Here is a 72,089-nt window from a genome sequence, read left to right on the forward strand (position 1 = left end):
CACTTTAACTCAACAGAGAATTATTGATTACCTATTCTCTCAGGGACAACAAAAATAACTGTTTCCCCTGTTGATTCCTGCTCATCAGATGTGGTACAGGTAGATTTGGCGGAAGTTAGAATTTATGAGTTGTGATATATGAGAAGGGTAATTTTTTTCTGAGCTCTAACTTAGTAGACAGATGTCCTGCAGGGCATCCATGTTTTTTATTCTACAAACACTAATTGGACTCGGAGATGTATCACAACCTGAGTACATGTAATGGAATAAAATTATAGGGATTGAAAAGTGATCCATATGAATGAGTTTATTACCATAGAAACAGTAATTGCAAAACGCGGTCATAGGGGCTGTTGCAAAAATAATTGTAAGAGATTGAGAGGAGCATAGAGGAATAGAGAGTCTATTTTTTTTTCTTTGCTTAGATGGTTTATTATCTGGAAACTCACTGTATTAAGTGAGAATACAGGAAAAAAGTGTGTACACTTTCTTTATATTCACTAAAAATACTTTAGCTGAGCTAGGAGTCATGGAAGGACTTGAAACAATAAAAGAGACAGGGTCTCTTATTTGTTGAACTTTCAGACTCACAAGCAAAGTGACTGCGAAGCACATATATGCATAAACAGACGTGGTTGTGGAATGATGAATACAGTTAGAAGAGTGCTGCTGTTTGAACGTAGAGCATCCCACATAGACTCATGTGTTTGAAGACTTACTTGGTCCCCTGCTGATGGTGAGCCTTGTGGTTGGGTTTAGCTGGAGGAGATGGGTCATTGGGGATGGGCCTTGAAGTCCTTAGCCAGGCTCCACTCTCCCTGAGCTCTCTGCTTCCTGACTGCAGACACAACGTGGCCAGCCACATCTTCCTCCTGTTGCCATGCCCTCCCTGCTGTGAAGAGCTGCATCCCCCAAGAATGGTGAGCCACAATAAACCCTTTCTGAGGTTGTCAGGCATTAGGTCACAGCAGTGAGGAATGTATGGTAGAGAGAAAGCCAAGACACAATGGAAAACTCTGTATTAATACCCAGGACCTGGTTTTAGTTATTCCAACCAACCCTAAGAAGTGAGGATTTTAACCTACAGTTTTCTGAGGAGTTAACTGAGGTTCCCCCCTGTAAGTTCCCATTTCAGGTTATATGACAGGGAAAGTGGTAGGCCAGGGATTAGAACCCAGGCCTGTCAAAAGCCAATTGTATACTTTCAAGATCAAGGCATCTGTGTTGAATTTCATGGCCTACAGCTTTCCTCTAACCCCCATGCAGGGGAAGCTAAAATTACTTGAAACCTATATATTAAAATGTGTTGTTAAAACACAGCCAATATGTGCCACCCACTCTTGTGCTATCTCATGTTGATTAGTAAGTGTGGGTTAATCCTGTCTAAATGAGACCTTAGAGAGCTTGATCTGCATCGTCTAACCCACCCATTGCAGTTGAAGATGATGTTAAAATCAAACGTTTTTGATAAATTTAGCTGAAATCACAAGCTTTGATATTTTTAAAGTGTCGGTTACAAGCACCAAAGTAGTAGAGTAAGAGAAGCCAGCCGTTCAAAGTTTTGCCACTTAAATCATGAAGATCAGGTTTCATATTTATTTCTATTTTATTTACCTTGGTGTGTGTGTGTGTGTGTGTGTGTGTGTGTGTGTGTGTGTGTGTGTGTGTGCCTGCGTGTATGCACACACATGTGCACTCACATCCATGCACAGAGGCCAGAAGAGGATACAGGTTGATCTGCTTTATCAACTTTCCACCATATTCTCTTGAATCAAGTTCTCACTGAACCTGGAGTTCTGTTGGTGACCAGCAAGACCATCTCTGCCCCTCACCACACTGGGCTTACAGGTGCTTCTAGCCACTCCTGACTCTTTGTGTAGGTGCCTGGGGATTTGACCTCACGTCCTCATATGTGCACAGCAAACTCTCTTACCTGAAAAGCCATCTCTCCTGGTCCAAGCTCTGGATCCAAGTTCTGACTTATCAGCTGTATGTCCTGGACAGCAATGTTTACCTGCTGAGCGCCAGTCTCCATGTGTGAAATTGAGATGAGTGTGCCATCTCCTCTGAGGCTGGCTTAGGACACAATGTGCTGAAGAGCACTGCCATGATTCCCTCTGGATTTTCTCTTCTTTAACAAACGCCTTTTGACCAAAACAACCAAAGTCACCTGGTTAGGCTTCCTGAGACAGGGCCTTACTATGCCTATTCCAGATTAGCCTGGAACTTGCTGTGGAAATTAGGCTGACCTCAACCACTTGGCACTCTTTTTTTGCATCAGTTTCCCCAGTGCTAAGATTCTAGGAACTACCTTTTCTCCCACCCAGCCCCTTGTGTACTTTTTAGTTCATGTCTAAAACAGTATAAGGTGTTACAGACTTACCGTACTCTACTGTGTTCTAATTTTTTTTTTTTTATTTTTAATAGGAAAGCGTTATGATTTGTTCTACTCTGGGGATTCTTAACTGGCTATAATTTCATCTCCCTCACAAGAGGAATTCAGAGTTGACTGAAAATGTTTTAAACTGTAACAAGTAGGAATGAATAGAGGTGCCACTACCAATTAGAACATGGAAATCAGAATTGCTGTTGTCGACCCACAATAGACGGCACAGTCCCCCCCACTTTCCAGCTGAAAAGAAAATGTCCATAGTGGCAAGATTGCACAACCACAACTTGTACTCTCTCTCACCACATAGATCTGCACTTGCATGCACAACGTGCATGTGTGAATGCACACCCATATGAATGACCCATATATCCACAAGCACACAGGCACACTTTCAGTTCTCTGCTTCCAGAGAACAGTGTACAGAGATTAGACCCTGAGTGAGTGCCAGGATGATGTCATGCTGGGGAGACCCACGCCTGCTGTGGCGAGACATTCTCTGTCAAAGATCTCGACATTTCCGTGCAGACCCCTCACCTCAGCCCTGCCGCCGCCGCCTCCTCCTCATATCCTGCTCAGGTCCCTCCTGGGAACCCAGGGAAACCTCACAACAGATGGGGTTTCACTTAGTCACACTCCCTACAGCCAGATCAAATTACATGGCCAACAGCTCTGGTGCTGAGAGACCAACTTTGACTAGTGTGGTCTGGCTTGGCTCTTTACCTTCCAGGACGTGAACTCACCCAAAGATTGGCAACTGAGCCAGGCTTGTTTGTACCTTTCTATCCTAAAGAAGGAGGCCGAGAAATACACAAAGCCAAAAGGATGCTCATACCCTGTGTTGAGAGCAGAGCCTGGAGTTGCTGTTCATGTTTCTTTGTGCTTATCACTAGAGGCAGTAAATATCCAGCAACTTTAAAAAGAAATATGCATATGATAGAAATCTCTATGGAGTTGTATGGCTTGTGTGTCTTTAGTCAAAGCTGTTTGCTCCAAGATAATTCCAGCCTCTGTGAAAGCAAGTGAAGAAGTGACTGTGAGTTGATATCATGGAGATCCAGTGATGCAGGCTTAACTAAGGGGGAGTAGCTTCCAGTTGAAAAGCTAGCATTCCAGACTGAGTCTCACTCCCTTTCAGCTCTAGGTCTTACTCCATGAGATGCCTCTTAGGAAGTGGTTTCCTTCTGTTGTAGTGAGGAGAGAGCACATCTGTAGAAAGCATGAGTAAGCCAAGAGCTCCCAGCTGCGGAACGATGCCAGCATCCTTGAGTCTTTTATTCATCAAACTTTAGCAAATGCAAGTTAGTTTCAAAGGCACCTAAGCATCATCTGCACATGCCTGTCCCATACACAACTAAGGCTGTCACATCTTGTTTCAAGTTCTATGTGTTTTTAAAAAAAGATTTATTTATTATTTATACAGTATCCTGCCCACACGTGTGCCTGCCTACTGCAAGAAGGCACCAGATCTCATTACAGATGGTTGTAAGCTACCATGTGGTTGCTGGGAATTGAACTCAGGACCTTTGGAAGAGCAGATGGTGCTCTTAACCCTCTGAGCCATCTCTCCATCCCATTCCATATGCTTTCTAATGCTGGTTATAAAGTCAGGCACCAGGAACCTACACTTGTAGTACCTAGTTAAACATGCAAATGAGAACCAGCCTCTGACAGTCCAGAGGAAGAAGTCCTAGAATTTAGGGAGATAAGAGTGGAGGTAAGGCTCAACCTACCTGACAGTCAGATGTGCTGATCTATCTCTAAACAAGTTGCAAAAAATACTCAAATCAAAGCACTTTAGGAAGGCAGGCCTGTTGGGCATCATAGAGTGTGCCCATTCAGGCAGAGGTGGGAGAGAATGAGAAGGAATGTTCAGAGCTTACAGGACCCATGCACCTATGAGAGCTTCATAGAGAGTAGCTTTCATTTATTTGGCTTTTCTAACCTTCCTCAAATAACCATGTCATTTTGGAACATTTTCCAGATGACGTTGTTTTACATAAGTGCCCATATTTGGTGCTGATGAGAAATTGTTGCTCTTCTGTAGCGATTTTGGCATCATCGATAATCCGTGTTTGCTGGTAGGCAAAAGAATACCACCAGGCACATGTCTCTCAAAGCTGTACTCTACGTATAATCTCTGCTACCCATTGTAATCTTCCACAGCTGTGATGAATACCAAATGGGCGCTGAAAACTTCTCTGCTACTCTCTCATTTGCCAGGGACTCTCCGATAAAATTAGGACTTTTCTTCTTTCATCCCCACGGAGCCTGATGGCTGTGTCTAATAGTCAGAGAAGTTTGGATTGTGGCATTGCTAACAAAATTATCTTCCCTCCTCCCATCCCCAAGGAGACTGATGGCTGTCTTTAATATTCAGAGAAGTTTGGATTGTGGCATTGTCATTCCTCGAAGGCTTGTTGTCCTCTAGCCATCAGCTTTTGCGCACGAGAGCAAGGATGAGGATGCGAAAATGATGCAGCGTGTACGAGAAACACAGTTGTTCCTCTGTAATCTATTTTTGGGTAGGAAACAGAGCCACACATGGAAGAGATTTGATAATGTTAACAAATGACACAGTGAAAACTAGCAGAGCCAGGAAGCGCTTCTTTCCACACCCCAGTGATGCGCTTTAGTAGCTCACAATTCTGGGAAGAACGCCTTGTCACGCTGCCTTAGAATATAACCCACCTTCCGGTGCTCAACCTGAGTGTCACTTGCTCTTTATTTTTTATTTTTATTTTATTTTATTTTTTACTATTTTTTTATTAATTTATTCTTGTTACATCTCAATGTTTATTCCATCCCTTGTATCCTCCCATTCCTCCCCCCCCATTTTCCCATTATTCCCCTCCCCTATGACTGTTCATCATTCCTTAATATTCAACTCCAAATACTTTATTTGTTGTTCTATTTCGTGATTATCCCACTTTGTCTGTATCCTATATGATAGCTTCCATATCCATCATCTCACGTGATTAGAACAATGAGGAGAAAAGCATTTATTATGAGCTTTTATGTGTCAGGTATGGAGATAATTGTTTTATATGTTAGATTTCATGAAATCTTAAATAGACTATGAACAGATGGTAAAGGCCCCATATTAAAAATGAGTCGATGGCAGATTGTAGATTTTAAGCAGCTGGAGGGCTGAAAAATGTCTTTATCTTGTCTTATGTTCTCCCAGCTTCCCAGTTACAGTAGGAATAGGGTAACTGTCACTGAAATCGTTTGCTTCTTTCTTTTTCTAGATCAAGTAGAACAATGTCCACCCAAGTTTTGTTTTATATTAGAAAAATGTACTAGTCAAATTTAGCAATGGTGTATCCTAGGAATCAGATTTAAATATCTTGTATTCTTGCTCTCAGCATGTACCACAAGATAAGGGAAGTGCATTGTTCTGTGTTTCACTATGATAGAATGTTTGCTTTTGTCATAGAATATTCCAAGCAGCTGTGTGTCACTGTGTGGGCACATTTTGGGCAAGCTTCTTCTCTTTTGACCTTTAATAAGCACAATCAATGTTTTTCTTGATGACACAGCTTATGAAACATAGCACTTCCATATGTAGGTCTCACTCTACATACAATATGCCGCCCCCACCCATGTGTGTGTGTGTGTATTTGTGTACACACATGCACATACACATGCATGCTTTGGGGACCAGGGGGGAAAGTGAGAAGAGTTTCCATTCTGTAGTCTAGTGCTCACTCCTTTGGAAGAATCCCCCTCAAAGTAAACACTATCAAAGCTCTTCTTTTTTATAGTTTAGAATGGAGTCTTTTATTTGGAAAGGTAGGTATGAAAACTCCAACTTTCTCATCTTTGGCTAAGATACCAGAGATCTTTACCATTTAGATCTTTAAAATTGTCAGGGAGCATTTGTTAGGCTTATGAGTTAGAGGCATTGATTTTCCTTCTGAAAGGAATGTAATCCTACTAATGTCATAACCCCATCTTTATCATTTCCAGATGATAACGACTCGTGGCATTAATGAGTTAATGACAATGTTAAAGCTCATTGACCTTTTGTTTTTACCACTCTGCAGACAAATTTTGCATCTTTTAGGGGAGAAATACAATAGTCACTTAACAGTGATAATGAGATTTATTTTTTTACTTAATGCATATCCTCCTACTGTTTGTTATGTGTTGAACATTGTATCCAGAAGTGAGGGATTTAGATGAACCATGGTGCCAATGGCTCAGAAGAAGATAGACAGGCAACATGACAATTTAAATCCAAGGCCATAAGTGCTATGATAAAGCAAATAGAACATATAGGAGCCAGTGGTGGATGAAACATTGGAAAAATCTTTCTAGAGAAACATAAACAAGCATAATTTAGAGTCAAAGAGAAGAAATCACAGAAGCCCAGGACTCCACTCTAAATCAGGATCACAGAGAACATGCTGCGTTGGAATCATGGCCTTGGATTACAGGAGGAGTGTTGGAGCTCTCACTGGTGATACATACTACCCTGGTAGGTTCTCCTGCTGGACCCTGGGGGCATGGGATGTATCATGAACTCTTTGTTAGGAATATGACAAGAACTGTTCCAAGTTGTCACCATCATAAACATGGGTAGCTTCATGCTTCAGACACATCTTTCTGCCTGCAGTGGATCCAATGGGGGCAGAGTCAAAAGTCAATGGGGCAGCTTAGAGTCGGGGCCACTGATGAGGGCCACTGTAGTCACTCAAGTAGGAGAGAATGTTGGCTTGGGGCAGGGTGGGAGTTTTGAGAATGTTCTTAGTGGGCTTATCATAATGGTGATGCCATCCACTAAGATGAGTGGCAACTAGAAAGGAAAATGGAAGAGTGCTCCAGGAGGCTCAGCTCAGAAATAAGAATAGCAGTGGCCCAAAGGGTACTTTACAGAGAAAGACCATGCTTGTGTTCCATTAATCTCTAGATATGACCTGTGGGCTCCCATACATAGTCCACTTTAGCTTGAGAATGAGACAAGGGTAGTCAAAGTCCATGCCTAGAGGCTGTCTACCCACCATTTTGATGTGATTCTTGCAGGTGATGTGGGAAGATAGCAATCACCTTATCAAAAGAGAGACAACACTGTGGCTAAATATATGCAGTCTGAATGGCTCGAGTTAATCAATTATTGAATTATTTTCATCTATTTTCTCAATTTAGGTGAGCTACTCAAGCTATCTATGATTCAGTACCTAAATTAAAAAAAGAAATTGTAATTCTTCCTTGGTAAATTTCTTGTAAAAATCAAATTGTCCAGATTGATTGATTGATTGATTGAGTTGTATCTGAGTGTTCTACCTATAGAGGAGGGCATCAGATCACAATATAGATGGTTGTAAGCCACCATGTGGTTGCTGAGAATTGAACTCAGGACCTCTGGAAGAGTAGACTATGCTCTTAACTGCTGATCCATCTCTCCAGGCCAAATTGTCTACATTTTTATGTAAAGGAGCAGGCATCTGATAAATATTGGGTAAAAGTGAATATTTTATGCCTATTTTGATTAATTCCTTCCTCTTTAACGTATAATATTCTTCATGGATGTATTGTACTTTGCAGGTTTAGAAACCTATTCTCATGCGGAGGTTTATCCATTTGTAGCTAGAGCTGAACTATATGTTTTTAATCATGTCTTCTGTCTCAAAGTCACCTATAATTATCACCTTGAAGTTATTATCTCATTTTAATTCTTCATTTTTCTCAAAAGGTCAAAAATTCAAATTCTGAATTCCTGACCAAAGTTTTTGCTATAGACCAAATGTCTGTCTGTACCCCAGACTTTAAAAATAAGTGCCATTTGAAATCATTGGAAGTTGATTAGGGCATTGGAGTTGAGGCTTCACAGACAGAATTAGTGCAGTAATAAAAGAGGCCCAAGGGAGCTGGCTCTCCTCTGTGTCCCTTGGGGGGACAAAGCTAACAGATATAATTTAAGAACTAGAAAATGGACCTTCCCTAGACACTGATTAAACTGATGTCTTGGTCTTGGACTTGCTAGCTTCCGTAATGTTGAAAAACCAATTTCTGCTCTGCATGCCATGCAGCCTCTTAGTAATAACTTGAACAGATCACGATAGCTTACAAGATTCTTCACAATCTGTGATAACCTTGTTTCCTTAGGTGTAATTCCTGCTTCTACTTACTCAGTGTTGACTCTGTTGTCTTCTTGAGCCATGCGAACCTTTTATTCATTAAAATCTCAAATTGTATCTGTCTTTATGCTAGAATGTGCCTTTGGCTTTCTTACTTCCTAACAAAGACCCTGTTCAAGTGAACTGACCACCATTTTCTCTTATTGCTAGGACATTAATGGATAGTCTAATGTAGTGTTTACTTTGGGATGACTTAATCATTTGTTTATGAGGTTTTTTTTTTCCAGTTTTAATAACCATAAGCAGAACTCAAATGTAGAGCCTATGTTTTCTTGGTGTTGGTAGCTTCCAATTATAACCTAAAACTTAATATGCAACCAGCGGTCAGAAAAGAGTTGCTGAATGAGTAAATTGTAAGTAAATTCTGCTGAAAACTGGAGTAAGAGTGGCTAGATGATTTTTTTGTTTTGTTTTATTTTCTTATCCCCCCTTCTTTTTGGTGTTCTGTCATCTTTGTCTCCACTACTACTCAGCAATCTATCTTGGATGTTTCAGGAAACGATCAAAGAAGAAAAGGATCTCTGAAGAAACCGTGCAACTCTTTGTTGTATTCACCAGAAATACTAGCATAGATGACATCATGATACATTGTACGTGTGTGTGTGTGTGTGTGTGTGTGTGTGTGTGTGTGTGTGTGTGTGTGTGCATGCGTGCATGTGTGTATGGGTGTCTGAATGAGTGACATTGGGCATGTTTGTGCAAATGCATGCACATGTGTGTGATGGAACCAGAGGAGAGTCTCAGGTACCATTTGTCAAGAGCACTTTCCATCTTTTAAAACCATTTCCAGAACTAGGATCTCTCAGTGGATTCTTACTCACTAAGGTGGTGAAGTTGGCTCCAGGGATTCCCAGGGATCATTGTCTCCACCTCTCCAGGAATGGGTCACTATGCACACACCACCATGAGTCATTATTTCTTTCATGATTATTCTGGAGATCAATCTCAGGCCTTCCTGCTTATATGACTTATTTGAAAAAAAATATGAATGTGTATTTTTAACAATAAATAACATTTATCTTATTTTTCTCCTTAAACACGATTTAATTCCATTACACCCATAGAGGCTTGTCCTATAGTACAGTATATTTTCATATTTGATATTCTTTCACTGATTGGTTTATTGGATTCCTCTGAAACAAAACATGTTTGTAAGTCAATGTCAACCATCTGTAATTGTCTATAATTATTAATTCAAAAAGAAAATATTTTCATCTAGACAGAATCATCATAAAAATTGATAGTTGTACCCAATGGCTAAAATTTTGGTAAATATAACATGAAACAATTTTTTTGGTACTGCTTCTCTGAATAAAATGTTTTCATTATTTTTAAGTGTAGACAATATGTTAGAATTGGAATATAAAGACTGCTGTTGTGCCATGGTATTTGAATTCTATTCCTACTTTTTAGTTTTTGTTTGGAAGCACTGAAACACAAAAGCAATCTATAAAAATAAGCTAGCAGGAAAGACAAGTCTGTGGCAACAAGGTTATTGTTTGCTTGTCATGTGATGAAAACCAGAAGGGACAGATTATTATAAAAATATTTTCTGTTCACTTAAGATATTAAGTGGGATATTACATTTTGTTAATTAATTTAAAAGAAAAATGTTTTATATCAATTTCCACTTTGAAATGTTTTTATTGATGAGGTCCAGGACAATAACTTTGTACATGTGAATTTGAGAAATTAAATTGTGGTAACAGGCATTACCATCCATCTCAAATACTTATCATTTCTATGTGTTGAGAACCTTTAGCTACTTAGTGGGTACCAGAGTGCAGTTAGCAGGTTAGGTATACTCTACAACAATTGTTACATATTTCACAAAGAATCTTAGTGATTTCTCCACTCACCTTTTAATTAATTTTCAGATCACTGTTTTTTCCTTTTCTTTTTAAAATTAATATATTCATATTACATCTCAAATGTTATCCCATCCCTTGTATCCTCCTGTTTCTCCCTCCCTCCTGCTTTCACCGTATTCCCCTCCCCGATGTCTGTGACTGAGGGGGACCTCCTCCCCCTCTATATGCTCATAGAGTGTCAAGTCTCTTCTTGATAGCTTGTTATCCTTCCTCTGAGTGCCACTGGGCCTCCTCATCAAGGAGACGTGGTCAATATGGGACACCAGAGTTCGTGTGAAAGTCAGTCCCTGCTCTCCACTCAGCTGTGGAGAATGTTGTGTCCATTGGCTAGATCTGGGTAGGAGCTCGATGTTTACTGCACTATTGTCCTTGGTTGGTGCCATAGTTTGAGCAGGACTCCTGGGCCCAGATCCGCCCGTCATAATTTTCTTGTTAGGTTTCTAGGACTTTCTGGATCCTTCTATTTCCCAGTTCTCCCATACTTCTCTGTTTTCCTGTAGTAACAAAATGCTGGCAATCATCTGACCTGCAAAATAATCTATTACCAGATCACACATCATTCACTCCCTTTTTTGAAGTTTCAACAGAAGTTTAAATTCTATCTTTGATTTTTTTTCAGCCAAAGAATTCAAGATGACTGAAGGACTTTGCTTTGCTTTGTCAGGCGAAAAAAGCATTTATGAAAATTGGTTCTAGCCTAAGAGAGTGTAGATTCACCATGTGAAAAATTCTCTTAAAATTCGTCTAGCTGACTGGCTTCCTTAGAAAATCCTTGCACACTACAGAACTATAATTAGAACATTTCTGTGATTAAATTACTTCTTCCAGATAGACAATATACCCATTGGTGTGTGAGTAGCTGGAAGCCATGCTCAGTGTAGATCCGTCTCTCAAACTCAGAAGCAAGATGACGTACCTCGTATTTTAATCATTTAGATGGTCTTTATAAATAAAGTAGAATTCAATTGAATTCTTCTGAATACCAAGAAACTGAATACAAAGTCCAGAATGAACTTCAGATCTCACCTAATCTGGAGAATGAAGTTAGGGGTTGTTTTTTATGTCAACTTGAATTGTTAGTGACTGCTTAGAGTTCTATGTCAAAAAGCATTCAGAGGATTCATGTGAGATCTGTAGGAAAAGCTGTGATCAATTAGTTATGCTTATTATGGGAAGCTGAAAGGAATGGTCTCGGTGCTCTGTACTTGTTATCCCTAAGCTGTCTGAAGGACATGTAGTCCTTATCATCTGGATGGCAGGGGGAACATTCCCAGTGTGAGCAGAAAGCTTGACCACAATTCTACAGCTAACTAGTGACAGGAGGGGTAGAATTACTTTTCTTTTTGTTCTTCAACATTTGGTATTCATTGTGAACTTGCTGGTAACATTTGCAAATGGAAAATTTGGGGATGTTTTAGAGTTAGGAAAGAGTAAATGTATCTTGTGAAAATATGAACTGCTGTTTCTTTTGGGGACTATCAGCTTTCTTTGTATGTCTTCTACTTGATGAAAGGAGGAAATGGGTCATCCATTTAATTAAAAGTATGAAAAATGGATAACACTGAACATGGTCTTGGTTGCTCATTAAGTGATGCTCCGGAAACCCCACAAGACATATAAGCAACTTTGTACACATCTGTCTAGTGCTTCTACCTCATCCTAGTTCAGGAAAACAGGTGTGAAGAGAAAAGTAAACAGGGGCTTATGGACGACATCCTTTTATGTTTATTTGTGGTGTCCATTCAACCTTTGAATCTTTCATATCCACGGGGACCTATGTCATAATCTTGTCATTTCACTAGCAGCAAATCTTGGGATTAGTGTGGGAACATACAGGTGTAAGCAGAGGATAGTAGTACATATATACACATAAAGGACACGTTTTTCTGTATAAGTGGATTTTCCCATGCATAGGAAAAACACTGTTTTTCTCCTTTTCTTTTTGTCTTTTTTATATACATCTGCATGTCCTTCAAATGTTAATCTACAACAAGTATAATGTTCAGCTGTTCTAGTGCTATGCTATCAGATGCAATACTGTAATAAATATCTTCTCTACATTTTCATCTTTCTGTATTTCTGAGAATTTTTCTGGAGGATAAATTCCTAGAAGTGGGCTAGCTACAACAAAAGAACTATGCACATTCAGTTTCCATAGATTCTGCCAACTGGGTCTCTGAAGAGGTCATACCAAGTTATGCTTCCAGCTGCAATGTACGGGAATGCCTGCTTTCCCATATCTGACCAACACTGGGTACTTTCATATGTGAGTGAATTAAGAGTTTGGATAGTTATAGCTTTCAATTAGACTTAGTCTTGAAGTCTCCTTCTTAGCCATCTCACTATGGGGGTCCCCAAAGCATGATAGCTGGGGAGCAGCTTAGATCCCAGACTCCACTCAAGGGTGAATGCTCTTATTACAGTGAAAAGAGGGGTGTTTCTTCAGTCTGTGATCTACTTGGCATCTACTCCTGACAGACACAGTCACTGTAGGGAGCCAGCCTCTCTGACCAGAAGAAATGTAGATTGGAAGCAAATTAATCTTTTCACAGCTGGCCATTCTTCTCCCTTCCTGAACTTGGACCAAGTTCACAACAAGGTCACCAATGTACTTCTGTAACAAAGATTACATTATTGAGGACTGCCTTTCTTGGGGTGAGAAGTCTTATTTCCCAAGAAGTGCCTCTGTAGTTTCAACTGTGACAAACCTGGAGACAGCACAGCTATCCTTTTCCAAGAGTCTCCGCACAACACCTAGTTCCATTAATTTTGTTTGAGAAACATGTACTGTTGTCATACTATGCACAATTTTCCTTAAAATTTGTTAGATGATTCAATTTAGCAGGGTATAATTCCTTATTCTTCTCTACTTGGAGCCCATGTTGAGGGGTGGGCAAGCTGGAGGCTCCAAAACGGGGAAACTGTGTAAACCAGAAAAGAATCTTGAGCATCTGCCTACCATGACCATGCTCAATAAGTGGACATCCCATTACTCAACTCATTTTCTTTATATTACTTATTTCACCAGAGTTCTGGTTGCTTATTGATCAATTGGTTGCTTCTTGTAGTAGACAAAGGCTGTACAATGTAGTGATGTTATTTAGTTCATGATGTATCATTTGTTTTTAGAACATTTCCTGGTACCTTGGATGGGCTTAATGTAAATGTATATTGTTTAACGAATGAAGTTAATGATCCCATCCTGCATTGGGCAATTTCAAACATGTGATGCCATTTGATTCACGATATACAAGAAAGAAATATGATGCTCATTTATGCTAAGAACATTGAGTATCACAGAGTAAGCATTGGGTCCAGACCCAGTCAGCCATTTTGACTTGGTGGATCCCAAACCTATTTCCTAGATGACTGGGATTCTGGATTTTTCAAAATCTAAAATATTGGAGTGCTTTGCAAGCATGAGGACTGATCATTGACATGTATGACATGGCACAAGATGTATACATTCTTCCTGTCCCCAATCCAAATAAACCAGCCTCCAAATAACTAGCATGTAAAGCTTTTTGTTCATCCGGTTGAAGGCAGTGTAGCTAACATTTATACATTTGCACATACTTGGGGTCCTTTGAATTGAGTAAAAAGGAAAATATAAAATAATTTTAATTTGATATTAACGGAAAGTGGGACTGGAGACTAAAATTTAACAAGACTACAGATTATTTTACATGCATATTTTACTTAAATTTTATGACAACAGCTTTTCTTTTCTTCTTGTTTGTATATTTGAATTATTAACTTTGAAGCCTATCTTGGTTAGTCAATACGTGGTGGTTGGAACAGTCTTTGATTCTATGCCATTGTTACTGAAGAACCTCTCTTCTTCCTATCCTGCTGCATATGTTGGTCAGGATGTGGTCTCAGTGACCTCATCTCATCACAGACACAGAGTGTGCTGCACCAGGCTTGAGTGATAAGCCCCGACAGCCTAGACCTCAGGCAGTGACCTCAAAAGCAGCTTAGGTTTTGGGATCCTGCCTGGTATAAGTCTATCCTTTAGCTCTCTCTTTCTGTTTTAGGCCAACCACCCAGGAAGGCTGGTCTCTTCTTTGCAGCTCAATTGGAATGACAAGTTACCACAAGGGTTGTGGAAGCCCACACTCCATGCTGAGGGTTTTTTCCCTGAGAACTGGCTGCATGTTAATGTTCTGAGTCAGTCCTTCCAGCTCCCAGCTCAAAGCTCCTCAAACACTGCTTCCCCTGGGCATTGAGCTGCTGGTTGTGATGAAGTACCGACACAGAAGACCTTTCTTTGTCTATTTTGGGATTCTAATCAGGACAGTATGGTTACAGGATGATTTATGTACTTTGAGAACCTTAAAAATGTTTCATTGCTGTTCCTTCCCTACGTAGTTCTCTTATCACTTGGGCTCAGCTTGATGCTTCTCTGGAATCTGCCTTTTCCCCTCTACTTTGTGGAATACCAAACACATGTCCTGAATCTGAAATCAGAAAACTGAAACTCTTGGAGCAATTGAGTATAGAAAGATCCCAACAGATTGCCATTTGGGCACAATAAGCCCCAAGGAGGTGTCACTTGGAGTATTTGGGGATGAAATAAATACCTCTGTAATTGCAGCCACCCCTCCAGCTTTGACTTCAAATATTTGTAAAGTCAAGCAAGCAAGGGAAGGGGCTCCCCAGAGGAATGCCTGTTCATTGGCTGAATACTACGCATGCCCTCAGATGCTCGCTGAGTCTTTTTTCTGTGGTGGATGTGGTGCTGCATGTGAAGAAGGAACTGGCAGGTCATAGAAAACTCCATTCTCAAGGAGCTCATGGTTTATCCCATTGGTTGGCTGAGGCATGTGTTTTGCAGCGCTCTCTGTCGGTCTGTCTGCTGATTGTGCCTTCCTCTTGGATGCCATGCCTGGCTGTTCTTTGTCCTGTTGTTACCACTGCTCACCTCATTCCATTCCATGATCTCAACTACTCCTACTCGAGTTCTTCTCCCATGTTTAACTATGCTCTTCTCTATACTTTTATCCTATATACCTTTCACTCTTTCTCTATCGAATTTACTCATCTGTCCAGTCCAAGCAGGACATCAAATCCCCAGGAAGCCTGCTTTGACATCTCCATCCCATACAAGGTCTGTACCTTTATATGTACTTGGTTATCCTTCTTTCATGACTTTTATCCTATAGTGCTGTAACCAGTTTTACCTCAATCCATTTTCTCCTCTGACTTTTAGCTTCTGAAGGACAAGAATGAAATACTTATGTTAATATATATATATATATATATATATATATATATATATATATATATATATATATATATATATATATATGCCAAATGCATGGCTAATAGTGGCTGTTTAATAAGTATTCTTGACATACAAAAAATGGTCTGTCGAGCAATCAAGTAAAACAACTTTAACGATGTCATAGGAGCTCTTCATGATTTGTATCTTTGGGAAAATCTCTCTAGGCTGTCTTTGCACATGCTATGGAACTGAAGATGACACTGAACAAATAATTCTTTTGCTTCTACCTCTCCCCCGACCCCAGGCCCAGTGCTAGGTTTATAGGCCCATACTAATAACAGCTCAAAGTTTTACATGAATTATTATGCATAAACTGTTTAGAATAATGCTTGTATCTTAAAGTGTAGTAAATCATTATATAATTTATCTTAAGTTAAACCCCAATTACAAAAAACTAACAATGAAAAGGAGAGTGAGGCTGTAATTCAGCTTGAGTGACAGGATAAAGGGAGTACTCAGAAGAGATTTTTATTTAAGATTTACATTATTTATTCATTTATTTGTGTGTGTGTGTGTGTGTGTGTGTGTGTGTGTGTGTGTATGTGTGTGTTGGTGAGGGCATGTGACTGCAGGTGACCTTGGAAGATAGAAGTATTGGATCCCCTGGAGCTAGAGTTATGGATGCTTGTGAATCATCTGAAATGGATGCTGGAAGTCAAACTTGGCTCCTCTGCAAAAACATATTACCACCCCATTAACCACTGTGCCACCTCCCCAGACCTCCAAAAGATAATTGAAAAATGAGTAAAGTCTCAAGGCAAGGGTCAAGAGAATAAGTAAAAGTAGTCCAGTAGAGAGAGCATAGTAAGTTTGGGGGCTTTTACCTCCTTATGTGATTGAAGAGAGCATCTTGGGGCAGTTCTGTGGGTATTGTTGGTCATTTCACTTAACATGAGTCACCTTTTCTGTATAACGTGGATCACATAGTCTCTGATTCGGAAGCCTCCTACCTTGGACAGTCAGGAACTCTGGAAGGTGAGTCTCCAAGTGTCCTGAGCTCAAAGGACGGCTTGTACCTGGTGTTCAACAAACATTACTACCACTACTATCACGCTACAACACGACTACGTCTGTTCCCTACTACTCTATTTCTACTTGAATATTCCTCTAACTCTATTTGGATACTACATTGTTTGTATCTGTAGTAGCATGATACTTACATTAGCATTGACACTCTACTTCTGCTATCCTTGCCACAGTAACCACTACATTGTAGCTACTAATGCGCTTCTACTGCTTTTCCCACTATTACACCTGGATGACTAGAGTATTGGTATTGTTATACAACCATCACTACTGCAATACTAGTAACACTGTATCTCGACTATTACACTAGTAGTTCTGTTATTACTTCCACATATTTCTTTTATAATACAAAACAAGAGATAATATCTAACACCTACTGAGGTTTTGATTCCAGATAAAACTTTATATATATAGACTCTTAATTACTTCACCCATTGGGATATAGATTCTGTTACTATTGCTTTTTTATGCTTTAGGAAACTGGGCATTAGAGAGATTATGTGACCCGCTTAAAAGACAGAGGCTGAAATTCTGGTGATGTAGCTACAGAGCCTATATTTTTGAACCAGAGCCCCCTGTAGAGACCTATGGAATAAACAAATAGATTTGTTGAGTTAATGTTATCTTTGTAAGAATCACAGGGAGGTGAATACTGAAGATGGAAACAAGGATGATAACATAAGTAGGGTTGTCCAAGAGTCTAGTTCTAGCTATCTAGAAACCCTTCTTTCCCTAACCATTATGCACCCAGTTTTTTCTATAAAGGAGGAAAGATAAAGGGGCTTAGAAAATTTATTTACAGTTCAGCAATTTGAGATTACCACCATGAAGGTTAGCACTAACCCAAATGCTCACTGCAAAGTCCTTTGAGATCTGCCATGTTCCTGAGAATAGTGAGAGTGTTTTACATGGAGTTTACGTGCTTATACTCCAGTATGGACAGGTAGAAGGAGTTACCATGACTGTGGTAGAAGGTCCACGTACTCTACAGTATATCTATTTTGATTCTAGTAAGGCTTTCCGGTATTTTGGATGCATAATGAGAAGCAGCAGCATTCCGGCATTGCAAGATGACCGTAGAAGAATGGAGAAGGTCAGTGGGAATGCAGGGGACTTTGTATACTATCTGCCTACAAACCTTTTAGAATCGTTTCTAAGTTTTTAATTTCTCCACCTCGTGGTTGTTGAATCTACTAGCTTGAAATTTCCCCTTTGGCCTTCTGACTAGATTTGGAGTCTGTGCTTTATCCTGTGATCTTCTGGGTTTTGTCTTGGACTGCTGGAAGATTTTGCTCTAGCAGCTGTTGGAAGTGACCCGTTGATGCAGTTGGCAACAGATGCTCAGCATCTGATCAGGAAGACCAAATGGGGTGAAAGAAAATGGAAATCATGGTTAGTAAGGGACTGACCTCATTCTGTAGGAATTTTTTTTCTGGAAAGGCAGCAAGACAAAGCTGTGACAGGCAGTAAGTCATCCCTAAGAATGTTTACTGTGGAATTCTAGCAAAAGAAATGGCCTGGGAGACTTCCTGGATGACATGCTTACAGGCTGCTCAGAAACACCAAAGCAGAGTACTGGAAAGCTTCAGTCTGGGGAGAGAGGCTGTCTATTCCTGTGTTGAGGCACATGAAGAAGAAGCAGCCTTGGAGATACATCCAGGAAGGTGTTTGTAAGACAATTTGCTGGATCTTCAGTTGGTTTGGCTTATAAAAGATCAGCTGTGAAATACATGAGGGAGGGGTTCTAAGCATGTGACTAGGAATTATTATTACTATTTTATAGAGTCTATCACATAGATTGTGAACAATTTCCATGTTCTTCAAGTTTAAGTTCCAGACTCTCGGTGAAAATTCAACTGTGTGTGATGCCAGCTCATATGCAGTTGACTCTCTGTAGAACACGGATATCCTGTGTATACATTTTCTGTCTCCATTTACTCTATTTAGATTAGGTATGTAGAATCCTGGTACATGAAGCTTGGAGTAAACTTTAAGCATCCCATAGTGTGGTCAAAAACTTCTGGCTTTACTAGTAGGAATGGACCAAGAGAAGGAAAAGTGTTTTTCACACATAAAGGCTAGTTCCAGAATACAGGTGGGCTAAACCATTTATGTTCCTATGTAGGTCTGTCCTTATAAATGGATACCAGTCCATTTTGTTGGCTGATCAAAAGCAAGGCTATACCTCCACTTAAAGAGCACCAGACAAGGGGCCTGAGAGATGGCTCAGAGGTTAAGAGCAGCAAGTGCTCTTCTAGAAGTCCTGAGTTCATGGTGGCTCAGAACTATCTATAATATGATCTGATGTACACTGTATACATAGTAAATAATCAAATCTTAAAAAAAAGAACACCAGACAACCAACCATTGCTGAGAGGGGGGCATTGGCTTTATTTAGGAATGAGCTCCTTGATAGGTTATCCTGTCTTAAGTTGTCTGCTCTAAACACATATACATTAGACTAACACTAGAAGAATTCAATACTGTGTATGTGGTGTGGGTATAAATAACAATTAACAAAGAAAAAATAATGAATTTGAGAAGCAGAGATGACATAAGAAGAGTTGGGGGGAGAGGCAGAAGGAGGAAAATGCTACAAACAGTACTTACAGATGAACTTCCAATTGTTTTAAGAACTGTAATATATTATAACACTTTCTGTCTTGTTTTGAGGAGAACCATTTTTATCTCCTAGGAATCCATCTTTCAGAAGAAGAGAGAGAAGGAGATAGGGAGGGGTTCTTTCCATTTAGCCAATTCTGGCGTGGAACTCACAATCCTGCCTCAGCCTCCTACCTGCTTAGATTTCAGATATGCACTACGTTTGGCTGAGGACTTATCTACAAAAGGATGTCTAGGGAATCCTACTTTAGGGCCTGTCTTTTGATCAGAAAATTAAAGGAGGTGACAAGGAAGAAGTTTTGATCAGAAAATTAAAGGAGGTTACAAGGAAGAAGTTTTCTGATATTTAAAGTGACCATTCCCTCTGTAAGGGGAAGATTGAACCAATGTCTTAAATATGGAACCAGTGTGTGGAATCTAAGTGCATTGGAGTTGAAGACATGGCTCAACTGTTAGGAGCACTTGATGATCTTCTGAGGACCTAGGTTTGATTCTCAACCCCTACATGATGGCTCATAACCATCTGTATCTCTAGTTCTATGGAATTTAGTACCGTCTTCTGGGTTCTATGGGCACCTGCAATGCACATGGTGCACAGACATACATAAAGGCAAAACACTTACACAGACAATTAAATTAAAACATTATTAAAATGTGCCTGGGTAGAGTAGTCAAGGGCTTCTGACGTAACCAATGAAGAAATAAATATAAGAGGGACCAGTTCACAAACCCTATCTGAGTATTTGGGATAAAATGGAGAAGTTTTTCCATTTTCTTCTTGCTCGGCATTTCCAGCAATCCTGTGACACCAAAGCCCAGAGGAAAGTGAAGCTGAGTACAAATGTTCCTGATTCCACTATGAGCTATGGTGGCCATATTCCTCTCCCAAATCCTATTTCACCCAACCACCTCTGCAGAAATAACAATATTCTTTCCTGGCCTCAGCATTTCTATCCTATTTACCAAACACCCCACGTTAATCATCATCTTTTTAATCTTTCATCATTGTTGATAGCATCTCTTCAAGGCAAGAGTGCATCCAACTCCAAGCAAAGCTGCCTGCATAAATATTTAGATTGAATAGAGAATGTGCCAAAGATGCAAAGACTATGTCTAGAAGAAAAGGAGATCTTTCTGTGTGCTGTTCCTTCAGATTGGGACTTAATTTATGCATCCTGGAATAAGACATAACTATTAGTTCACCTAAAAGGCCCCCACAGAAACCTCAGCTTCCTTGTCTTCTGCTATTCCCTGAATGATATTTTTGTCTCCCACCCCCATGTGTATGTTTCTTCATTTTCCCTAATCCTTTTCTTTTTTCATTTTCATGTTTCTGATCACATATCTATCTTGTGGCTCTATTAAACTTCCCCTAAAGTCTATACTTAACCCTCTTCTCATCACCATCACTTGTAACTTCATTTTAAGCAGATTCCTTCCTACCCCACCCTCTTTTTTATGTTTGTGTTCACTGAGTTTATTCCAATGCCCCTGTTTCTGGTTCTTACTTTACCAGTTATCTTCACTGAAATGAGTTGTGTTTATTGGTCCTGGCTGAAACTCAAGTACCCTCTGCATCAGTTTGAAACCCTTCTCCTGCTTGGACCACTCTGCTTCTTTCTTCTCTACCCCTTACATTTGTGGTGGTTTGAGAGCTGCATCTTTGCACTCTCCTCTTGAGATATATCTTCTAGCATCACTGTACTCTCATCCATGCCTGGACTTGACTTTCATAGCTGCTGACGTTTGATGCCCCGTCTAGTTTCAATAGCTAGCTCCTGTCTGTGGACGTCAAATGTTAAGTCTTAATCACCTCCTACTCCTGGCTGACTAATGAGTTTTAGAGTGATCCTTGATATACCTTATATCCAATCCAGTTAGGTCTGTGCTTCCTCTTGACCTGAATTCTTCTTCCTTAAGAAGACAGAGAATCAGTGCTGTCTTACTAGCTGCATGATGGGAATTATTTCTCTTAAATGTTTGACGGTGGCACAGTTTGACTTAATTTAGCTTTTTCAACCTTGAGAGAAATCCTAAGCTGGAGGAGAGTTTAAATTCCTTCCAGCTGCCTGTACCACATAAAGATCTCATTGCTGGTCCTGGGGGTGAGAAGGACTCTTAAATTTTCCTTTAATCAAATCAGTTGAAGCTAAGAAGAAGGCCAAATTGACATTTCACTAACATTCCACTTCTATGGATCCACAATTTTCCTCCTCTCTTTTACCAGAGGAGTAATGCAGATGAACTGCTTGATTATAAGAGCTTTTAATCAACAGGCACCAAGAGAACTCAGGAGCCAGCCCGAAGAAATAAAAAGTGTGCAAGGCTGTTCTAAGAAAGGCAAAGAGGCACAGACCTTTAAGCTGTCTACAGATACTATCTTCTGTGAGTTTGAGGGGTGACATAAGAACTTCGGAGAGACAGTGCAGAACGCCTAAGGCTACTTTTAAAAACACACAGAGGGACTACAACTCTAATATGTAGCGTCTATTGTGCTCATTCTTATGAAGAAACAGTGTCCTAGGAGATATGAATCCCTTCCATCTTTCCTTCCTTCCTTCCTTCCTTCCTTCCTTCTTTTCTTTCTTTGTCTCTCCCTTCCTCCCACCCTCTTTCCTTCCTTTCTTTTTTTCCTTTTTCTTTCTTTTGAAACAGGGCCTCACATAACCCAGGTTATCCTCATTACTTACTATAGAGCTGAGATTAACCTTGAACATCTGGTCTTCTTGCCTCTAAGCCCTGAGTGCTAGCATTAAAGGTCTGATCCACCTCACTACGAGTGGTTTGCTTTATGAAATACTGTGAAGTCAACCAGAGCTTAGGAAAACACTCACTAACTGAGCCTCATCCCCAATCCCACTGGTGTTCTTTAATAAATGTTGTGACTTGTTTAACACAGGATCATGTGTGTAAGTCCCATGATAATATCTAATTCATCATTGCTCAAGTCTTAAAGCTAAGACCAATCCCCTCAGCTCTATAGTAAGTAATGAGGATATGCTGGGTTACATGAGGCCCTGTCTCAAAAGAATGAAATAGGGAAAAAAGAAAGAAAGGAAGAAAAAAGAGAGGAAAGAAGGGAGGGAGGAAGAGAGGGACAAAGGAACGAAGGAAGTAAGGAAGGAAGGAAGGAAGGAAGGAAGGAAGGAAGGAAGGAAGCAATTCTTACCTCCTAGAACATAGATTAGGCCCCTTCTATGTCCCACCAGGTGCTGGGATTTTTTGATCTTTGCCACTTCTTTCACCTGACCCCAACCCAGCCCCCAGAATGGAAGGGATGACTTAGTTAGGGGAACATTGCTGAGCTGCTTGATCAGCTGTGAAGACATCTTTCATGTTTCCAGGGCCATTCGAGTTACTATAATCAGGAAATGTGTTAGAAACACAGCCTTTCAGGCCCTACCCCGGCTTACTGAACAGGACACTGTGGGTGTGTCCAGCAATCTGAGCACTAACAGGGCCACTAGCCGGTTCCGATGGTACTCAAGCAGTGGCAGCACTGGATGGCCCATCCGTCCTCTCTGAATGAGCTTATAAAATGGGCTGTGTTCCCATCTGCTTCCTTCCTCGTGCTTGAAATAGGGCCTCCCTTGCCAGGCGAGGGTTCAGAAGGATACTCTGGCACTAGGTGTTCTTATGTGCCAATTTCAGCAACAGCACTATAAAGTCACAGTTTTACAAACCTAACCAATCATGTTTTCCAGCCAAGATTTTTTTCCCAATGGAACTGACATTTTATTTATTTTTGCTTCAATGTAGCGCTGATTTCAACTTTTGTAATTAGTTCTATCTTTGAGGGCAGAAAGAGGAAGGAACATCATTCACTGGATACCTTAAAGCTGTCACAGTAGGTACTACTTTGCCTTACGGCCATACTTTTAAGCCTGGAGGGAGCTTGAGAGCAGCCCAATTCATCCATGTTAGGTTTGTGGGTCAAGTAAAGTCCAGAGAAGGCAAAGCACTTATGAAAATGTACCTGGAAAGTTAGCTGGAGATGGCAGGCTCCTAGTCTTGGTCTCAGACTTAGGATCTGACCAAAACAGCCAAAGTGCCCCTCCCTCAGCTCCAAATTAAAGCAGAGGGAATGAGTGTTTGCATCTGTTTATCTCTGTCTTCACAGAGGGTTTCCTAATTTGTGTTTCAGCCTGGGACTCAAGAATGAATCTGTATCATCCTCATTTCCATGGCCCCCTAGTGAACATGGCATCCCTCAATGTCACATCCTGGAATTCCTGCCCCAGCTTCTTTCATCCAACTTCCTCGACAGGAATCAGAAATGAACTGCAGCTGTTCAGCTTGTCTGTGGCAGGGAGAAACCTCTTGATCCTCCTCTGAGCTCATCCCAGGGAGAAACGTGAAGTGTGACCAGGAAGCATTCTTGACTGCAATGCTGTGCTCGCCCCCATTTCCTTTGAGTCATTTTTGTTTCCAGTCTGTGATACAATTATTTCTCCGAACGGAGTGACTTGATCATTTGCCAAAGACATTTCCTATGAGTTAACAAATGTGACTTTCAGAGTTGAATTCTGACTAGTTTCCATCCACATTATACCTTTTATAATCCCATATAAATCCATAGAAATTATGGGTTTCCAAATCACATGTGGCTTTTACTTTGCAAATTTCCCAGTGAATATGAGCTTTGTTGGTAGGAATCAACCAACTCGCCTTTCTTGATTAGCTTTATAGTGTTGGCTCCTTTTTATTGTAAACACTGCAGCTAATGTGCTATGAATGCTGTGTGTGTTGTTCTGAGCTACCTTGACTGTCCTATGAAGTCGATACTCTTTCAGTTTCCCTTCTTCCATTTTGACACTTCTTTATTTGCTCAGTATCTGTGATGATTGCCCTTTAAGCCCAGAGCTGGATCTCTTATACAAAGAAATCTGTGTTGTCTTTCTGAATGTCCCAGCCAATGGGGAAGAGAGGGTTGACTTGGACAGGGACAGTTCAAATATATTGAAGGCAATCACAGAAGCCAACTAAGCAAGAACTAAGCAAGGCACATGTTTAGTTCAAGTTCAATGCCAAGGTGAAGAATGGAGAGTTATTCTTGGCAAAATTATTTTAGGAGGTTGCCAGTGTTACACAACTACAAGTTATTCTTATGGCTTCTCTTTGGCTTGGAGACATCCAACAACATGAACTATATGGTAGATCCTGAAGATCCGTGGCTGACCTGGAATTCTACATGACCAATTTTCACATTCATGTGGGCTAAAGTTTAAAATGCGTGCCAATACAGATCTAACTGAATAGCTGGGGTATACCTCCGAAAATCAAAGATCTGAACAGAGTATAGAATTCAAGAAGTGTAGGCACAGCATAATGAGCCACTTATAGAAAATGATTGTGGCTTGCTTTATTGAGGTGGGCGGAAAGGATGTAACTTTTTTCTCAAAGCGAGGCTTGAGGATGAATGGTAGACCTGTCTCTTAAAGGGCCAGGAGGAGTTAGATAATAAAGGAAGATGGTAAAAGTTGATGCTCTAAAAATAATCAACTGATTTTTCCTGGTTATCAGTGATAGAAAATCTGACTAATGGTGAAAAATACCAAGAGTACTGTTTTCGCTTACCAAATCTGACCTCAATGCCAAGGCTGCAATCTTTACTTTCTTCAGAACCATCTCCTGTTAGCAGCTGTGGTTCTGCACATCTTATTTGCATTCACTGTCTGGTAAGGAAGGAAGAGTTAGGCTAAACCATCAGCTATATTACCTCTTTTTATCGGAGACACAAGAGTTTCCCTATAAATTACTAAGTAGATATTCCCTGGGTCAAATCATGTGGGCCTTCTTGAGCTTCTATATAGAGAGTATAGGAGGGAGAATGGCATGAAGAACGTGTGTTAGTGTTATCCATGTAAGTGAACACCAACACTTGTCACATGAGTTCTGCTCTGCAAGAGTTGTGAAGTCACCATTGGTATTCACTTTATTTCTTTATTCATTCCATGTATATCTAGTCATGCTCAAAGATGGATAATATAAAACATTCACCGAAAGAGCCAACAAATCCAGTTTCATCTCAGCAGGCGTTTATCCTTTTTTTTTTTTCTTTCTTTTCTGGATCTGTTGTCTTTATTACCATATGCAACAGGCGTTTATCTTTAAACATGACCTGCGTGCTGGGAAATGTGAAGACACAGATCAAGCCTGAGGTCTGATAGACAGATACTCAGTATATATGTGCCTAGTAGACTGTGGTACATATGACAGTTTAGGTAGTCTTAAAAAAAAAAATCCAGAGAGAGGTGAAAACAGATAGGAACATACATTACACGGCATGGGGAGGGAGAGAAAGAGAGAGAATGAAAATACATAATTTCAGGGAGATTATTGGGACAGTTTAAGTTACACATGGGTAATAAGTGCCACTTAACAGTCATTGTATGACCACAGGTTTATTTCCTTCACTGTGCAATTCGGATCTGTGGTTAAATTATGACTGCCTCGAAAAGCCGGGCATGATGGCACATGCCTTTAATCCCAGCACTCGGGAGGCAGAGGCAGGCGTATTGCTGTGAGTTCGAAGCCAGCCTGGTCTACAAAGTGAGTTCCCGATGGTCAAGGCTACACAGAGAAACCTTGTCTTGAAAAACCAAAATATATATATATATATATATATTACTGCCTCAGCTTGAGACCCAAGGTGAGTGAAAAGCCGCAGTCTGGATCCAGAACAGGAGTTGAGAACAGACAACCACATTCTGAATGCTAGAAACAAGTTTGTCTTGGTGACACAGGTCACTTCCACTCCATCGCTGGTCAGAATGGGTTGGTTGTATAGTTGACTGTATAGATCTTCTAGAAGGAACCAATGGCACTTCCAGCGTGCACACTTTCATGTGAGAGTCTAGGGATGGACACACAATGCTGTCTCTTACAAAGAGATACAGAGGGTTTGGCCATCTGTGCTCTCTCTTTCCTGCCTCTACTCCATTCTCCCTTTTCTCCTTCTTCTAGTGACCAGCCTCCCCCGCCCCCCCTTAGTGTGGGAGAGCTGTGGTTGGAATGAATTGCAAGGGATGCACTGGGGGAGCCAGAGTCTGACCTCATCTCCACCTGGTCCAGGAGAGGAGACTGAGGGAAAGGGTTCGATTCAAAGCCAAGAACATATTGGCAGGATGTGGCTTTTCAGGAGGCAAGAAGATAGATTTCTACATCTGTATCTTTCCTAACACTTTTTGGAGAAGAGTTATACCTGATATGGAAGTGGGTGGCAAGACTTCTAAGAAATCCTTGCTGTCATTCAGCACTGGCTCTGCACACAAAAGCTGTGACGCTCCTGACAGATATAGGGCATCATTTATACAGAGTCCAGTGGCAGAATGGACTAAAGACAAGGACAATGACTAGAGTCGTCACTTGTCAGTGGTAATAAACAAGCACAGATGCGTAGTCAGCACACAAAGAACCAGTGCGATTTGGATAGTTGGAGCTTCTGGTAAAAGGCTATGACAGAAGTGATCTTTATTTCTCCTTCAAATACTTCAAGCTGATTGACTTTAATTTTTGCCTGGTCTATGTGTCTTTGCACTCATATCCAAATGTTCCTTTGGCATACTACTTTGAGACAAACGTTCTTAAAATACACTCAGATACACTTGGTTTCTGAACGTAGACACTAAGAATCACACCCTGGTTTCTGGTACAGTGCTGAGCAGAATGACTACTTGGCTGAGGGCATTTAACATTTAGCTTCATTTCCTTGTCCCCTCAGCCTCTCAGCTCCTCTGAACTTTAACCCCCGTGCCTCCCGACCCCTACCCCCACGCTATAAGTGCAATGCCTTCTCAAGGATTTTAAGGAATTTGGGGAAAAACAATAGGAGCCCATCATTTATGGTATCTAAGTCACTGAATGATTTTTCTATTATTGTATATATTATGTTTGAGAAAACTAAAGCCACCTCCAAAAAGGTACATCTTATGGAGATGTCACCATAATTTTTGATATCAATATTTATGTTTACAACTTTGAACTATTCTTAACTATTTCTGTTAATTGTTGGATCATGAATCTTCTGAAATTAGATTGCATTTTCCCCAATTGCTGATATTTTGAACCTGTGTCAAACATGGTGGCAATCAACAGTACAAAAGTGCTTTTTTTTGTCTGATTGCTATTAGGCACTGTTTCATTTTAAATTTAATATTAACTTGCAGTTCTTTGCAGACAAGGTTTGAATGCCACTATGTTCTCAAGTCGTCTTCACTTTTTTTCTCCCCCAAATAACACATGGGTTCTTATTTTGGGCTAGACACTTTATTCTTTTTCTTTTAAGCCTGAATTTTTTTATTAAATACATCTTTATAGTATTTTTTTAAGTTATAGAGGATAGAATTTCAACTGTGCCTTTAAAAAAATTAGCTGTTCCTATTGAATCACATACTTTTTTCGAGGTTATCTATCATTAATTTATTGTTTTTTCTTTTTAATTTGTTCACTTTATATCCTGATTGTGGCCCCCTCCCTCTTCACCTCCCAGTCCCACCCTCCCTTTTTCAGACCCTCTCCCTACCTCCCCTAGTCCTTAGAAAGGGGAGCGCTCCTCCCCTAATATCTGACCTCAGCCTATCAAGTCTCATCTAGAGTGTCTTTATCCTCTTCCTCTGTGGCCTGGTAAGGCCTCCCCACCAGGGGGAAGTGATCAGAGTGTGGGGACCAGAGTCCACATCAGAAGTAGTCCCTACTCCTCATATTATGGTACCCACAAGGAGACTGTGCTGCCTATCTACTACATCTGAGCAGAAGGTCTTGGTCCACACCATGCATGGTCCTTGGCAGCTGATATGGGTTTTAGCAACACTTTATTCTTAAGAAGCTTGTATCTTTGGGCCTCACATGGTACTGGACAAAAAGCAACAGAAACATGAGTCGGAAATGAATCAGCCAGTGAATCATAGGTTCAGTCCAAACAAGCCTAGGGCCCTTTATCATCTAAGTCCATTTGGAGGCCCATGGAGATGAACACCTTTCTATTATGATTTATTTTTGAAATTAAACTATAAAGTATAACCAAAAATATAATCCCCTTACTTTTTCTCCTCCATCTAGCCATTCATATGAACTACTCCTTGCTTTCTCTCAAATTCGTGGCTTCTATTTCTTTAACCACTGTTACATATACATTTGTACATATACCTAAAAATATAAATACAACCTAAATATATGAATAGATGTATAAATGCAATCAGTGTGTTTTGTGATGTTTGCAACCCCCCCCCCCCAGGAGGAGGATAGTCCAAGATGGGTGCCATGACAGGCTAGGAATTTCTTTTTCTTCTTACCTTTTGGGTCTGAATGGAAAAGCTAAGTCACTAGAAAAAGAAATAGTGCATCAGACATTGCGAATATTTTCATATGGTCTCATTATATGTCATTTCCAGTTAGAAAATGTAGTGGAGGATCTGAGGATCTTCTTGCTTAACTGTGGTGAGAAGGCTGTGTTTCAGGAATGAGTGTCTCAGCCTGCTGTGGTGGCTAGTGATCAGTAGGGTGATATTGCGTAAGTGCATGGTCTTGACATCTCTCACCATGGGGGAAGCTGGAGAGCACATGTGAGAATTGGGGCTATGCGAGAGCTTCGTCTCTGATGACTGGGGGAAGTAAGCTTAGAGTACAACATACTGAAGGCTGGTATGTGCCATGGGGTGCACTACCTGAGTTTTCTAAGACCCTGGGTTCTCCTCTATTAAATTGGAATCACTGTTGGTTCAAATGCAAAAAGCCAATGTAAGGATTAAAAAAGATGACGCACATAGAGTTTTTAGTGTATTGGCGAGTAAGGGATCCACCCATTTCCATTGCTATTAGGAGTAAACATGTGTTGACAACCTACTGTGTTCACTTTCATAGCAAACTGAGGAGATAGGATTCCAATGTTGAGTGTAAAAAACAAAGAGACATAGCAGGCTCAGATAGCCTTTTATTAGTCATATAATTGAACCAAAGAGTTGGATTTTAGACCAAGCATTTTTGATTTTGAGGTCTACTGACTATCTTGTCATCCAAAGATACTGAATATATGAGAATTTGCTTCCCCTGTCATTGACTAGCAAACTGGAACCAATCAGTTCTACTCTGTAACTACGTAGACAGTTGTACCTAAACCTGTATCTAGTGCCATAAAAATGAACTGCCAGCTCTTGCCTATAATTTTTTATTTTAGGATGTAAAGGAGTTGGGAGAATTTTGTACCACATGGATGCTATTAGCATCAGAAATTTCTGATTGAAATGGTATCCAAGAAAGGACTGATATGCTTGTTGGGGATTCTGGGAGATTCAAGAAAGTAGCTATGGACTGTGAATGGTCTATGAGTCTTTAGTTGTATAACCTCTAAGTCCCCTGGAAGGCAGCTTTTGTCAAGGAGGCCTTCTCTGTTTTCCAGGGAGTACTCCCTGCATCACAGTGGCTCTGCCACTGGGGCTTGGCCAATTCTGAGTTCTTTGATAATAGTGCTAGATTTTTCACTGCAGTAGTTTCTCCACAGGACACTGCCAGATTACAGATCTGTAAGGAGGAAAAAATATCTTTCTTGTGTCTTGTGGCCTTGGCTGCTTTGATACAGGCTGCTAGTATGTGAGAAGATGTTCCTATACCTTTCAGGAAATTTCTAACAAATCAAATCCAAGAAGGAAAATTTATTAAGCCTCCTCTCTAAGGACTAGCTTTCATACTACCAGAAGAAGGAGCCATGGAAACTTCTAAAAGAGGGAAGCAGTCAATAGCCTCACCCAGCTATGATGGCTATGAACCACTACAGTGGCCAGCATAGCATAAAAATCCTAAGAATGCAGTAGTGGCACACATACATTGGTGATAACCAACAGTTCTCTAATTAGACTTAAGACCTGTTTAGCAAAAGGGAAATCATAGCTGGCACTGGAAATCTAGTAAACCATCTAGGCATAGTGAAGCCATGGTTCTTGGCAGGGAACCTACAACTGCCACTTTACTAAACCTGTATAATTGCTAACTATATTCTAAGCATTAGTCCTTATACCCAATGGATAAGAGTAGTCTTTATCTATCATCAAGGAAATTTTCTTTTTGCAACAGATGGGGACATTACAGAAAATCACAACCTATCAAAATGCAGACCTGTGTAGCCCAGTTCCAACTAGTATAGCTACAAAACACTTCTGTTCCAAAGGCTCAGGGAATATTGTGGAAGAGGAGTAGGAAAATTTTGTAATAGCCAACAGAACAGGGAATTTTCTCTAAGATGGTGGCCTCCTTGTAAAGTTAGAAGTATATTCATAAAGTCTCATGAACATGACTGCCTAAACATGAACAAGGACAATAATAGATGTGTTAACTTGAATTGGGAAAACCCTCAATCCTACACAAAGAAATACAGTCTTCCCCAGAGAAGTACACAACAATTGGTTATTCAGTACCCAATGGTTAGCCTTTAACACACACACACACACACACACACACACACACACACACAGAGAGAGAGAGAGAGAGAGAGAGAGAGAGAGAGAGAGAGAGAGAGAGAGAGAGAGAGAGAGAGAGAGAGAGAGAGAGAGATTTAAATATATATAACAACAATTCATGGAGAAACAAGCAATGACTTTGCAAGAGAGCAGGGAGGCTTTGGAGGAAACAAAAAGGATGAAATGATGTAGTTATAATCTCAAAAAATAAGAAAAATATTTTTTACTGTCACTCCTACCTATTCATGAACATGGAGGGGATTTTTCCATCTTCTGATATCTTTTTTTCCCAAATGATACTTAAAACATACTTAAGTTTAGCTGATTTCTTTCTACTCCCTACTGCCCTTCCCCCATCCTCTACCCAGCATCTTCTGATATCTTCCTCAATTTCTTCAGAGACTTGAAGTTTTCTTTTTTTATATACAAGCTTTTCACTTGCTTGGTTAGAGTAAGACCAGTATAGTTTATGGGTTTTGTGACTATTGTGAAGGGTATAGTTTCCTTAATTTCTTTCTCAGCCCATTTGCCTTGCATGTACAGGAGAGCTACTCATTTTTTAAAGTTGATTTTGTATCCAGCCACTTTGTCAAGGGTGTTTATGAGCTGTAGACATTCCTTGGTAGAATTTTTGGGGTCAATTATCATTCATGAATAGTGATACTTTGATTTCTTCGATTTCAATTTGTGTCTCCTTGATCTTCCTTAGTTGCCTTATTGTTCTAGCTAGAACTTGAAGCACTATGTTGAAGAGATACAGAGAGCAGACAGCCTTGTTTTATCCCTGATTTCAGTGGGATTGCTTTAAGTTTCTCCCCATTTAGTTTGATGTTGGCTATAGGCTTGCTGTACATTGCCTTTGCTATGTTTAGATATATACCTAGTATCCCTGGTAATCCAAGGTGTTGGATTTTGTCAAATGACTTTTTTAGCATCTAAGGAAGTGATCATGTGTTATTTGTTTCTTTCAGTTTGTTTATATGGTGGATTACACTGATGGATTTCTGTATATTGAACACCCCTGCATACCTGGGATGAAGCCTGCTTGGTTATGGTGGATGATGTTTTTGATGTGTTCTTGGATTCTGTTTATGAGTATTTTATTGAGTATTTTTGCATCAATTTCATAAGGGAAATTGGTCTAAAATTCTCTTTCTTTGTTGGCTCTTTGTGTGGTGTAGGTATCAAGGTGACTGGTCTCATAGCATGCGTTTGGTAATGGTCCTTCTTTTTTTATTTTGTGGGATAGTTTGAAGGAGAAATAATTTTTAAAGAAAGTCTTGAGCTTTGCTGAGAATTGCCTTCCTGGATCCTGCCCTCAGAGTCTTAGACTGCACCAGGCTTCTTGCTGTGTCATGTTTTCTATTTGCTATTTCTCTATGTAGCTTGACAGCTTCTTGACTCAATGCTGTATCTGAGTCTTTGTTCACTACCTCGAGTCAGTTTGAATGTGTAAGTCTTATCCATGGCAATGGTAGGCTTATCCTGAAATCACTCTTGAGAATTATTTAGGACCCAGTGCAGCCACGATAGTGGAGCCCATATTAATGGATCAGTGTATTCACAGAGGACTGGAGAAAGCTTGTTTCCTCTCTCTGATGCTGGTATGTGAGGGCAAAGAGGGGATGATTATCTGCAAACAAGAAAGGAGCTCTCATCAGATACTGGGTCCTAGAGTCCTTAATCTCAGACATCTTAGTCCAGCCTGGGAAAAATAAATCTTTGTTGTTTATGACAACCAGACTATGGTAGTTTTTCCCGCTAGCAGCTTGAGTGGACTGAGACATGCAGGGGATTCATTATGGCCTCATGGGAGGTTACTATCATCCTGCCATCTGTCTGGGGCTGTGAGAGATCTGGGATTCCAGTGTGGTTTATAAGCAGTAGGTATACCTTTAAGGGGGCAGTTAGCACTTACTACTTCACTGTGCTTCTTCTTTCACAGTGATCTTTTGCCTTCTTCTCCTGTGCTTCTATGACTCTTGGTACTCTTATGGATCATTATTCTTTCATGGATGGAAAATCTTTGTATTCCTTTGCATTTTTAGTTGCCTTTCCTTAGACTTCTCATTACAGTTCTCATTGTGCTATGAATAACTGTTTAATGCACCCCCCCCTGTGTGTGTGTGTGTGTGTGTGTGTCTGTCTGTCTGTCTGTCTGTCTCTGTGTCTCTTTCTTCCTCTCTATTTCCTGTCAGTTATCTTTAGCTTTGACTAGTGTAGCAGGTAACTTTATGAGGGACAGGACTTTGAGTGAATTTAAAGTTTGAAGAGTTTTTTAGAAACTGTTTCCAAGACAGATGTGTGTAGAGGCAATGGGAAATGGAAGGACCTGTCTGAGCAGTCTGTCTATACTCCAGTGGGGGTCACTGAGACTGAGTGCATTGAGCAGCTTTATGAGTAAGATCCAGGAGGGATGTGGGGGAGAAGACACACAATGCTGGAAAACTTGACTCACTTGAAAACTTGCCCATAAGCCTGTTTTGGAAGGAAGAATAAAAGATGATCTCATCAGAGCTTCCTCCTAGGTCTCAGCCACATCTGTGTTCCCCTCAATCTTTTTCATCCTACAAAGAACCCTCATTAGATGTTTCAACAGCCTTGTCTTTTAAGGCCAGCATAGGTCTTTCATTCATCAGAGACTGAGACTCACCATGAGTCTGAGGCTTAAGAGGAACCTGCCCAATACCACAACATCAGCTGCTGGCCCAGGTCTTCTGATTCTTGGGGCAGCTTCTCAATCCCCTTATCATGTCTTCAGTAGGAAAAGTATTCAGACACCCTAGAGATGTGTCTGTGATCTCATGTATCTCTTCAAGAATTCAACATGTCTTCTCCAGTGACTTTTCTCATGATACTTTGTGGTCATAGGTCATGGTAGATCTTGTGGCATTCTTCACACCAAATAAGATGTGGAAAACCTTTCTGAGATTGTGCAATAAAAATATAGAATCAAAACTAAAGACAGAGAAATACAAGTAGGCAAATGCATGTATCCACATGATTGATGTGACTAAGCTTTACAGATCACTTCATTACCTAGAATGCAAAGAAATACAGGGAAGCAGGTTTAGTAATTTGGGCATAGGAAATTAGAAGTGCTTGAGTATGGTCTATTTGTGTGTGTGTGTGTGTGTGTGAGAGAGAGATAGAGAGAGAGAGAGAGAGAGAGAGAGAGAGAGAGAGAGAGAGAGAGAGAGACAGACAGACAGACAGACAGACAGACAGACAGACAGACAGAGACAGAGAGACAGAGAGACACAGAGACGGAGAGAAAAACAGAGAGAGACACAGAGACAGAGACAGAGAAAGACAAAGACAGAGAGACAGAAAGTCAGAGAGACAGAATGAACCCTCCCCCTCCCAACATATATTCTAGAGACAGACATTTAACGACTTCAAAGCCAACTTCTTGCATCAAAGGACGGGGATTCCATCACAATGACGAATCATGAAGAATGTCCTTCAAGCCTCCAAGGACCAGAGATCAAGACATTAGGAAGGAACCCAAACTCTGCCTAACTGATGTCTTTTCTGAGTCAGTTTGCTGGGCAGTAAGAGCCATGTAGAGGAAACTTCCACATTCAGATGCCAAAAATGTGTTCTACAGTATTGCTAGAGTTCACATCTGGGAATTTTCAGTAAGCAACTATAAGAAACCTATTTCTAGTTCTGCTAATTAATTGGTTTTTGTCACATGTAGGGCTTCAGACCTACAGCTGTCATGGTAAGAAAGCAGATGTGACAGTCCAGTGTTGGTAGAGCCAAATGCAAATTTTTCCCACAGTATTTTCTCCCCCTGAGTAAGCGGGTCTCCTTCTGAGCAGATGCTGGTGTGTCTTGATGACTCACTTCTGAGGGGCTCATCCCACCACAGTTTAAAGAAAGGAAGCCTCGCTTGAGGCCTGGAGCTGGTGACACAGTGGCTTTTTGCCCGCTTTTCTAAAGCTGCTCCAGTGGGCACATGTGTGCCCCAAATTTACTGCTCTGTTAGAAGACAATGAAGGTTTGTTTCCTGAGTCCGAAACGATGACTTCATAGTCCTTTTAAGAGTTGGCAGGGGGAGGTAGACAGTTAATATAGTTAAATGGGTATACTACAAAGACTGAGTTTCACACTGGGTGAAACTCTGGAGTACTTCCTATCTGGGAAACTGTAAAGTCCAACACATTAACTACATTGGCAGCGAATGTCCCAGTTTTCCCCCATTAAGCTCATTTAAAAGGCAATCATTAGTGTGCAAGCCATTGGGCTGATGTGTATAAACCTATTTTTTTTTCCTGTGTTGAAAGTATAATGCAGAACAGCAGCTTTCAACATTTTTTTGATAATGACCCATAGACACAAGTACATTTTGTATTGTGACTCTGAACACACATTGAAAAAAAGATTTTATGAAAATACCATTATGATGTGTAACATGCACAATTCACATTTGTTAAATTATCTCATTTACAAAAACCTTCTTGTGACTCATTGAGTTGAGTCTATGATTTCAAAACAAGCTTCAGCCTATAGTTGGGAGAAACAGACTTCAAGAAAGGATTTCAAGAAAGAACGTGAGACTTGGATGTCCTGGCTTAACTCTTAATTATTCATCTTAGTGGATGTATGAGGGTTTTTTGAGCCTCAATATGTTAGTCAGCACGGACTAGGTTATGCTTTTTCTCCTGCTTCCACGGTATGGTATGCTGGTCTCCTAATTTTCCACAGGGTCTCTGAAATAAATAATAACTTTGCCCCCAATTTTGTGCACACCCTTCTTATTCCACTCAAATTACCTATCTTCAGCTCCTGCTTGCATAAACTCCATTTTCCTTCTGCTTATTTCCATTCATGTTGGATACACTGTCTACCAAAGTGTGGGTTCAGAGTGAGATGGATTCTCTCTCTTTCTTCTGAAAGCCCACAGTGTTTCTCCAGTTTGATATGTTCCCTGTATTTGTTGGGCAATATATCCAATGTCTTTATTGGAATGACTTGTTCCAGAGAGTAAGGACAATCAGAAGATATACCCAGCATGTCAGTTGACACTCTGTGGGTGTTTCCTAGAGTGAAAGATTCCTGCAGAGATTTCTTGTGGGATTTTATAATTCCTTCAGCTGGTCTGAATTATTATTTTCTCTGGACCTTCTTAGTGCTTTGTAGATTATTATAACTTAGAAATCATTGCTTTCCATTTGCTATTTCTTGACATGATTGGATCCCCCATAGGCATTACGTCCTCTTGAAGAGGGACTTGTGCTAAAAACTGTTAATGAATAGATAAATTGATGAAAGTAATAAGACCCGGGTAGAAGAAGACTTTCTAGTGGTTGGAGATATGGGGGTTATGCTGTGAAATGTCTCCAGGTGTTATTCATTTTTGAAAAACCTACTTAGTGTTGGCCACGATTGGTTTCTGATAGTAAACTTGTGTTTGACACTTAATGTCTACTATGGATCAGCCACAGTTCTGCTCTACCTTAATTTCCTGGAGCCACGACTAGTAAAGATGCTTGAAGGTATGGTATATTATTCTTTGGTAGAAGAAAGGATAGAAGCATACAGTAGTGTTACAGGAGAACTATGGAACAAATATGTTCATTTCTAAGGATGGGTCCAGTATATAACGACACTGGGTACTCTAAAAAGAACATAGTCATCTATAATATGAATCATACTTCATGTGGAGAGAATGCCATGGAAACGATACTCTTGGTCTCTTCCTATCCCATTATGAGAAGGGATGATAAAAAGGATCATCCATTTGGTGCATTTGGGCCTGAGACCTGGATGCGCCAGTTTCATATCAGTCTCATCTCATATGCTTTCTACCAAGCCATATCTGGGATCAAGAGAAGCTCCTTGGAGCCAAGAATGCCTATAACCTGTCTCATTCCGGAATTTCATTTATTCTTCAGCAAAATAAAAAATCCCAGATTGTTTACTTGTTATTATTTATGTGTGTGTGTGTGCCCACATGTGTTTGTATGTATCACATATATGCAGGGTGCTGCGGAAGTCTGAAAGATGGTATTAGAATCCTTAGTATGAGAGTTACTGATGGTTGTAAGCTACCATGTGGGTGATAGTCACTGGATTCTGGGTCCTCTGTGTGAGCAATAAATGTTCTTAGTCACTTAGCATCTCTCAAGTCTCAAAAACTATCTTCATTTAAGTTGTCCTGTCAAAGAAGGTGATGCTCTGATTTTGCTTTGACTCCTCTATCTTTCTCCATTTGTTTTGAACATGGAGGAGGGATGGAGTATACATTTTGAGCCCTTCTACTTCCTTACTCTAGGAAGTATGGAGAAATATCAAGTGCTGGGATTGAGTTGTTTATTTTCAGTGTTCAGAGGTTACATTTCAATGATGCTGTTGCCATGCTTCTTTACTCTGGGGACTAAGGAATGCAGATGGTCTGAAACAGTATCTAGCAGGTGGATCTAGCATGGGATTATCTTCTAGAGAAGAGATGCAATTCATCTATTCTTACATAACAAGGAGTTTGCAGGATCTGGAGATGGAATTCAAATGTTTCCAGAAAGCGTTTTGTTTTGTTTCTCAATATCATCTCTCCCCAGATTCTTTGTTTGTTTATTTTTGTTTTGTTTTGTTTTTGTTTTTGTTTTTGGAGACAGGGTTTCTCTGTGTAACCTTGACTATGCTGGACTCGCTTTGTAGACCAGGCTGGCCTCGAACTCACAGAGATTGCCTGCCTCTGCCTCCTGAGTGCTGGGATTAAAGGAGTGTGCCACCATGCCTGGCTCTCACCAGATTCTTATTGTACATGTTAGTTCGAAGTTTGGCATTGCAGTTTTAACTGAAAGAAGAGAGATATCCAGATATGTGGACAATAAAGTGCATTGTAAACTAAGAGAGATGTCTTGCTTAATTTCTACAAGCCTGGCTCAACGAGAAACCATGGAGTTATTAAATAAAACTTAAATAAACATACTTATGAAAGAACAAGTTGTGTGCTTTGTAGATAGATAGATAGATACCAGGCATGGTTATTTACTTATGTATTTTACTTCTTGCCATTGACAGCACATATGAACTAGGATTGTGACAGGAGGACCAGAGAGACAAGCTGTCACCAAGGAGAATTATGAGCAGAGATCTTGTCATCTTGTTTTTCAGTACATGGAATGTAGCACAGAATGGAAATTATAAAGGCTGAGTTAACAAGAGCTGATGGTGGTGTTGGGATTACCATGAACTGCTGTTTTACATTGAAGAACTGTGGCATCTGTGGTATACTGATGTTCTTAATATCAGATTGACTATTTTACTTTTGATAAATCCCTCTATATTAGTTTCTAATACATTTTCATACATGTAATATCTTTACAGATCAAAAATTTGAGGCTAGGGAGACAGTTGTTAGAGTGCTTGCCTTACAAGCGTGAAGGTCTGAGTTTAATTCCCCCAAATCTATGAAACAATTTGCTGAGCATATGTAGCTTGAAATTCCAATGCTTGGGATGCCAAGACAGGAGGACCTCTGGTGATTGCTAACATACCAGTGTATCCTTCTTGTGAACTTCCAGGTCTGTAAGAGGTAAACAATGTAAATGCTGTCTGAGGAGTGAAGGTTGTCCTCTAGCCTTCAAATATATGTGCACAAATAGGCATCTACACCAACACAGTCACCACACACACATCACAAATATACTGCCTTACACTATTGGCAATTTGTAGTTCAAAGTCTTATCACCTTCCATTTTCTAGAAAGGAGTCCATTCTCCAGTTTCTTAGATTTTGATGGCTACCTTTGTACTTTGGTTCATAGATTATCTGCATCATATAGCCTCTGGCCTTTATTTTATAAGAGCCCTTGTGATTATTTCTCCATCTCAATAACTTTTGCTCAATAACACTATAAAGTGCCTTTGGCTGTGTATAAGGATTTCTTGGTGTGTGTTGGGGGTGGGGGTCATTATTCTTATTACCATAACTTCCAAGTAATTTTCATGGGCTTTGGTTCAGGTTTATCAATTAAGTAAACACAACCTTTACTAAACTTCCATTGAGAATCTTTGATGGAATCCTTTCATCATGTATTTCAGATAACCCCTACCACAACACTGCAAGGCGAGCATTTATTATATCCATTCTACAAACAAGCACATTGAGGGTCAACCAAGTTAAGTGGGTTATTCAGCCAATAAGAGATGGGGAAAAGTCAAGTGCAATAGATTTGTCTGAAAAACTCACCTTTTTCTTACAACTTCAAATTCCAACTTCAAGGGAAACACAAACACTATTAAAATGATGGGCATTCCAAAATTTCACACTCTTGTTCCCTTTGTGACTACAGAGGCACACTAGATAGCTAACCTATTACCCCTAAAGTAGCGAACAGCCCAGATTCCTTTTCATTCTCTTATGACTCTGCCCAGGATGCTCTGGCTTTGTAGAAGAGACACACCCAAATGCCCGGCATGAGTCACTGACTCTGCCTGGAGCTAAAATATGATGAGGCGGGAAGTCTTTGGCTGCTCCAGTCTGTCAAATGGTTTCCATTACAGTATTTCTGCCGAGAGCAGCAATTCTGTCTTTTGATCGCTCTCACCATGACTACAGAACTGTGGGCATCTGAATGAGCTGGCACAAGAGTGGTGGTGGGGCTTGGAGAGCCCTGTGTAGGAGTTCAGGGGACCCAGATGATGGCATCAGCACTGTTTCTGACTAGTCCTTTGACATTTGTGTCTAATGTGTGAGTCTAGTCATTTTTTTTGCTTTCTTGGGCTCCCTATACTATTACAAATTAATCATTATTGATTTAGTCTCTTCCAAGAAGGGACAGTTTTTTTGAATTTCCATGGTTTTTTTTCATAAGATCCTTGATAACCAAGTTATCAACACAGTGGCCCAAAATCTGCATATTATGTCAACAAAAAGGAAGAAAAGTCTTTTCACTGTTTGTATGGGTGCTTGGTGATGAACAGAGTCAAGAAAATCAATCTAGAGCTAGGAAAGAAAGTGCTTATAGCATTTTCAAGAACAAAGGCCATGTTGGAGAAAAGAAGGGGCATTTCTTTATATTTTAAATATTTTCTTCTGAAATAGCATCTCACGTAGCTTGGGTTAGCCTCAAGCTTCCTGTGTAGTCCAGCATGACCTTGGGCTTTCAATGGTTTTACTTCTCTATTGCTAGTGCTAGGATTACTTGCAATGCAATGCCCAGTTTATGCAGTTCTGGGCATCAAATTCAAGGCTTTGTTATGCTATATGAGCATTGTACCAATTGATGTATATCTTAACCTTTTTTTAAAAAATTTGTTTCTTTGTTTTGTTTTTTGATAGCTAGGCAGGTGCCATAGTCCATATTAAAGATGAAATGAGGTTTTGACAACACAGGACTGGTTGAAATGAGTAAGTAAATTTGTATCCCAGGATGGCATCTGAATGGTTCTCTAGAATGTTTTTAAGTAATGATACTCATTTAAAACTATTTGCCTCTAAAGTATCACTGCTTAGTCAAAGAGCAAAATTTTCCATGCCTAATGTTTTTCAGTCTTTAGATGACATGAGTTTGGAGATCATTTTCCAGGGAACTTACATTAGAATCCTGGCTCTCCTTCTAATGACCGGGTCATAGGAGCCTCACTTTTTGAACTTGTTATCTTAGCACCATGCAGGCTGAAGATCCATTAGGATGTCCAATTGGTTAGTTCTGTGGAAATATTAATACATGGAACCTCTTCATTCTTGAGTCACCAGTGGAAAAAGAAATTTCAGATTTAGAATCAGAACCACTTGGCTCTCAGAGGAGACTCTTCTACTCATCAGTTGTGTTATGTTAGACAACTCAAGTTAATTCTCTGATTCTCAGGAACTTTAATCTTGAGACCGAGGCTACAATGAATGTATCTTCATGATGATGGTGGTGGTGGGGTTAATGGAACAATACATGTAAAGATTGTAGCAGTGGGCCTGACATGTGGAACATGTTTTCTCCCTCTGGATATTATACTGTTGATGTGTGATGGACTTCTTTAACATTTATGGCATGCTCTGAGTTGAATTCCATTTTCTGAGGTATCAGGACACATTATTTGTTATTTTGGACAGAGCTAAGCCATTCTGATGAGCTCACACACTTGTACATGTTTGCATGAAACTGTGTTCTGATGCAGAACAAGGGGCACTGATTTTTATTGGCATTCTCACTCCCCAACTCACAGCCTCAACATGTGCAAATAATTAATGCAGAGAGCTGCCTTACAGCTGGCCACCCAAATGTATCTTAAACATAAAACTTGAAAAACTAGAAGGATGAACCCAGAAAAACTTCCATAAATTTCAAAATACACCCTAGGGACATAGACATATGGTGTTTAAAAAAGACCTAATATGTTTGAAGCTAGTTTGAGTAAATACTTTATGGAAGAAAGGGAAAGGATGGTAAAGGTAACCTATGTGCCTTTAGCTTGCCTGGACTAACTTAGGGGACAGAATTAGATGGCAGTGGACTTGGCTCAACTCTTGGCTCTTGTAGAGGCATGCATGAATTCAGAAGGTTAAGGACAGTGAGGAAGTATTGGAGAGATGATAGGGCAGGACAGGGGGCAACTTTGGACTTAGCTGCTTTCTATCAGAAATACAGTCAATAATATTTGTACATTTATAGAGTAATTGAATATATAGGATGTCTTTCTCTTATGTTAATAATAGTGTAATGCCTTTTTTACAAAAGAAGAGACTGAAGATCAAAGGGTTTTTTTGAGAGTTGCCCAGATCCATAAAGGTCACAGATGTGCAATGAGAACTTAGGCATAGGACTATTTGATCTGGGGCCTATTTGGTGAAGCAGTTAAAGGGACCAGATGGCATCTATGGTGAAGAGTTTGGCTATTGGTGCATTTGAAGGCAGAGGAAGGGATCAAAGTATCTCTTGGGCTTGAGATATCTTCACCTTTGTATTTCTCTCTCTATTTCTGAATTGAAGACATGATGTTTAGCTCAATAAGCTCTGGATGCTCCTGGTCTCTCTCTCTCTGTGTTCATTTCCTCTTCTCAATGGCACAGCACCAACTTTATCCACTTGAAAGTTACCATTCTTCCTGTTATTTGCTGCAGAGTGATTTTAATTTTTGACCAAGTATTTGGAAACTCTTTGTTCAATTCTCCAGTTCTAAGATGATTTAAGCATGATTACATATGTCCCTTTAGCTTTTGTTTCCCTTGTTTGAATGGAGAGAGGAACAGAAGTGTTTCCACATGAACTCATGCATTGTCTGCTAATTCAGGTATGATCACAGACCCAAAATGTGATCACTTGGGACTTTCATCCCTTAGCCTTGGTTTGCTCTGTTTCCTAAGATGAGGCATTTTCCATCACCTACCACCCTCCAATCATGGTCTAAACTACCACTGCACATCACCTAAGATTCTGAATGACCTAATTTTTCTCTTTGTCTCAAGCCTACCTACCTCTCATGCTAATGTCACTGACATGTTTATGTTATAAACTCAAACACACATATCAAAAGTATAGGTGATTTAGCTTTTGTTATGATACATACCCATGTATGCTGTTAAGCTTGATAGAAGTTGTAACACACTACACTTGATAGTTGACTTTCCTTCAAAACTGTTCTTCAAACATTGTAGTTAGAAATAATTTTGTTTCCCTCTAAATTTTTTACCAATCTACTTATTTAAGAGTACTCTGTGGGAACTTCTATTTCCTATAACTTATACAAAAGTCAACATTGCTAGATGTTAGACAGTTTGATGGTGGGACAAAGTGTCTAATTTTTTAATATTTATGCTTTTTGGAAACATTTATTCAATTAATTTATTGCATTTTAATTTATAGCTATAGCAAAAGCAATTATCCTTTTGCACGTTCTCTATGCTAAGAGATTTTCTCTTGTGGATTGCTTGTTCAGTGTCTTTTGTCTTGCGATTCAGGGTTTATCTTATCACTCTATGTACAGCTTTCCTCATGCCTGGTCAACACTAATTCTTTACCATTTAGAATAGCCTGGCATAGGCTAAGCATGGTAGTCAAATCACTTGAGAGGTAGAGCTAGGGAGATCAGGTGTTCAAGGACAACTTTGTCGATATATGGCAAGGTGACTGAAGACCTTGCATATAAATCAACTAATGAGTTCAAAACTTGTGAATAACCTTCTCAAACCTATGGCTTGTATTGTTGCCATGTACAATGGTTTTAGTTTTCCTATAATCAACGATACTAACTAGATTTAGTGGATTTTTGTATACAAAGAAGGAACATGAGGAGAAGGAGAAAAAGGAAGAGAATGAAGAGGAGGGGGAAGAGAAGAAGTAAGGGGAGAAAGAGTAAGAGGAAGAAGAATAGGAAAACAAGAAAGAGAAATAAGGAGACATGAAGTTGGGTAAGGGATGTGTTGGGGGTTACAGGAGTTGGAAGTGAAAATTGATGTTTATAATTACATTTCATTTTGTATACATGTGTGAAACTGTGAAAGAATATGAAGAATAAATTTTTCATGATTTTAGTTTTGTCACTAATACATGATTCAAGAAATCCTTCCTTCTGGTTTCACAGGATTTTGTCAGTCATTTTCTCAGGAAAGTTTAGAAAATTGTTTTTTAATGTTGTAACCTCCAATTTTTCTTGAATTAATTTCTTGTTAAAATTGTGTCCTAATTTTGTTTTGTTTCCATATGGAAAGCCAACTGCCTCTGTCTAATTTGTCAAAAGCCTATGCTTTCTGTGCTGACTTAGAGTGCCACCACAGATAATGCTTGTTTCCCATTAGTCTCTTTCAAAACACCTGATTTTGTTACTGACCTGTTTCTTTTTATACAACAGCATATTGGCTTATATGCCACAGTGTTACAATGAGACTTTAGTTCTAGTTTGAGATTATCTTGTAATTTTTTTCCTCAAATCTTTCTTTTATTCTTTAGTCTATTTGGTAAACAGACTTACTGACTGGTAATTTTAATGAAAACTTTTCTGGGATTTTAGCAGAAATTCCAAGAAAAGGGAAACTTACTGAACCATGCCTGCTTTCTAGATAGAAGAGCAAGGATCACGTTAATATGGGCTTTCTCTTTTTCTTCCGTGAATATTTGCTCACTTTCTTTTATGTCCTTTAACACTTATTAAACTCTTCCACAAGACTGAGGAAGTTTGATAAACATTTAGAGAGGCCTTGGTGGTTTGTCATTATTGCAAAAAATGTTTCTAACTTTCCCTGTGTATGGTAATTGGCATAGTCATTTTCTGGAATTACTAAATTATATAAATTTGAATTAGCAACATGATGTATTTTATCTTTTCTAGTTATAAGGAAAACTTCCTAGTCATGATTTTAAAGAAAAGGCCATTTATCTCATTTTTCTGTTTTTAAAAATGGATACACATATCTTTTATTACATATGCCAGGGATCATGGAAAATATATAGGGAAGTAGCAAGGAAGAGTAGAGGGAAAAGTAAGACTCTTGGTTTTACCTAGATTCTAAAGTAACTTATTCTACCTTTAGGGCAGGTCATTTAAGACCTAGGTCATTTAATTGCTTTGTAGTTATGTTTTTATATTTACAAAATGGTGAGGATATTAATGCTTTTATCAGAAAAATGTGAGCATTAAATAAATGTGCGTGTGTGTGTGTGTGTGTGTGTGTGTGTGTGTGTGTGAATTAAGACATAGCCTACTCCAAGTTAAATGCTCAATAAGGTTTTGATAAAAAATAAAAAATAACAATGTCTGGGTCATATTATTGATGAAGATTACTTATACATTTGACAATTGTTATCCCCATCTGCTAATATGATAGGCTTATGATATATTTGTCATTTTTACCATTTATTATCATTATAAGATGAACAGTTCTGTAAATTTGTCATTTTTTGCACTTAGTTCACATCTTATAGCTGTTATCTGAAAGGTGCTTTCAGGTACCAACTTGCCATTCTTGCTGTTGTCTCTGCATATGGGGTCTGGAGTTAGCTGCTGATGCTCTGATATTGGAAAAGAAAGACTTTTTAGACTTACTTAATTTATGGTCTGTTTTTCTGCATACCCTGGCATTAGCCATAAGAACAAGTCATTAAGAAAGTCAAGGTGAGCTTATGCAGTCTAGCTATAAGAAAACTAGTAAGAATGTGTGTTGAATTTATACATGCACACACACATGTATATATATGGTAGATAGATACATAAATAGATTAATTGGAAATAATTGATTAGAGCACTTTTGGGCATTTATTAGAAAAGTGTGAGTGGCACAGTTAGGGCCTGCGCATTTTATTATATTCTTTTTACAACGCATTATATATTTCCTGCATTTCACCTAGTTTTGATGCACAACTTCTTCTTTATTATATTCGCAACTAGTAGATCTTACTGCAGGTTTTAATTAGAAGACTCCTTGTGCCTGTAGTTGGCTAGACTAGTGATTATTATTTTGATTTTCATGTGGCTCTGACTTCACTCTTATTTTTATTCAGATACTGGTCTTTTAAAGGATTAACTATGTTGAGTATTTGGTGGTTTTCTTTTGCACGAGTATCCTAGTTGAAGAAGTATTCTTTAGTCTGATTATGTTCTCTTTCATCAGAAGATGTGAAATGTTTCCTTGCACTGGACCTTGAGGCTTCTGTCCAGAGATGCGGTTCATGTGGACTGTTTAAAATTCCTGCTCCACAGTGGTAGTGGGGTCGTTTTGCTCCATTACTTAAGGAGCACATCTGGCTTGCTTCAGTTTGACCTTTGAGGCTGAGCCAGCTTCACACACAGAGGCCCTTTTTCCCCCAGGTGGCTTCATTCTCAGAAACAGAACACTTAACTATCAGTCTCTCTTTAACAGGGGGAGCCTGACTCCGGGCTCCAGGAGACTCTATGTTGGATGAACATTACGATTTGCTCCTCCTGTAGATGCAGCAATTCTGTTGAGCAGGAGATCCAGAAGGATTGGTAGCTCGTCCCTCACCACACAGTGCCAGCCCATCCCTTTCCACAGGTTGTTTCTTATATTTCTCCTCCTCTTACTCCCAGTGACAGTGACTAGGTTAGAAGGCCAGCTTGAGATCTGAATATCCTCGCAGTTTCCATCCATCAGTGTTATGAGCTGAGGGCAATGCTACCCAGCCTCGATTTTACTCCTTGTTTACTACCTGGCAGGCTTGGCGGTATTCCCTGTATGCCTACTTTGTTATGTGTGTCATCTCTACTTTATGAGATTTCCTAGCTTCCTGTTGAACTTAGGACAAGTGAAAATGTTCCATGTGGCTTTTAATCACTCAGCTGTGCCTCCCATTTTTACAAAGCTGCTTTCAATTCCCTGAGTGAACTATGCTTCCTTCCACCACCAGCCTTTCATGCAAGTCTTTTTCCATCTGATATGTGCTCACTCCTCTCTGATTTGCTTGTCTTTAATCCTTTGACCTTGTTCACTTCTGCCTTTAAACATGTACTCATATATTAATTGTGCAACATAATAGATTTATTATGAGATATTAAAAATTTGCATAATATACTTTGATTATTCTCCTACAATATTCTTTCTCTTCTTCTGTCCCACTTCTGGCAATTCCTTTTTTCCCCAAAAAAGTCCTCCTGCTATCTCTCCTAATGTCACCTTTCCTCTATTCATCATTCTGTGAGATGTCTTTCCCACACTCCAACTTCTATGTGATAACATTTGCTCTATTTCCTTCTGTCATGGTTTGAAAAGGTATGGCCCTCATAGACTCATGTGTGTGAATGCTTGGCCCATAGGGAGTGGCACTATTAATATTTGTGGCTTTGTTAGAGTGGGTGGGGCCTTGTTGGAGGAAGTGTATCACAGTGGGGGTGGGCTTTGAGGTTTTTTATATGCTCAGGCTATGCCCACTGTGGCACACAGTCTCCTTCTGCTGCCTGGGGATCAAGATGTAGAACTCTTGTGGTGTTTCAGTCTTCTCCAGGTCAAAGACCAACAGATCTAACTAATCAGGGCCTAGAGGGGCTTGTGGAGACTGAAGCACCAACTAAGGACCATGTATGGACTGGATCTAGGCCCCTACACAGCTTGGGCTTCATGTGGGTGCCCTAATAAAGGGAGAAAGACTGCCTCTGACATGGATTCTGTTGCCTACTTCTGGATCACTTTTCCTTGGCATGGCTGCCTTGCTAGGCCAGAGGAGAAAAGGACAAACTCATTCCTGATGTGACTTGGTATACTGGGGTATGTTGTCGAGGGGGCTTCCACTTTCTGAGGAGTAAGGGAGAGGGTTAGGGAGAAAAGGGAAGAAGGATGGGACCAGGAAGAGAGGAGGAAGGGGGCTGCAATCAGGATGTAAACTGAATAAATAAATACATTTTTAAAAAGATGTAGAACTCTAGGCTTCATCTTCAGCACCATGTCTGCTGCATACCATCATGTTTGCCTCCATGATAAAAATGGACTAAACCTCTGAATCTGTAAGCCAGTCCCAATCAAAAGTTTTTCTTTATAAGAGTTGCCATGGCCATGGTGTCTCTTCACAGAGATAAAACCCTAAGATACTTTCTAATTACTTTTGATCAGTTTTTCCTGCATGATTACTTTTCTCTGTGAGAAGATTGTGTGGCTTTCTAATTCAGTCCTTGCCATCACAACTAACATGTCGTAGACATCAGGCAAATAGTAGGAGACTGAGTGAGTGAAAAGGGATATGCTATGACATTTGCCTTGTTTCTGGTTGCTGTGCACTCTGACATGTATGTGGTGTGGGAGAAACACATTGCTCTAGTTACAGCAGCCCCCAGCAGAGGAGTCACTGTGCTCAGTCTCAAGAGCAGCAACAGTCTGGACCTCTTTCGAGGAGTAAGGAAGTCCACATTTAATGGATAAATGCACAAGCAACCAAGGGAGGAGAGACTTGGAAGACTGGTATGGAAGTGATGTGATCTCAAGAAAGGGAGACAGAATGCCCAGGGTCCTTCCTAGCCATGTAGAGTAGCTGTGGCCTCTCTGGGCCTGGGGTGGTTATGGCTCTATGGTAATTTTACTGGTGAGTCCATCCCTCTTGATCTTGCCTGTGCTTTAGACTCGTAGCAGGAAAGATTGTCTGATCTCAAAGGCCACTGAGAAGTAAATCTGCATTGTTCCTCTCTGAAGTAGTTCTGACTAAGTATCCCTAGACATAGACTATGACCCTGGCCATGGCCAGTTGTTGTTGAAGAATTCAAATTATACTTGCTGTCCACGAGAGAAGATGTGGAAAGCTTTTGGTGTGCCAACATTTCTGTCCATCCATTTCCATCACCATTTTTATATGCAGTGTATTTAAAACATTTGCCTTTTATGTATAGGCCAACATGGTGACTTCATGAAAGTGAAGGAATGAGGATGAAAAAATTTCTTTGGCATTATTTAAAATTAGTCATTTGTAGTAATAATACAAAGATGAGGAAGTATTAAATGGACTTAAATATCTGGTGTTTGGAGATTGTTACTAGTCTTCCAAGGACTTGTAACTGTTTCCTACTTGCATTTTTCATTGACTGTTATGCTTTATAAGCCAACCTTCCTTTATAATAGACATGTAAACTTCTTAATTAGTTGTTCTTCTGGGGTTCTATGTTAGAACTGAACCACATAGCTCTTTTTCTGCATATCCTTTGATCTATTGCAGGAATGCCATAGCTCTTTAGTTTAATAGTGCATTTAGGAGAAGAGAGTCCCACTCACTGAGATGTGTACAATGGTTATTCTTAAGCCTATTCATTAGTGAAGGAGAGAGTATTCTTGGATAGGTGTCAGTTTAGATGAGAAGAAATCTTACCATGGCAGTGGCCTTACCATTGACCAGTCAAGTGGCTATGAAGAAAACATTGAGTAGATCAGTCCAGTAGCAACCCAGGCTTCACTTGGCCCTCCTGCAAATGAGTCACTTGAATTAAGTTAAGGGTATTCAGGGGATTGCTTGTGAGTCAGTAGAAGATATAAGAAAGCACTCAAATCAAAATATACACACAGCAAATACTAGCAATGTCATAGATATTTAGGCTTCACAATCTCTGGGGAAGCATAGTCCCCTGATGAATCCAGAGCCCATGAAATAGGGCTTTGTAGTTATTTTATATCAGAGACTTCATAAGCAATAATCATTCTGTATTATCAAAAAGGAGTCATTAAAAAAGCTGGTGTAACCTGTTTCATAGGATTTATGATCTATCTATCAGCTGAATAGTCACTGAAAACTCTGGAGCAGAAGACCTTTAATATCAAAATCATAATTTGGCTTTATATTTGACTGTCTTGTCTGGTTTCAGCCCTAGACAGGGAGTCTGGGTGCCTTCAGCAGCAGTATTATGGGCTTATGGGTAGTGTGGGTTTGTGAGTGTATGTGTCTGTGTATGTGTGTGTGTGTGTGTGTGTGTGTGTGTGTAAATAAATACATGCTGAACCAAGTAAATTAGATCATCAGCCAGCCAATTTGATTTTGGAAACGATGTGCCATGATTTAATTTTAAGATAAACCTACTGATAATGAATCACCAATGATAATTTCTTTTGTTGGATCCCTTGGAAATAGAGTTACAAATGGTGCTGAGAGGCCTTGTGGGTTCTGTGAGTTAAACTTGAACTTGGATTCTGTTTGTAAAAAGTGACTCTGTCCTGTGAAATCCTGAGGGCTACGAAATAGTCTACCCTACTTTTTAACCATTGTTGCTAGTATAGTTCATTGCGGATATAAAAATATGTGAAGATCATAAAGTCCCACCCTACTCCTTAGAATGTTGTATTCATCATGTCACCAGGCCTGCAACAAGATTGTAAACCCTACATTTACAGATCAGAACATTGAAACATAGAGATGGGAAATATCTGGCTATCTTTGGCCAAGCTGGTTTGGTAATTGCATCTTCTGACTGGGAGCCCCATGGACCTTCATCCACTGTGCTATCCTAGAGCTTGTGCCTAGATGGGTCCTCAACAGTGTGAGTATAGCAGAGCTTGCAGAAAGGACTGGAGTGTCTTGGAACCCTGGTATACAGTTATCAGGGTAGGGCTTGTGCGGAATCAGAGAACATGACAACAGAAGGGTGGCCAGCTTGTCAAGCAGGTGCTGTGGTAAAGCAATTAAAGAAGCAGCCTCGCTGTGTTCTTCAGAGTCTGAGCTCAGCATTTAAATCTGTTGCTTTGCATAGGAAAGAACACACACAAATGCATATAAGCATAAACACACACACACACACACACACACACACACACACACACAGCACAGCACAGCACAGCACACATGTGATATCAAATGCATCCCAGACAATTCTCCAGCCTCCAGTGAAATGCTCAGATGTGGTATTCAGGTGAACTCTCTCTAGCTTCTCAGCCAACTCTTTAACCCCACTTCCCTCCTTGACTGTATTTCAAATACCTCTGAGCTCATGTACATCTTGAATTTGTCCAGAACTAATTAGAGGAAAGTATATTTTGAAATACAGAGGAATGCCTGGAGCCTTGTGATTTTCTCGTTGAGGAGAGTAGAATTTTTATGAGTATTAAATGACAAAGCATTCAGACCAGATGGAAATCAAACAAGTCAAAGCATGTTGGAGAAGGAGTTTGGTGGCTATTTCTAGATGTGGAAAAAAAAATGAACTTCTGCTTCTCAGTTGTTTGCTTTAAACACTGATCTTAAAATTGATAACATTGACTTTGGTACTTCTTTTATAGTTCTCGTAACAAAATACTGCTGATTTGGAAGTTGCAGCTTCACATCCATCAGAGGAGAGACTGAGGCACAGAGAGAACTGAAGTGTGACTCAAGGGATGCAATCGAATCACTGCAGACAGTCTCGTCAACATTGTAAATGAAGTCATGCTTTGTCTGCTGAAGAAAAAGCCCAAATGCCTGGTTTGGATTTATTTTTCTTCTTTTATTAGTGTTAAGACACTAAGTGGATCACCCTTTTCAGTTTCCCCACTTTACCTCTCATTAGTTCTGGGAATCATAGCTCCATTTGAGGGAGATAGAGATCTGGCAATAAAGGGCTTGCTTTATGTTTCACATTCGAATCCATTTTTACAACTTGCTTGTAAAGTTCTGAGAGCTGGTCTAATGATAGAAAGGCTGAAGCAGTTCAGTGCTAAATGTAGCCACCACAAGGACACTTTAGACATTCCCCGAAGCTCTTCCCCTCTTCCTGACGCCAGAAGGCAGAGGTCTTTCCTAGAGGCAATGCAGGCTCCTTGTTATTTCTTAGGTCAGCACATGTGTCTACTCTGCCAGATTTCGGACACAGTGAGTTAAAAAAGCAAAGCAGTTAGCTTGGGTCTGTGGGTGGCCATGGAGAACAGACAGGATCAATGCTTTAGTAGCCAGGAGCAACAGCCATTCAGAGTCTACTGCAGGGACAAGCTTGGAGCTTCTGCTTTTAGTACTTTTTTCTTTCTTGTCCAGTGTTGATACTTCGAGGTGGTAGGTGTGAGCTTGCGGACTCCTTGGAATGTTCCATATCTCTTTGGAATATAAACTATGACCCATTACACAAAATTTTGGTGGTTCCACTTTTAAAACAGAACTATACATCTCAGTTTCTAGATGTGATTTAAGCTAAATAGATAAATACAAACAGGTACCAGTAAACAATGTTAGTAGGAAGCTTTGTCTGCTTAAGGCAGGTGCATTCAGGAAAACACATAATCGTCCAAATTCCAGCCATACATCTGAGACCTTCATTTTCCACGGGTGCCAGCTCTGTAGCTCCTCAATCACTTAAATACTTTTTAATCTTTCTAGAGACTCATATGTGTGTATTAATTCAAAAGAGGTCTTTAAAAAATTACATGTCAGACATGATTTTAGATTCGTTAAGTTCCTTCAAAACCAGAGAAGATACGCATTCTTTTGCCCTCATACATACTTTCAACCTATGGTGAAGAAAACATCACAATGAAATCATTTCATTAGGAATGAAACCAAGTGTTGATCACAAAGGGGTTAACATGGGGCATGGATATCTTCATATAGGATGGAAAAAGAAAGTTTCTCCTGTTGATATCTAGAAAAGAGAGAAAACTGTTGTGATGGAGGAGTCACTCTATTATCCATCTATCTAATCATCTGATAATTTACCTATCTAACTCTCAGCCTCTATCTTCTATCTATATAATCCTTTACTTATCAATCTACCAACATCTATCTATCTATCTATCTATCTATCTATCTATCTATCTATCTATCTATCTATGTATCTATCTATCTATCATCTAAGTATCCCCCGACTAATCCATCTGCAAACATCTAGATAGGTTGGGTAAATATGATAATATGCACTTTAAGATATGTTCTTCCTTTTGTGCATGTCCAGCGAATGATGTAATAAAAAGAACTAGGCTATGGTACAGAAGTTTGTTTAGATAAGAGAGTTGTTTTATGGAGGAATCCTTTAAGCAAAAGCAAGTAAAAAAGTGGCCCTCAACCCAACTCTGTGCTTTGTAGGACAGACAGATCTGTAACTAGTATTTTTTAAGTTCAGGAAAGCATGATTTTCTTCATAAGATGGTTTGAAACATGCCACCATATTCTCTCTCTCTCTCTCTCTCCCTCTCTCTCTCTCTCTCTCTCTCTCTCTCTCTCTCTCGTGTGTGTGTGTGTGTGTGTGTGTGTGTGTGTGTGTGTGTGTGTGTGTGTATGTGTAGGGGCATTAAATGCTTCCCAGACAAGAGACAGAAAACAAAGTTTTGGTTGGATTCTATAAACTAGAAAGATCTGAGGATCTTGACTTGAGGCTTTATGTTAATACTTTGCTACATTGGAGAGTCCTGGAGGTAGTGTTTATGAAAAGAAAGAAGCCAGCCAGGGGAAAGTTCATCTGTGTTTGAGACATGAGTCTGCTGTCTGCACCAGAATCAGTTACAGCTGGAAAGATGATTTTTTCATTTCAGTAGAGCTTTCTTTGGTGTGTTGGTGAAGGACAGGATGCTATTAAAGAGTGGAGGAGACTGATGAGATCATCAAAGGCCAATAAGAATTCAGGGGAAGACTGGGTGCTAGAGTTAAGTTTTCACTGGTGTCTGGGAAGTGCATTTGGTCCCCATAAGAGACTGGTATTTAATCCATTCTTTGCGTGGCTTAGATAGAACTAAGGTAGAACAGAATTCTGAATCTGGCTAACGTGAATTGTCATAGTGTAAATAAGAATGTACTTTGTCTTGTATGTGTTTGGCATGATTGGACTTGAATAAAAAAGCAATAATTAGGTTGGCTGAAAAAATTCACTACTATTATTTATTTTGTGTGAGGGTGTCATGTCAAGTTGATTCTTTCTTTCCACAGTGTGGGTTCCAGGGATTTAAACATGGGTTGTCAGGTTTGGTGGCAAGTGTCTTTCCCACTGAAGCATGTGCCTGGTCCCAGACACAAGATTGGCTTATAAAATGATTATTAAGGAAGGTAAACTATTGAAGACTAATTGTGGCAATTCGCAGACCCACTCCAAACATTTTATGTTCTTTTTTCTTTATTAGTTTATTCACTTTACATCCTGGTCATAGGCTCATCCCTCCTCTCCTCCCAGTCTCATACTTCCTTCCTCTTCCTCATCCTCCTTCCCTTATTTCTCAGAAAAGGGGAGTCCCCTTCCCATTCAGCTCAGCTCATCAAGTTGCATCAGGACTGAGCATGTTCTCTTCCCCTGTGGCCTGGCAAGGCAATTCCACAAGGAGGAAGTGATTTAAAAAAAAAAGATGAGAACAGAGTTCATGTCAGAGAAGACCTCTACTCCCATTACTAGAGGATCCACATGAGGCTTGAGATTTCCATGGGTTACATTTGTGTAAGGGGGCTAGGTACAATCCACACATGGTCCTTGGTTTCTGCTTCAGTCTCAGCAAACCCCTCTGGACCCTGGTTACTTGGCACTGTTGGTCTACTAGTGGAGCTCCTGTCCCCTAAGGTTCCATTTCTCCTTCCCCTAAGTTTTCTATAAGACTCCCTATGCATTACTCAGTGCTTGGCTGTGAGTCTCAGCATCTGTTTCAAAGTGCTGCTGGGTAGAGCCTCTCAGAGGACAGCTATGCTAGGCTCCTGTCTGCAAACATAGCAGAGTATCCTTAATGGTATTAGGGGTTGGCTGTCTCCCATGGGTTGGATCTTGGGTTGAACACGGCATTGGCTGGACATTCACTCCATCTCTACTCTATCTTTAATCCTGCAGCTCTTCTAGGCAGGGTAAATTTGTGGTAAAAGTTTCTGTGGGTGGATTGGTGTTTCCTTCACTCTACTGGGAGTCTTGTTTAGTTATGGGGAGTCCTCTTCAGTCTCTACAGCCCCTGCTACTAGGTGTATCTGTTTGAGTTCCCTTCATAACCTTCCAGGAGCTTAGCTTGACTTAGGTTTCCAGCTTGTCACAGAGATGCTTCTGCCAAACAGTGTCTCATTTCTCTACAGGCCTTCTGTGCTCCAGCACCAACCCCCACCCTCGCTCTCCCCGAGTCTGATCTCCACTCTCATATCTCTCTGCTTTCCCTCTCTTACCTTGTTCCCTCTCTTCAACCACTACCTCTGTCTATTTTATTCCCCTTTCTGAGTGAAATTTAAATATCCTACCTTGAATCCTCCTTGTTACTTACCTTCTTTGCATCTGTGCAGTGTAGTATATTAATCCTGTACTATGTGGCTAAAACTCATTTATACGTGACTGCATACCATGTGTGTCTTTCTGGGTATGGGTTACCCCATTCAAGATGAACTTTGCTACTTCCATCCATTTTTCTGCAAATTTCATGATTTATTTTTTAATAGCTGTGTAGTATTCCATTGTGTAAATGTACTGCAGTTTCTTTATCCATTCTTCTGTTAAGGGACATCTAGGTTGTTTCCAGGTTCTGGCTATCACAAATAAAGCTGCTATGAACATAGTTGAGCATGTGCCCTTCTTGCGTAGTAGAGCACCTTTTGAGTATATACCCAGGAGTGGTGTAGCTGGGTCTTGAGATAGAGCTAGTCCCAATTTTCTGAGAAAGCACCAGATTGATTTTCAGAGTAGTTGTACAAGTTTGCGCCTCCACCAGCTCCATATATTTGCCAACATGTAGTGTTACTTAAGTTTTTTATCTTAGTTGTCCTGAAAAGTGTAAGATGGAATCTCAGAGTTGTTTTGATTTGCATTTCCCTGATGACTAAGGATTTTTAACATTTCTTTAAGTGCTTCTCAGCTACTTGAGATTCCTCTGTTGAGAATTCTATTTAGCTCTGTGCCTAATTTTTTAATTGGGCTATTTTGTTTGTTTGGTGTTTGGTTTATTAAGTCCTTATATATTTGGATATTAGCTCTTTGATATAGAATTGGTGAAGATCTTCCCCAATTTGTAGACTGCCATTTTGTCTCATTAACAGTGTCCTTTGCCTTACATAAGTTTTTCAGTTTCAAGATGTCCCATTAATTAATTATTGATCTTAGGAGCTGAGCTGTTGGTGTTCTGTTCAGTAAATTGTCTTTTGTGGCAATGAGTTTAAGGCTCTTCCTTAATTTCTCTTCTATTAGATTGCATGGGGTTATTTTGAGACAGTTATTACATCAAGTTTTTTTGATTGGTTATGGCAGAATAGAGACCTATAAAGCAAATGGTCACAGGTGATGTGTCAAGAAGCCATTGAACTATTTGTGTGTTGATCCTAAATGTATGGGCAGCTTTCTCAAGGACCTTTGCTATAGTAAGTGAAAGATCTTGCAGATAGTTCTTAAAGGGAAGGAAAAGAAACCTGTCAATAGCCAATATGTCTGTATTATACTTCCAATCTATGTGTAAACTGCTATTGAACATGGGTGAATCTGGAAACATAGTCACTATTTGACATTATTGTTGAAGGGACCTCTTTAGCATTGGATCCTTAGTGCTGAATACAGGGAGCACAATGTAGAACATATTCACTAAATGCATAAAGGGTGAATACAGAATTATATAAACGGGCTGTGTATGAGCTCATTTGAACATTTCCTATAGAAATAGCTACAAATGCCAGTAACTAAAGGCACTATGCAACAGCCAGCACACCATATTGCTCATGTCAGCTCTGCATACTCACACACCATCTGACTTAATCTGTGTTGTCGTCCCTCTGCATCCATTCATTACGTCACTTACCCTGAGGTTAACAGAGCTTACTCAGCATTTTTAAAGGTCAAGAATAAAGAATTAAGAAGCATGGCATGGACCTAGAATAGTTTGTCATCAATATCTCTAGATTTTTCTCTCTTCTGCCTTAAAATAAAACTTGCAAATGCTTCTTATGAAAGAGAAAGCATATTTGTTCCCTAACTACAGAAGAGAGAAAACAGGCCAAAGGCTCTCTTGCCTCGATGGAAGGGAGGACAGCTTAACAAGATTTTATGACCCCAACACTCTCATACTTACTGACTTTTCTTCCAAGCTGTAACCATTTATCTCTGGAGAGTCACTGTTGATGTATAATGTGGAAAACTGTACCTCAGAGTAAAATAATTTTACTCTGTCTGGTAGAATAAAACATAATCACTTCTAAGTCTACAGTCTTGAGATAGTCTCTAGATAGTAACAATAGATTTTGACATCTGGATTATGTTTCACATTAGACAAAACACTTCCATGGAACATCTTATGTGGTCCCAAGTAGCATCCTTTTGGGATGAGGTTACTGTTTCTCAGAGCAATATAACTTGACCAAAGATGCTCAGAATAAATGGAAGAAGTTCTTGGGGTCAAATAATTAATTTTAAGATCCTTCCTATGGGCATGCTGTCTGTTGCAAAGGAGAAAAACATGGTCCACAGGGCAATGCACTGCAGAGTGGGAGTTCTTTCCCTTATTGAGTTTTTTAAGTCACAACCTAAAGCCATGTATGACAGCTGTAGCTTTCTGTGTGGGTCAATTTTCCTGAAGAGTGCGTTTTCTTCTGGGAAAATTCATGCTTCATAATCTCTCAATCATCTAATTGTACAATTGTACAAACTGTTCCTTTCTGTCTGACTGACTGTCCTGTTTCCATAGGCAATTTGCCTATATCTATAGATACCACAAGGCTGATTCTTATGTTTCATGACTAGGTTATTCTTCCTGACATGTGGATACAGTCCATGAGGCTCTGACTGGTGCAGTTCAGAGGGGCCAGCCCGTCTTCGTCAGGAGTGCATTGACTCCTGACTATGGAACATTTGGCTGAGTGCTAAGTGTAAGCAGATGGTCCTAGCTGCTGGATCATGGGTCCATATGAAACTAATCATTTACTCTACACAAGCGTGCATCATCAGACCATAATCTGAAGGTGCAACCAACTTGTTCTGCATTTCATAACACAGTGGGTGGGGCCTAGAATTGTGGAGGCACTGGGCAGGGTCCTTCATCACAGAGCATACTGCTTTGATAGGATAAGAATGTAATTTTGGGCTAAAGTGTTGGGCAGTGTTATGATAGATGCTCAGACTGGCCCTTTGATATTGCTGGGTCATTTTCAACTCTCACAAATGGAATATAAGATCTAAGGAGTTGAGGTGATTCCCTCATGATCACACTGCAACATAGTGGGTCAGTCAGGATTTCACCAAAGGTCAAAATGCCAAGCCTAGTACTTATTCTGTCATACAAGGCTTCTTGGGGCATCTGGTATTTCCTGTGTTTTAAGATTGGGGGTGACTTTTTAAGGTTTAAAACTCTCTAGAAAATAATTATAATTAATACCACTTGGCATTAATGTTGGGCAGGTTTTCATGTAATCCTAATATTGTATGAAGTAATTATGTTAGACCTCTGTGGAAGATTGACACTCAGAAGTGGTTAGGTGCCTAAGGACACAGAAGAGAGTTAGCACAGATTTGGTTTAAAGGAACCAGGGAGTAATATTGAAGCATCTGATTGATCAGCACTAGAATAGTTGATGACCAAGCTTTATTGACTAAAAGAATGTACTGAGTGCCTATCACAGTGTCATACATGATTTTGAAGGTACATTGGACATTATTCAACTCCTTTGAGGAAAAAAATGTATAATCTAGTCAGATATGCAAATGCACATTCATTCTAAAAGGACCTTGAAGTTGGCAAAAGAAATTCCAATCAAGCTCTCAGCACAAAGAGTTTTTGCCCTAGAGGGACAAAAGGCACGAATAAAAGATAAAAGACAAGATATAGAGGCCCAGGGAAAAAGGGAAAGGAACATGGGAGAGGCTTAGGGATATTTGTTCTGGAGGGACAAAGAACTACCTCTCGACAGAAAGGAGACCAGCATGCCCCATAGCGAAATGGCAGTTTATAAAGGGAAAGGGGGTGGGAGAATCCTGGGTTATGACTTGTTGGTTTGTTTTAATTGGGCATGAAATTAGGTGAGCCGAAAAGGTACTTTTGATTATTGGAGTTCAATATTTTGATAGCTGCACCTTGGTAATCAGCCTCAGAGGGAAGTGATGGCCAAATAAGGGACCAGACCTTGATGTGTAGCTTTGGGAATGTAATCTGAGAGTTTAGCAAGGCAGAGGGAATGGGGGAGAAGGGCAAGCCCTGCCAGAGCTGCGTTGGGGAGGCCTAGAGCTCTTCACATTCTGTTTCTATGTTGAAGCAGTTGCCAGATGAATGGGGAGCAGTGGAGTCAAGTGGCAGGGACACATGTTTGTCTGAAGGACAGGCACATTGTCAGAGGAGGAGAGTCATACCGACCTTGACAGTATGTATCGCTGGGCGTGGTGGCACACCTCTGCAATCCCAGCACTCGGGAGGCAGAGGCAGGCAGATCACTGTGAGTTCGAGGCCAGCCTGGTCTACAAAGCGAGTCCAGGACACCCAAGGCTACATAGAGAAACCCTGTCTCAAAAAATAAAAAAACAAAACAAAACAAAACAAAAAAGAAATGAAAAAAGAACAGACTGGGGAGGGAGACTACTTGGGGAAGCACAGGTTACTAAGTTTTTGCTAATTTCTCAAAATATCAATAAGGGAGATTAAACTGTGAGGGTAAATACACAATTCTGAAGGGCTTTGAGTGTTTGCTTAATGGGATTGGAATTTTTTTTTCTCTCAGGGCAATTGTGAAAACTTTTTAAATAAAAAATATAACATGACTAACATAGTATTTGGGATTAGGTTGACAGCTAATGATGGAAACTCCAAGTTCTACTAGCTTGAACTTTGTTTACTTAGTTTTTAGATAAAATCTGCATTTACATAGCAGTTACTAATAGGATTGAGAAATCCTAGATTTCTCTAGCCATTTCTGACTGTGACATTCAAACTTGTCACCCAAACATAGTCACAGCACCAGGATGGAAGCCACAACAAATAAGATACTTAAAGATAGGTTCCAGCACTCTTTCAAAGAGGTTTCCAGAAACATATGGAAAGTACTGCTGATTTTATCCTCTTCCTTGTGACTTAGTCACAAGTCCATATCAGTTATGAAGGCAGTTGTGGTAAGTCATCTTTGCTCTGGGCAATTGTGGGCCCACAGAAAAACATGACTTTGTGTTTTTCTAGAAGGATCAGGGAAAAGATATAGAAGAACAGTGGTCACTAATTTAAAGAGTTCACTTCACTACCCATGATGCAAAGAGGCAAAGAAGTAGGGACACACTGAAATGGGGACCTGGACTGATGGCAGTCAGAGGCTAGGGAGGTGCCCTCCTTTTCAAATAACCTAAGCTTTGTCCAATTAAAGAAAGTGATTCCTGCTTTATTCCTTCACTATTGAGTTAGAGGAAGCTAGGTGTCTATTATAGTAAATGAGTCACACTCATTTGGAAAACCTGTCTGGATATGCTAATGGAATGAATCTGGTTTGCACTATACCTTTCATTGACAAAACTCTGCTTGTTCATTGTACTTTTGACCCCCAATAGCTAGATTAGATTATGTACTCAGATCTTCTTTCAAGCCAGGGTAACTAAGGAAGTTTCTATGTATCCAGTTCTGCTCAGGAGAGCTAAGACATTTTGTCTGCTTGATATTCATGAGGTTAGATTGATAATGTGAAAAAAAATCTGAGATCAAATCACTCCTCTGGAACTAACCTTGGGTTGTCTGATTTCAGACTTGGTGTTTTGCACCATACTGAACTGACCCATTTCTACTGTTTGACATACTTTACCTCTCTGTCAAACTCTTCACTTTTAAGTAAGAAGGAACTGTGGTCACCACAGTCCTTTTAAATTGCAAAAAACTAAACTTAAGTGTAGTCTTGGCTCTGACTGTGCTCACCTGGCCATGTCTCTGCCTATGTTCCCTGTGAAAATCTGCACCTGGATTGGCATATAATCTAGGACACATTCATTACTTGCTCATAGTATATCTATGTTTTCTTTATGTCTATTTTCTTCTAATATTACTATGTCCTGTCTTTAAAATCATACATCCCCTAATGTACTCAGTTTCTCTTGGATTTGTATCTTATTAGAGTCCTGGTTACAGGATTTCTAAGGATTTGAAATGCTGGGTGTTACCTGTGAATTCCAAGGCTATGATATAACATTCATTAAAGAGCAGAGACACTGAAATCAACTTTGCCTGAATGTAGGTCTTTCCTTTACAAATATTAGGTGTGGACCTTGGGTACATTGCATAGCTCTTCCAAGTTTCCATATCTGAACAATGGGAGATAATGAAAACACTGATCAGGTATGTTCTTGTCATGATCACCTCTGTTAATGTTTATATTTTCATATAGTGCTTGCTATATAGTAAATGTTATCTATAAATATCATTCTTGGGGCAGGGGATCAAGAAATAAAGTTGGGAAGTTGAAGGAGAGACATCATAAGCAGCTACTTTATGAAGAAGGCTGGATTTGGCAAAAGCAGAAGGGCTCCAGGTAGGATAGAGGTAGTTTTCTACTGTTGCTGGAATAAACTACAGCACACTTAGTGGGTTTAAACAACATAGATAAATTAATTTATGGCTCTGAAGGTTAGAGATCTAAAATGAGTGGTAGGCGTGAATTTCTGGGTCAGTAAAGAAACCTTATATTTTCTACCTTTTGCAGCTGCCTGCACTCATTGACTTGTGACCACACATCACTTTGGTTTCTGTTTCGTAGCCACATCCCCTCTGACTTTGATCTTAGAGCTTCCCTCTTCAAAAGACATTTGAGTCTATACTAGGCCCACCTAACTTGTCCTGAGCAATCTCCTATGTCAAAGGCTTCATGAAATCACACCTACAAAGTCCCTTATGTCATGTCATGTAGGATAACATATGTCTATGTTCAGGGGAGTGGGTCTCTCTCTCTCTCTCTCTCTCTCTCTCTCTCTCTCTCTCTCTCTCTCTGTCTCTCTCTCTCTCTCTCTCTCTCTCTCTCTCTCTCTCTCTCTCTGTCTCTCTCTCTCTCTCTCTCTCTCTCTCTCTCTCTCTGTGTGTGTGTGTGTGTGTGTGTGTATGTAGTGTTATTTGGCCTTCCATAAGGAGTATTATAATTATTTGATTTTCCTGGACTGATACTAAAGATCTTTTCCCTGCTGATAAGAGATAGGGTCTTAACAGAAGGAGCAGAAGGGATTGTGAGGCAGAAGATAGGTGGATGATGAACTAAAACCATCTGAACAACAGTGAGAACAGGAAGGAGCTGACTTCTATACTTTGGCTATGGAAACTAAGAGGATGGAAAAGTCTACAGCAGTTGGCAAACACTGAATAGATAACCGACCTAAAGGCTTTCTGGAAACTTCTGGGGAGCTGTTCCTTTTAAAGTAAAAGATGGCTTCATCTAGAACAGTGTGCTCTATACTTCAGTTTTTCTTAACATATATTTACATGTCCATGTTTCAAACATTTTGAATTTTGAATATATTTCCATAAGTTGATATGAGTAAGTGTTGCCTCTCTTAGGTAATTACTTTCAGAAAAATCACAACTCTGATGTGCTATGATATTTTGAACACACATGAAGTTTGTAAGAACTCATTAAAATGAAAATAGATCTCCCACACATCACTTAAAATTATCTCCTCAACCAAAACCACTTATGTTACTACAAGCACTGGTTTGATGACAAGAACACCCATACAGAAATTCACACCTAGACTTTAGTTAGTCATTAGCTCTCCTCAGACTTCCTTTCCTCACCAGATAGAGAGGGGGCGTTTAGTTTGTTATAATAATTCAGTTATATACTCTATGGAAGTTGACAGGCACCCTGTTCTACAGTATGAGCCCATCTATATATACATACATTGCTAAGCTTGTCATGATATTTCCTTATATGTTTAAAATTATATAAAGGCTTCTGATGGGGTCTGTTGGTTTGTTTTGATAAACTCATTAAAAATTCTTAGCTGTTTTAGTCTAGACAGTCAATCACTCTAGCATAGCATTACCCATGATCTCTTGAATCATTTACCTCCCCTGCACTTAGGTAGTGACAAATGGCTTAAGAAAACAGTTTCTCCCAGTAGATAGTTCTGGGACAACCTTGAGTTTGGAAATGATGGGCTACTGGGGAAGGAAACCAGGCTTTCTTCCAAGATTTAAAGTGGGTGTTTGAGATGGAAAGCAACACTGTTTGGTGGCTTGTATTTTATTCATTTTTTCTGTTCATGCCTCTGGAGAACATAATCTTAAAATACTAGCCCAAATGACCAACTTGAGCTCATTGGAAGTCTACAAGGCAAAGCCAACTGGGTTTAAAGCTTACATGGGTTCCCACGTGTACATGAGTACACACAGGCACATGCACGTGCATGTGCTCACACACAGACACATGCACGTGCATGTGCTCACACACAGGCACATGCACATGCATGTGCTCACACACAGGCACATGCACACACACACAAGTGTGCCACTGCAGCATCTCTATCAACTATACCCTTCTCTACTTAGTGTAGCAGAATTGGACTCAAAACAGCATTTGCTGAAGATAGCACGGTTGGCACGATCTTTCCATTGATGCATCTGGTTTCCTTTTTGAAAAAAAGCCCTCCAACCTCATAAAATGAAGTCTTCTGAATCAAACCACAAATTCCTTACAGCTAACCTCAGCAAAACTCCCTGAACACTCTGTATCCTTATCCCTGTGAAGCCTCAGTTTTTGTTGCTCTTCCATTTTCATTAAGTTAGCCGGAGCCAGACTTGAAAGAATAAATCAAGTTCTCCTCCCAATTTACTTCACATTAATAAGAATTAGAGGTCATTTTCCTGTCTCAGACCTTTGATTTAGAATAGCTACCATTTGCTGAGCTCTATGTATGTGCCAATGTTTTTACATAGTATCCCATCCATCCTACAAGGTAGGTGGCATTTTTTCAGCCTTTTCTACATAGGAAAGAGGAACCATTGTTTCTATGCAGATACAGCAACTCAAATTTAGTCTGTAAAACTCAAATTGTGATGATTGTCTCTCTATCTGACAAAGTCATAAGAGTTAATTTTTAAATGTAATTTGATGCTTAACTATCTTCTCATTAATCCCAGGCAGTCATTTTCGTGATTGTTAAATTTTTGGTCAGGGCTTTGTTATTTTTTAATTTAAACTTATTTTTAAAAAATGTATTTGTTTTACATCCCAATCATAGACCCCTCCTTTATTTCCCCCTGGTCCCACCCTCCCTCTTCTCCTCTGCTTCCCTCTCCTAGTCATCAGATGAGGGGAGCCTGTCTCCCTTACCAACTGACCCCAGCCTTTCAAGTCTCATCAAGAGTGACTGCATCCTCTTCCTCTGTGGCATGGTAAGGCATCAAACCAGGGGGCAGTGATTAAAGAGCAGGCAATAGAGTCCATGGCAGGAACAGCCCCTGCTTCCCTTACAGGGGACCCAAATGGAAACTGAGGTGCCGATCGGCTACATCAGAGACGGGGGGCTTATTTACTCTCTATGCATGTTCTTGTTTGGTGTATCAGTCTCTGTTGGACCCCCTGGGCCCAGATTTGTTGGTTCCTGTCACCTCTTCATCTTTCTGTGCCCCCAAGTCATCCATAGGACTCCCTGTGCTCTGCCGAAAGTTTGTTTGGCTCCCTTGCTGGGTGGAGTCTCTCAGAGGACAACTATGGTAGGCTCCCATCCTGTTCCCTCTCTTCAACCACTTCCAGTGTCTAGTCTACTTACAGAGCTTTGCTATTACCAATGGAAGCTGCTATTTTTTTATATTATGTCAATCACTTTATACACTTTGAATACTTATAATCACTTCTAGAGAAAAAGGTTATAATTTTTGCTTCATAGATTATTTAGCTGAGATGCTAAAACCTTGGCAAACCTGTTGAAGAGCACATAATAATTAATTCATTGGAACTTCAGGTGCTAGAATGAGGCAAAACTTTGCAAAGGAGGGAAGGTTTTTAAAGGCTTGGTTTAGCTCATTCGACCCCCTCACAATCTTCAGGTAGATAATGTTTCTGTTAGCATTGTACAAGTAAGGCGGAATGGCTGATTTCCATTGTCAGATTGGCAAAATGATTAGATTTGCTTAGGAAGTGCTTAGGTAAGTAGTGACGCTCACCTCTGGCTTGGTCTCAGAGAGGATTCCCAGGCAGGATGACCTGAGCTAGGAAGACCTACTATGCACATGGGTAGAACAATCCCACAGGCTGTAGGCCTAGGTGTCATAGACAGGAAAGAGCAGTGACATGTTAGCTCAGCCTCTTAGCTTCCTGACCACCCTGAAGTGAGCTGCTGTGTCCCACTGTGCCTATGGACTGAAACCTTTGAAACTTTGAGCACAGCTAAATAGTCCTTCATTTACAGTGTATATTTTTGGTATTAGTGACAGAGAGAAGAAACATGACTAACAAACGGGGAAACTGAGGCACTGATAAACAAAGTGGTTACTTGAGGCCACATGGCTGCTAGTGGGTCAGTTATGAGGAGAAACATGATAAACCTTGGTTCTAATTTAGAATCCTAACATAGCCTTGTAAATGCTTGATAACTTTGCTCTGGGCATGAATTGACTTGAGAGAATTTTTTATTTTTATTTTTATTTTTTTTTTTTTGGTTTTTCGAGACAGGGTTTCTCTGTGTAGCCTTGGCCATCCTGGACTCACTTTGTAGACCAGGCTGGCCTCGAACTCACAGCAACCCGCCTGCCTCTGCCTCCCGAGTGCTGGGATTAAAGGCGTGCGCCACCACGCCCGGCTGATTTGAGAGAATTTTCAATCATCTTACCTAGCCCAGCCCTTTTATTTCTCTGTGATGTCACTGACTGGAATGGACAGGAATTGGAGCCTGCTATGTCAGTGGTGATCACTATTATTGAGACAGATGAGCACTGATGCCTGGGAACTCAGAGGGAATGCAAATGTCATGCAGAGGTGACCTGAAAGAAACATACAGCTTGTCAGAAAGCAAGAGCTGTGCTTGACGAGAAGAGTTGTCATAGACATTGACAGACTCCACTTATGTCCAGGCTTATCTGAAGCATGAACAAATTACCCTGGAATCTTCTGGGATGTTGGAAGAGGGAAAAGTAAGTACTAGGGAGAAAGAGCAACATGGAGGAGGCTCCACTAGATGATGGAATACTTAGCAGCGCAGAGGTGAAGTTGGTGTCAGCCAGTTTTGTTCTGAAGAATGAAGGGCTGGGAGGGCAAAAGTAGTAGAAGTGATTTTTCTTTAATTTCAGACATGATAATAAAGAAATCAGCATCCAGAGACACCCCAAGAGGCAAGCTGTGACTAGATCTATATTACATCTTACTAGCTCTCTAGCTCTCTACCCACAAAGCCTGTGGACCAATAAAAACAATCATAAAGTGGATTTGGGATTTGTTCCCATTGTTATGGTGTTTGAAGCCACTTGTTTTTAATAAATCAGTTATCAGGTATGAATTCCCTTTTAGGTTTGTCTTAATGTAAATTCGTCATTCAAGTTGACATCTTGTTAATTTTTTCTCTATACTTTGGCAATTTCAATTCAAGTAAAAAGGACAGTCAATCTTTACCATTAAGTTCTGAGTATTTCTTGAACGAAACATTTTTTAAATCTACGATTAGGAAGTGTTCTCCTCAGCATTATTGAAGAATGTCTACCAGCTAAAGGAGGGGAATGTGAAGGGGACACACTTTATTTACTCCTGTTTTGCTGTATCCCATTAGCATCAGACCCACACACTTGATATTAGTAACCCTCACTGTACAGATGAAGAAAATAATTCAGAACTGTCAATTATATTGTTCAAGGTCATATGATTGATATGTAGTAACCAGAATTTGAAAATCAATCTGACTTCAAAACATATATTTTCACCAAATCATTCTGTAGTGACTGCCAGAACAAAGTAGAGGTTTATGTGTAAAGACAATCAGGTCAAAAGGTCAGGATACTCACCCCATTCATGAGGAAAAGCAAACCCAAAGCACGAAGGCCAACTAATCGTTGAAGTCCCTTTGGATTCAGGATCTTTATTGTAAGTAGTATATAGAACACACCAGGCTTGAAGGTGCTTGGTGACCTTTAGTTCCCCCATCCAAATCAGAATGTATAAACTATTTATGAAAAGAGACTTAATTTTGGTGAGAAAATATAACTTAATATTCCACACATTTCTGTTACTCACTCATTTACCTGAGAGAGAGAGAGAGAGAGAGAGAGAGAGAGAGAGAGAGAGAGAGAGAGTGTGTGTGTGTGTGTGTGATGTTTCATTTGCTCCTTACCCTATTGCTAAAGATGGTGTATCTAACCCTGACTATCTGGGATGTCCTTATATCTAGGCTTGTCCAATACCATGTGGCAGAAATAACAAGTGAGCCTGTTCCATGCCTACATGTGCAGTCTGTACATGTGCTCCCTGCCTCCCATGCATGCACATGTGTGTTTGTACATATGCATGTGCATGTACATGCATGTAGTATATGTATAAGAAGTTGTGTATGTAGAGTGACCAGAGGACAATTTTGGCTTTGGCTATCATGGGCCAGTGATGCTGACCTTGTCTTTTGAGACCAGACCTCTTACTAGTTTGGAGCTTTCCAAGTATCCTAGTTTGGCCTGGCCAGGGAGGCCCATGGCTCCACATATCTTTCCCTTCCTGTGCTGGGATTAGACATATATGCCACTGAGTCTAACTTTTTAAATAAAGCTTCATATGATTGAAACCAGGTACTTATGCTCATAAGGCAAACAACTTACTGAGCTATCTCAATTCTACACATATAAGTTGCTGGTCCAACTTACCTAACTTATCCAACTTCTCTCTCATGAGGGACCTCAGCAGAAACCAGAAGAGTTGAGCAGCTAAGGCCTCCTGAAACCCTAAATACACAGATCCAAAAGCTACGTAAATGGTTGTAACTCTGAGTTATTAAGATAGGGAGTGTTTTCCCAGCAAATAACTAAGATTTACTCAGTGAGATAGAATTGAGGACACTCATGTCATGTTATGGGAACACAGACACATGACGTTAAAGTCCCTGCTCTGAAGGGACTTCTTACTTCAAATAGGACATCAGGAATGTTGCAGCTAATCACAACATGGAAAGTTGCAGAATTAATCAAAGTAACTAACCCACTCCTTTCAGTAAAAGCCATACACTTCCTTCATTAAGAAACCATTATTATAGGGAACACAGTGACTCAGTGCCAACAATTCTTGCGATAGTGTCATCCAAACCTCAGACTGCACCAGTGGTCACTCCAGCGGAGCCTTGAGGATTACTCAGTGCTATTTATATCTATTATATGATGCCTGTTAAGTAATTTTAAGTAGGAGCCAGGAATGGGAAGCCAGAACTCTTTGGGAGGACTTCCTTAAAGAGATTCTGCTGAGTTGGCTGTAGCCAGATGTTTGTGGGTGCCCAGCGGAATCTTCAGCCAATTGGGCTTTAAACAATTGAAGAAAAATGAATAGAAATCAGGAGCTTTTTGAACATTGTTTCTGCTCTCATAGAGAAAAATGAGGGAGCTGGCAAGTAGATTGACGTAGAGAAGCCTCACATGGGTTTGAATCCCAGGAGAGATATTTGCTAGCTGTTGTCATCTCCTACTTTTCCCCAAAATATGAACTAAAGCCACAACACATCGATTCTCACAAAATTAGGTCCCCACTTATGGGTGAAATTGATGGGCTGGGGGATGTCCAGTTGAAAGGGGCTTTGAATGGCTGCTTGAGAAATAAACCCTCTTCATGTTCTGGGGAGTCAGACAAAAGGCTGAGACAAGCCCCACCCCCCCCTTTTTTTTTTAGAGAAAACTATGCCTTGAATGAAAATGCACATGTTGGTGTCCTGCTTGTCACATTGGTCACAGTCACAGACAGAATGGTGGCTTTATGACATCCTTTGCACTGCATGGTGATAAAATCTCAATGTGGGAGCATGAATATGACCAGGAGGGTAAAGCTAAACAGATCTGGTCCTGGAGTTGTCTAATCCAGACATAGCCCACTAAATGACCCCCACCCCATTCTACATATATATTTGCTTACAAACATGGGTGTGAATACCACAAGGCAGTACTGACTGCATTTCTAACTCATTTGAGATAGACTCTTTTGTTGTGCACCATAGTATGTACCAGCCTAGCTGGCCCATGGGTGACTGGGAACTCTCTTGTTTCTGCCTCCCATTTTCTTTAAGAAGCACTGGGGCTATAGACACCTACCAAAGTCTCGGCTTTATGTGTGCCATTGGGATTTAAACTCAAGTCCTCATGTTTTCATGTCAAATGCTATGCTCTACCCAGTGAACTACCGTTCTGATATCCACATTCAATGCTTGTACGCAAACCGGAGAGGAAGGGGAGGGGATTCTTTCATCTTCCCTGATATTTTTTAATGGGCTCAATCACGACACTGTTGCTTCAACTTTCCTTCTGTAGAGAGAATGCACAATTGAAAGCACTCATAAGCACTAAATACATGGTGGAACAAAACCAGAATCTATGGAATATGTACCAGGCATGTTTCCAGTGTGAATTGATTGCCACTTGAGTGGGGAGTCTTTTCACCCTTATGCTGTGAGAGTTCACATTTGGGGTCAGTATGAAGTTTTCAGGATGCTGCAGGGTAAGTATAAAGAACTGGAGTGTTTTCTAGGCCTGGGACCTTTTCACTTTCTGTTTCCAGACCTCTTCCTTCCCCAGGCATTGGCTCCATCCCTTAATTTGTTATGGTCTCTATAAGGATGCCAGTGCACAGCAGGGCCATTCTTGATTATCTTAGCCCAAATTGCCCCTGTATCTTTTTCCACTTCTTTATTGATTTTTATCTCAGACCCCCCCACAGTCCGTTGTGTCATATCTTACATGTTGATCTATGAGTTGCTCATCTCCTACCATTTCTTGGGAAATTCACGAGGTATGAGCTTTGTTTTGCTTGCTTCTATTTCCCATACCTATACGCACAGATTTTACATGCAAAACATTAGAGATAATCATTGGTAAGTGAAAGAGTGACTGAGAAGGCAGCTTAGTTTGGAATCAATAATGACAGGCAGGCCTGGAGAGGTAGCTCAGTGTGTAAGAGCACTTCCTATGCAAACTTAAGAACTGGGGCCCAGGTCTTACCAGTCATTCATGGTTTTGTAAAAGCCTGTATTCCTAGAGGGGGAGACAGGAAGATAGCTGGGATTACCGGAAGGGAACAAGGGAGAGAGTCATAAAGCAGAACATCCAACATACTTTTTCTAGCGTCTATATGAGCTCCTGAATACTCACATGTGGCTGGATACACGCATGTGTTTATGCAACATAGACACACACAGTCACACACACACACACACACACACACACACACACACACACACACACACACACACACAGAGTGTATTATAGTAGGCATGGGCCAGGCATTCCATAGTTGCCGGTGTGGTTAATGGTATATATTCATGTGTGAGCAGATAAATGCACCATGACTCCCCAGCAAGCCAGTGTCTACCTCACTTCACACCCCTGCAGATTGTGTAAGGAATGTCCAGACACTTTCTTTTTCCAGCATGACGTAATGTGGAATGAGAAGACCTGCAGAACACACTGCTCATAACCAGACAGATGACCTCACTCCCTTCCTGGGCATTCCCAAACTCTGCTGTTTCAAAAGCACAGACCCCAACCTCACAGTGTTTGGTCCACAGGTGGTGGTTTCAGTTCTCAGCCTTTTGTTGGCAAATTACTTCAAATCATCTCCAAGCTCCCCTGTGGCTGGCGGGAGGACAGCCCTGATGGATGCTGTCTGGCTTATTTCTTCAGCCAAATGGAATGAATTTAGGTCGAGGATAAACCAAGACAAAAAGGGGGATAAATACGTTTTGGCATCTGCCACAGGAGAGAAGCTGTGAGGAACTGACTGTAGTGATGAGGAGCTTTAAAAAACAAGGTAAGAAAATGTTTCATTGATGCCAGAAGGCGCAGGTTGTTCTTGGGATTGCTCTAAAAAGTTTGGAAAAGGCAGAAAGAATGCTGCCAATCTCTCCCCTATGGCTTATTTCTATTTAAAAGATTCCTTTCATTTCATGCCTGTATGTATATTAACATGATTATAACTCTGATCTACAGGTACTCAGTCTTCTGTAGTTTATAATAGATTTTAAGAGGCATATAAGCAAACATGAGAAGTAGAGAATAATCTCTTTTGTTTGTTAACAGGCTGAAGCTCTGAGAGAGGAGCCAAACTCACCAAGATCATGTGGCCAGGCAGCAGCAAGGCTTGTCATTGAGCCCAGATGGCAGTAGCTTCATGTTTGGTTTCTAACCAACCAGATCAATGCAAGACAGAACAGGTGGTATTTCTTAGTTGAATGATCTATCTTCATCACATTTCCACATCCATTTCTCTCTGATCAGCTTCTATATACCTTATTGAGATCTGGAGCAAGTCTAAGAAGATGAATCTATATAGAAACCTGGGTGTCATTAATCCATGACCCACTTGGAACTATTTACTATTTCCTTCATGCTGGATTTCTCCTCTCATTCCCACTACCTTCCCACCAACTTGTCTTTCTGCACAAACTGATACTTTCAGTCTATCAAGTCTTAAAGATGAACAACATCTTTCCCACAAATACCTTCTTTGTTTAATGTGTGATAACATGTCACTTTTCATTTCTAAAGCATTTCTGGTTCTGTCTGATCCTTCATCTTTGAGGCTACCAGCTGTCTTTACAACACTGTTCTTGTGCCCTGGATTTTGATAATATTCTCATAGCTGCTGACATGGGCTGTGGTAACAGCCTGGACTGTGCCAACAGCCTTCTAGCTGCCAGCGTTTCTTCCAGTCTTGGACCTTCCATTCATTTTCAGAATGCAAAGAAAAGTGAATGCTTACTATGTAGTCATTTCATGTGCCTACCCACTAAGGCATTTAAAATTATCTGTCGGTCTGTCTATCATCTATCTTTTATCTAGCTCTCAATCTAGCTACATATCATTTACTATCTACTTACCATCTATCAATGATCTCTCTATTTATTTTACATCCTGACAGCGGTTCCCTCTCCCTACTCTCTTTCCAGTCCCTCCTTTCCCACCTGCCATTTTACCCACCACACACACTCTTCCTCTGTTTCTCTTCAGAAAAGTTGGGCCTCCCATGGATACCAACTAGCCATGGCATATCAAGTTGCAGTAAGTCTAAGCACTTCCTCTCCTATTACGACTGGATGAAAAGGCAGCTCAGTAGGAGTAAAGGGTCCCAAAGGCAGGCAACAGAGTAAGATAAAGCCTCTATTCCACTGTTAGGAGTCCTAAAAGAACACTAAGTTACACAACTAAAACATATATGTGGAGGGCCTAGGTCAGTCTCATGTAGACTTCCTGGTTGATGACTCAGTCTCTGTGAGCCCCAGTGATCCCAGGTTAGTTGATTCTATGTCTTTTCTTGTGGTGTTCTTGACCCTTCTGGTTCCTACAGTCTTGTCTCTAGTCTTTCAAAGTGTTTCCCAAGCTGTTAGTATCTGCATCTGTTTCTATCAGTTGCTGGTTGAAGCCTCTCTGATGACAATTGTGCTATGAACCAATCTATGAACATAGAAGAATATCATTACAAATCATTTCATTGACCTTTTGCCAGTCATGTTTGGTTTTATCTTAGGTCTCTGGCCTCTCTAGCCTCTGGGTAGGCATGGGCATCCTCTCATGAAATGAGTCTCAAGCTGGACCAGTAATTGGTTGGTCACTCCCACAGTCTCTGTACCACCTTTACCCCAGAACATCTTTAGGTTGAACATTTTGTGGCTCAGTTGATGTCTCAATGTCTCCATTGGAAGTCTTGCTGGCTAGGAGATAACAATTTCAGGCTCTATACCCTCCACTTCTAGAAGCATTAGTTAGGGTCTCTCTCAAAGATTCCTTGAAGTTTCCATTGTACTAAATGCTCCTTGATTCCAGTTGTCTCTCCTAGCACCCTCTCCCTCCAATCTTCCCCTACATGTTCTCTACTGTTCCCATACCCACCCCCTCCATCTAGTCCACTCTCCCAGAAGGCATTTGACACAATTATAAGATGCT

This window comes from Acomys russatus, chromosome 2 (assembly GCF_903995435.1).
Source record: "Acomys russatus chromosome 2, mAcoRus1.1, whole genome shotgun sequence".
Classification (NCBI taxonomy): Eukaryota; Metazoa; Chordata; class Mammalia; order Rodentia; family Muridae; genus Acomys; species Acomys russatus.